This window comes from Mixophyes fleayi, chromosome 2 (assembly GCF_038048845.1).
Source record: "Mixophyes fleayi isolate aMixFle1 chromosome 2, aMixFle1.hap1, whole genome shotgun sequence".
Classification (NCBI taxonomy): Eukaryota; Metazoa; Chordata; class Amphibia; order Anura; family Limnodynastidae; genus Mixophyes; species Mixophyes fleayi.
In genome coordinates, this window is record NC_134403.1 from 90,049,635 (window position 1) to 90,111,723 (window position 62,089).

Consider the following 62,089-nt stretch of genomic DNA (forward strand, 5'->3'; position numbering starts at 1 on the left):
GTTCCTTATTTGTTATTGACAATTCAGCAATGTGCTGGTGTAATACCCTGCAAATCATAGGTATATTACTGTATGCACTCATTCAGAAAGCTACAGTTCCTCAGAGTGCCTCTGGAAAGTTAAATGCAAATTTCATCAGCCATTATGGAGTGAGTGTGAGGTCACCACAGGGGGAGGGGTGGGGATGTCCTAGCGCCCAAACGCCGCAGGGAAGGAAGGCCCCTGACTTTGTGTGCAGGACACTCATTTTGCTGTAAGGGAAAAGGGGAAAATACGGGAGGGACAGCTCCACAAGGTGAGTGCACCAAGGGAACAGCCCTCGCTGCGACTATACTCACGTATGCGAGTCTATGATGATGACTCCCTCTGTTCCTTCCACATACCTTGTCTTACGACCAGCACCTGTAAAACAAGAGAGACAGAACTCTACTGGGTAACTACTTAGGAATCGAGTGTTCCCTACACTATGTCAGGACCTAGCATCCTGCTAGTCATGGGCCACTCAAAGGGACTCGTACCCAGCTATGCTCAAAGGGCCTCTTGCCCTCCTATAGCTCAAAGGGCCTCTAGCCCTCCTATAGCTCAAAGGGCCTCTTGCACTCCTAAAGCTCAAATGGCCTCTTGCCCACCTATAGCTCAAGGGGCCTCTTGCCCTCCTATAGCTTAGGGCCTCTTGCCCTCCTATAGCTCAGGGCCTCTTGCCCTCCTATAGCTCAGGGCCTCTTGCCCTCCTCACTAACTAGGGCCTTGCGCCCTCCTACTGACTACCTATGGGGTCTGGTACCCCTTCTGCCTAACTATGGGGCCTTGTGCCCACTGAATGCCTACAATGGCCGCCGCTTTCTGTGCCACAGGCCTAGTGCCTGAAAGGTGCCCCCGGGCCTTGTGCCTGACCTAATGGAGTATTTTATACTCGCCTGCTCTGCGCAGGAAACTCAGCTTGCCTCACCTGCGCCTCTTCTCTTCGGCGCTCCTGGAGTCTTCTTGGCGGGGGCGCTCTTAGCCCTTACAAGGGCTCGTCGCCGACTTTCTCCTCGCTGGCGTCTTCCTTGCAGTCTTCGGGCGGTAGGGTAGCTCACAGCCCTTACAAGTGCTCCCTGCTGCTTCTGCCGGCGCTGGACGTCGGGAGACGTCCTCTCTCTTCCTCTCCGCTGCCGGACTGCTGTAATGGCAGTGCCCGGCGGCTTATAAAGCCGCCAGCGCGCTGACGTCATCAGCCGTCGCGCGAGCCCTAATTGGCCAGCAGTGGGAAGTGAGTCGTGATTGGTTCACTTGCCCGCTGCCGCCAGGACCTGCAGGGAGGAAGGAATACTCACCGCTGGAATGGAGAGTAGTTTCTTCCTTCGCCCTCTTCTCGGGCACTTCATCGACGGGGCACTTCTCCACTTGAGCAAACTGCAATGTATGAACTAAAGGTTCCATGAGATTCTTTGGGAAAAGGGGAGGAGCCAAAAACCAGACTGCTAAAGACTAATGGATGTTTTGGTGGGAAGTGTGCCTGTGATATTGAAGGATCTTCCCACAAAAAGCCACTGAATGCTATTTTATTGACCTGAGGGATTTATGCAGCTAAAGTTCTAAGACATAAAGACAGCCCATAAGGAAATATCTTTGAAGAAATAGGAAAAGACCCCAGCTTGCCAGTGCCTATCAGGTGTCAGCAGGACTCATATGAAGACAGATAAGTTTATGATGTATTTTCCTTTGCTATGTTCAAGTTATTGAAACAAATGACACAACAAATGGTGTGATTAACAGCAAAAGTTTGATTTTATTGTGAAACTGCCTAAAAATAGTTGCTGCCAAGAGAATTGTAAGTTTTTTAACCCTACAGTTGCTGGGAGAGAGCTGATTATTTCATTAGACAGATTGCTAAGTGGACACTGAGTTCTTTACACTAGAAATAGTTTATTGTACAGAATTGCTGTTGTTTACGGAGCTCAGATGGCACGCATGCATCAAGTTGATTACTGATTTCACCTTGTACAAATAAATAAGCTTCATGTGTCAGCTGAAAAAATTCACTTAAACCTGTGGATTATAATTTACCCCCTTGGTTTTGTATATATCGTAAATGTCCCTAGTCTACAGTCTTTTCGTTTAAAGCATCTAACCTCCTTGTTGCATATCTACTGATTTTTTTGTGTGATATGTATAATCTGTATAATTGCACTAAAAGTATTGTGATTGTTTGGTCTATATTATCTGCTGCTGCAGCATTTAGTGTTCTGGTCTAATTAACTTGTAGCAACCGGTTGTCTCCTAAAGCGGCGGTTCCAAAGTGTGCGCCGCGGCTCCCAGGGGTGCCGCGGCGCAGTCACTGGGGTGCCGCGGGCCAGACATAGCAAAAAGAAAGAATACAAAAACTTACTAATCCGCCGGGGCGCCGGAACCCTGCAGCCTCCTCTCTCCCGCAGCAGCTTGTTACTGACGTCGATATTCAGTGACAGCGGGAGAGAGGAGGCTGCAGGGTCCCGGCGCCCTGCGGATAGTAAGTTTTTGTGTTCTTTCTTTTTTTCCTATGGCTGGCGCGCGGCAGAGGAGTGAGAGGGATCGTGACAGGGGCAGTGTTGGGGGGGCACAGAGTGACAGGGGGCAGTGTTGGGGGGCACAGCATGACAGGGGCAGTGTTGGGGGGCACAGCGTGACAGGGGCAGTGTTGGGGGCCACAGCGTGACAGGGGCAGTGTTGGGGGGCACAGCGTGACAGGGGCAGTGTTGGGGGGGCACAGCGTGACAGGGGCAGTGTTGGGGGACACAGCGTGAGAGAGGGCAGAGGAGGGGGGGACAGCGTGACAGAGGGCAGAGGGGGCAGTGTGAGAGAGGACAGTGTGTCTGGATGCAGAGGGGGCAGTGTGTTTGGATGCAGAGGGGGCAGAGTGCCTGAGGGCAGAGTGTCTGGATGCAGAGGGGGCATTTTTGCATATAACTAAATAAGTATTTCTATCCTGACCTAAATACTTATTACAATTTTTTGACCCAACTACTTCTAAAACAGGACTGCTCAATAATTATTTTGAGGGGTGCCTTGAAAAAATTTGGAGACTCTAAGGGTGCTGCGAACTGCAAAAGTTTGGGAACCACTGTCCTAAAGCATCTATCCAGTGAAATCCATTTCACTGAAGCACAGTGTCTAAATTTAAAGTGAATATATTTATTCCGTGACCTGTGTGTTGTGTTGACATGTTTGCATGAACCAATATTCCTAAAATATTATTTATTTTGTGACATGTTGAATAGCATTGCATGTCGATGGTATCGTGGTATTACTCTCCTTCACTACCCCTACCTATCTGCTGCTGAGGTAAAGCCTTATGCCACAAGCAAAGAGAATAAACAGACAGGTTTATGCAGTTTTAGCCCTGTGTTCTTCTTCTTATTCCAACACCACTGGAGATGGGGGGGCTTTGCCTCTCTACCATACAGTCAGACCTTTAGAATCCTTCCTTACACTATTTTTGGGGCGCCAACCGTCTGCCCTGTTACACTGGTGTAGTGAGAGCCGGCCTATAGAGTCAGCGCAGTGCCTCTTCTAAAGAGCAGGGTCACCATAAGCATCCTCAGTAATGATGCAGTTTTTGTCACTAGCAACAGATGTGCTGTGGGCTTTTATAGCAGTGATCAGCAATGGCATACACTTCAAGGACCTCATGTGCGGCCCACCAACCTTCAAATCTCAGTAATAAAAACCAGCCTTAAAATAATCTCCATGCCCCCATTGCTCCACCCAATATGCTCTTCAGACATTCCATATGCCACACAGATTCCTCCACATCCCCTCAGACCCCCACATACAACTCAGTCAGGGAGCCCGCAGATGTAAGAGGTAGACCACGTGGTGCAAACATGCACAGCACTCCCTCCTCCAATTGATGTGCTGCATGACCTCAGTGCATTGTGAAGAGGAGGTAACATCAGAGAAGGGGGTCATAAAATTAGGGGGCCATAAGTAAAGGCTCGCTGAGTGGCCTGTTGCCCATAATTATGCTCTAGCAACACTCTACTCAGCACATTGTTAATGTTTTTTTTCTTTCTGCCAGATGAGCAGTCTCAGGTGTACAAAGACACATGTTCCCAAAGACTGACTGGGTATTTCAAGCTGTCAGAAGCCTGGACATTTGCTAAATAATCTCTGCACAGCACTTTAAGGAGAATGTTTTTAATCAAACACACCAGTCCCTGTCCAAGCACAATTTACACCTCTAAATTCTCTAACCTCACCTCACTCACATACACACACATCAATTTCAACATAGTCAATAAACCTAACAGTATGTTTTTAGACTGTGTAAGGAAACCCACATAAACATGGAGCGAACATACAAACTCCAAGCATCTAGTGCCTGGTCAGAATGGAAACCACACAGTACTAGTCACTGTGCTTCCCCTTTGCAAAGTGATTCAGAAGGACCTGCCCAGAGAGTGACACTGAATCAATAATGAAAAAAAGAGAGTAACATACAATTTATGTCAAAAAATAATTTTTGGATAAATTAAAGTATATATGTTGAGAGGAAATGGTCTGCACTTGAATAGAAAGCGGGCCAGTGTATTCAAAATTTTGTAGCATACTATACTATATTTCTCCTTCTGGTATGCCAAAAAGTACCTCTTACATTCAAAAAGTAAACTCTTAAATAACTTAATATTTTTTACCAGGTATCACAATTCTATGTTATTGTTATTTTCCCAGAGTTCCCACCTCACTTGTCTTCAGGACGTAATACACAACTGCCACCTGCTGGTTAGCATATTCCTTTCATTTAAAAAAAAAAAAAAAGCTCACACAACAGCAACTTAATTACAGACCTGCTCTCCTTATAGGAAATGCATCTGTAATATCTAGAGTACTGGATTTTGTACTTACTTTTACATCCATTTCTAAAGTAGTTTATTGGGAAACATATATTCTGTTTCAGAAAGTTAGACACTACAAAATAAAATTCACACTCACACTCCTAGCCGTGACCACAGGATGACAGATTATACCAAATAAAATTTAGGAAGTAAATGCACAAAGAACTGACAACAACAAACTACAGGGCAAATTACAAAAAAACCAAAAACATAATAAAGCAAACACAACAATACATGGGAAAATGAGTAAATACAAAAATCTCATGTGTTACACTGTGGGACACCCCAAAGCGGTACACTCAATAACAATTGGTGGAAAAAAAGTAAAACCCAAGATAGGCCTATAGTTCCTCGCCCACTGCCGCCTGTGACTAATACCACTGAAATAATCTTGAAAGCCTTTGTGATGGTGTGCATGGGGATATTATAACTGTGCAAGGTGGCAACAAAGAGACTTGATTCCGGAAGGCCCAGGATGTACTCCCTAGCCGGCCAAGTGAGCTGTGTCCCTAACTGGGAGGAAGCAAACCCCTGAGAGAATACTATCATCATCATTTATTTATATAGCACCACTAATTCTGCAGCACAGTACAGAGAACTCACTCACATCAGTCCCTGCCCCATTGGAGCTTACAGTCTAAATTCCCTAACATACACACATAGACAGAGAGAGAGACTAGGGACAATTTGATAGCAGCCAATTAACATACTAGTATGTTTTTGGAGTGGGGGGAAACTGGAGCACCCAGAAGAAACCCACTCACACAGAAAAGGCCAGGGTTAGGAAACAAACTCATGACCCCAGTGCTGTGAGGCAGAAGTGCTAACCACTAAGCCACTGTGATGCCTCTTGAATATATCTTAACAATAAACTCTTGAATCATGCAAGAGGACTTAGGAGCTGCCTGTCTATAAAGAATCAAGAAGAAGAGGACAAGGAGAGAGTGAGAAATTCTGAACTAATTTGCAGCTTAGAAATAATTCTTAAACCATGCAAATGGTGAAGAGTCCTCTACCAAGTATTGGAGATAGAGGGTCAAAAAGAAGGGAGTATGATGTCCAAATTCAGGTCAACAAAACACGCCACCTTAAAAAATGAAACTATGATTAGGCCACAGTACACAGTATGGTTGTGTCATCATGGAAAATAAAACAAAAATGTAAGCACCATAAATTGGCAGTGCTAGTTCTGGACCACAACACTGAAAGAAACACTGGAGTGAGATACTGATGGAAAAATTTAGGCAAGTGTGCTTGTTATCTATGAAGGAAACTCCTCCTGTACCATGGACACCACCAAGTGCAGGAATATCATCTTAACACAGAAGGTCTTCAGGTTCTCATGAAGGTGTTCAAAGAGATCAGATCTAAATAGGAGGAGCTGAACTATTCATTTAGACAACAAAGGTTTTAGTAATACCCCTTGAAAATTTATGATTGAGTTATGAGAATCACCATCTCATGGGACACCAACACCTCAAAGTGCATGAGAAAGTTTGAATTTATGATTTGACTACAAAGCAAATTTGAAAGAGAAACTTATTGGTTTAGGGACACTAAACAAGAGAGTTATTAAATCCAGATATGTCATATTCCATAAAACAGCACTAGTGAAGAAATAAAAAGTAAAGTTCAAGAAAAGGTAGTTATACTTGACATACCTACATCCTCAAATGTGTCTGTGTCAGAGACTTTAAATTTTGACAAGCAGCAAGAGACAAGAACTTCTGCAAGAAGCAATAAAGAAATACCTCCAAGGAAATACAGTGAGGAATATGCCAAGATTGCATTCTCAGAACCACAAAATTTATAGGACGCAAAATCTAGTAATGAGTGGGATCACTGGAAATCAGCTGTAGATAAAGAAATGTCATCCTTGGATGATAGCGAAACCATGACTGTTGTCAATAGGCCAAGCTACCGTAAAACAATTAAAACCAAGTTGTTTTCAGTAAAAAGCTAAATACAGATGGATTGATTGCCCATTACAAAGCTCGTCTTGTTGCAAAGGTATTTTCTCAAAGGTCCGGAATTGATTACGGGGAAATCTTCTCGCCTGTGGCAAAGTACAGTACACTTTGTTTAGTCATTATCTACATTGCATGTTTTGCTGCTCTACCAGTTAATTGACCTGGACTTTGTATGTTCAGAGACTGACCACTGTCTATACCACAAAATGATAGACAGAAAACGGTTCATCATTGTTGTATATGTGGATGACTAGCAGGCCATCAAAATTTGAAATTTGAATGCCAGGACTGTTACCATTGACCAACGAAATTGCCTGTTTGAATTAGCGGGCGAAGCAGTAAGATGGGCAAGTAGGAAGCAACCTACAGTTGCTCTTTCCAGCACTGAAGCGGAGTATATGGCTTTGACTGAAGCAGCCAAGAAGCTCTTTGAATTAAAGAGACTTTGGGCTAGATTTACTAAGCTGCGGGTTTGAAAAAGTGGGGATGTTGCCTATAGCAACCAATCAGATTCTAGCTATCATTTTGTAGAAGGTACTAAATAAATGAAAGCTAGAATCTGATTGGTTGCTATAGGCAACATCCCCACTTTTTCAAACCCGCAGCTTAGTAAATCTAGCCCTTTGTGTGAACTACATCTTCTAAGTAGAGATGAGACTAGTGACATCAAATGTGATAACAGAGGTGCCACTGACTTGTCAACAAGTACCAAATATTATAGCAGGTCAAAGCCTATTGCCATTAGATGTCACTTTGTACGTGAACTTGTTGAGGAAAAGTCAGTTAATGTAAGCTATGTTGCAGGGAGCAGAATGCAGCTGATATGCTTGCAAAAAAGGACTTGCTTCACTAGTGTTGATCACATGTCGTGAAAAATATGTTTTGCATTGTTGATTTTTTTTGCAGACATTATTTGTTATGTTAGCCCCATGTTTTTGATTACAGGAGAGCTATGTCAATGTTTATTAAGGTTAATGCTGTAGGCCTTTACTCTCAATAAAATATCCAAGTATAATACAGTCTTGTGACTTAAAGTCCAATTTACGCCTTCTCTCTTTGGGAATGTGTGCGTATGTTTTGCATCCAAACACCCTAAGATTACAGATGTTAGTTTTTTTCCAGACCATGTGCTCTCTCAACTACTGTATGATTTGCACGCTCACTTACACCATTTTGTCCAGGCATGTGCCACATAGTCAACTAATGTTGAACCCCATGATTTTTAGTCAACAAAGTTCTTGTGTCAAGTATTTTCCTCCATTATCAGACCTTAAAACATTTAGTTTATGACCAGTTTGAGTCTCCACCAGTTTTGAATTCATTGTTCCTGTGTATAAGTTTGCTTTTTGCTTTAAGAAAATATACTTGAGTCATCCTTGTATAATCGTCAATCAGTGTCATAAAGAAGCGGTAACCACTAATTGTCTCAGTCTCCATAGGACCATATATATCTGTGTGCACAGGGCCTGATCAAGCACTAGGCTGACCAGGCTGCAGCCTGGGGCGCTGGGTCCCGGGGGGCGCGGCGCTGCGGGTATTTTTATTTATTTTTTTTCTCTTTTTTTTTTTCTTCATTCATTTTTTTTTCGGGGTGGGGGAGGGGGGGGTCACCGCGGGGGGGTCCCCGCGGGGGGGGTGGAGGGCTCGACGATCAAAAGCATTGGTGGTCAGTGGTTAGCAACACACAGCCAATCGCCAGGCTGCCTGTTGCTGTGCAGCAGACAGGAAGCAGGACGTCTTCACTTCCTATCTGCTGATCTGAGGAGAAGAGCGACACTGGCACAACTACAGGTAAGTGAAGGGGGGAACTGCCCTGCATATCTATAGGGAGGGGGGGAACTGCCCTGCATATCTATAGGGAGGGGGGAACTGCCCTGCATATCTAAAGGGAGGGGGGGGAACGGCCCTGCATATCTATAGGGAGGGGGGGAACTGCCCTGCATATCTATAGAGAGGGGGGGAACTGCCCTGCATATCTATAGGGAGGGGGGAAATGCCCTGCATATCTATAGGGAGGGGGGAACTGCCCTGCATATCTATAGGGAGGGGGGGGGAACTGCCCTGCATATCTATAGGGGGGGGGGGAACTGCCCTGCATATCTATAGGGAGGGGGGGAACTGCCCTGCATATCTATAGGGAGGGGGGGAACTGCCCTGCATATCTATAGGGAGGGGGGGAACTGCCCTGCATATCTATAGGGAGGGGGGGAACTGCCCTGCATATCTATAGGGAGGGGGGGAACTGCCCTGCATATCTATAGGGAGGGGGAGAACTGCCCTGCATATCTATAGGGAGGGGGAGAACTGCCCTGCATATCTATAGGGAGGGGGAACTGCCCTGCATATCTATAGGGAGGGGGGGAACTACCCTGCATATCTATAGGGAGGGGGGGAACTACCCTGCATATCTATAGGGAGGGGGGGAACTACCCTGCATATCTATAGGGAGGGGGGGAACTGCCCTGCATGTCTATAGGGAGGGGGGAACTGCCCTGCATATCTATAGGGAGGGGGGAACTGCCCTGCATATCTATAAGGAGGGGGGGAACTGCCCTGCATATCTATAGGGAGGGGGAGAACTGCCCTGCATATCTATAGGGAGGGGGGGGAACTGCTCTGCATATCTATAGGGAGGGGGAGAACTGCCCTGCATATCTATAGGGAGGGGGGGAACTGCCCTGCATATCTATAGGGAGGGGGGAACTGCCCTGCATATCTATAGGGAGGGGGGGAACTGCCCTGCATATCTATAGGGAGGGGGGGGGGGAACTGCCCTGCATATCTATAGGTAGGGGGAGAACTGCCCTGCATATCTATAGGGAGGGGGGGAACTGCCCTGCATATCTATAGGGAGGGGGGGAACTGCCCTGCATATCTATAGGGAGGGGGAGAACAGCCCTGCATATCTATAGGGAGGGGGAGAACTGCCCTGCATATCTATAGGGAGGTTGGGAACTACACTGCATATCTATAGGGAGGGGGGGAACTGCCCTGCATATCTATAGGGAGGGGTGGAACTGCCCTGCATATCTATAGGGAGGGGGGGAACTGCCCTGCATATCTATAGGGAGGGGGGGGGAACTGCCCTGCATATCTATAGGGAGGGGGGGAACTGCCCTGCATATCTATAGGGAGGGGGGGAACTGCCCTGCATATCTATAGGGAGGGGGAGAACTGCCCTGCATATCTATAGGGAGGGGGAAACTGCCCTGCATATCTATAGGGAGGGGGAGAACTGCCCTGCATATCTATAGGGAGGGGGGAACTACCCTGCATATCTATAGGGAGGGGGGGAACTACACTGCATATCTATAGGGAGGGGGGAACTGCCCTGCATGTCTATAGGGAGGGGGGGGAACTGCCCTGCATATCTATAGGGAGGGGGGGGAACTGCCCTGCATATCTATAGGGAGGGGGGGGAACTGCCCTGCATATCTATAGGGAGGGGGAGAACTGCCCTGCATATCTATAGGGAGGGGGAACTGCCCTGCATATCTATAGGGAGGGGGGGGGAACTGCCCTGCATATCTATAGGGAGGGGGGGAACTGCCCTGCATATCTATAGGGAGGGGGGGAACTGCCCTGCATATCTATAGGGAGGGGGGGAACTGCCCTGCATATCTATAGGGAGGGGGAGAACTGCCCTGCATATCTATAGGGAGGGGGAGAACTGCCCTGCATATCTATAGGGAGGGGGGGGAACTACACTGCATATCTATAGGGAGGGGGGAACTGCCCTGCATGTCTATAGGGAGGGGGGGGAACTGCCCTGCATATCTATAGGGAGGGGGGGGGAACTGCCCTGCATATCTATAGGGAGGGGGGGAACTGCCCTGCATATCTATAGGGAGGGGGAGAACTGCCCTGCATATCTATAGGGAGGGGGAACTGCCCTGCATATCTATAGGGAGGGGGGAACTACCCTGCATATCTATAGGGAGGGGGGGAACTACACTGCATATCTATAGGGAGGGGGGAACTGCCCTGCATGTCTATAGGGAGGGGGGGGAACTGCCCTGCATATCTATAGGGAGGGGGGGGAACTGCCCTGCATATCTATAGGGAGGGGAGGAACTGCCCTGCATATCTATAGGAAGGGGGGGGGACTACCCTGCATATCTATAGGGAGGGGGGGAACTACCCTGCATATCTATAGGAGAGGGGGGAACTACACTGCATATCTATAGGGAGGGGGGGACTACCCTGCATATTTATAGGGAGGGAGAGGGGGGACTGTCATGCATATGTATAGGGAGGGAGAGGGGGACTGTCATAGAAATCTATAGGGTGGGAGGGGGGGGCTGCCATGAAAATCTATAGGGAGGGAGAGAGGTTGATATGTATGAAGGAGGGCAGAGGAGGGGGGCTGATATATGTGACTGGGGGAGTTTTGATGTGATGGGGGGGATAGCTACAGAGTGGAGGTAAGGAAAGTAGCTGCAAGGGGGATGGATGCAGGGTGGGGGGTAAAGCAAATGGCTGCAGCAGGGGTTAAGGAAAATGGCTGGGGGGGGTTGGGGTTAAGGAAAATGGCTGCAGGGGGTATTTAAAAAATAGAGCAGCTTTGGGGGGGCAGAATCTCATGATTGTGTGGTGGTCACATGGGTGGTCTCAGCAATCACTAGAATACTAAATATTAGTGAGATGGGGCTGGTAGAGGTTTGTATTTGATTGACCACAAATATTCAGATATTGCTTATATATGCCTGTCCAATGGGGTACTTTTAGCTGGCCATAATGGAGTGTTCTGTTTTAACTAAAGGGCCTAATCATTCAGGGTTTGCATTATAATACATTTTTGCATTTTCAAAACAGGACGCCAACTTTCCAGAAGCCAGCGAAAGGATAACAAAGTTGCAAGAGAGAAGAGCAAGAACAGGTAAGAGACAATGGCACAATCTGTCTAAATTTGAATGCTGGAGAATACACCTGAACATTCATATTCAGGAGTGTTCCTATACACCTATATATTCGGAGGAGGGGGCGGGGGGCGCTGCGGCTGTATTAGCCTAGGGCGGCCAGAACCCTTAATCAGGCCCTGTGTGTGCACCAATGCTAATAGAGCCTCAGCTCTTCTCTAATTTTGGGAAGGGTTGTCTGGTTTACCTTTGGTGCAGCTCTCACATATTGGTTTATCAGGATTGCTCACAGCTATTACTGTTACCATCCCATTCAGAAGTTTCTATTATTATTGTATCCAAGATGCCCTAAACATTTGTGCCACAGTACACTTCTCAGTGTCTAAGATATTTAATTGCTGGCAATGGATTGCTGTCGCTATTACAGTCCCTCCTTTACTTTGCACAGAGCACTTGCCTTCTGTGAATTCTACTTTGTAACTTTTGTTTGTAGAACACTTATGACAATCAAATTAGTTCTTAAATCTGGTACGAATAACACTTCATTAATATTTGTGATTACAGTTTTACCTTTTATCCTCAGACGGACCTTAATTGTCCAGACTTCCGTTGTTCTTGTTTTCAATCCCTCTGACTGTGATGGAATCACACTCACTCATCTGTAAGTGTCTAGTGGCTTCTGAATCCATGTTCCAACAATCCTTACTGTGATTATCCACCACATTCAAAGCTGACTTGTTTTTGTCACAGTTACTTTACGCCCCATTTTGCACTTTCAGTCTGCACTCTGAGGCCTTGTGTCGCATATTGTGACAAAAGAAGAACTTGTACTTTGGTTTCATAAACTTAGTGTTCTTAGTGAGTGTGACGATTATGTATTATTGTTATTTTCCCTTAATACTCAGGTAGGACAATGTATATTGTATGTAACCTTGTAATGTAATCTCAACGTGTGCTTTGCTAAATGACATGAGTCTGAACCTATGCAAGTGTCAATAATCTTTTAAAATTAGCCAGACCCAGTAATAGATAAGCATCTCTGAGGAGGTTTTTTTGTATGCAGAGGATGCGGACATGACAAGCCAAACAGAATGTGCAGAGGTGAGAACTCAGGCCCTGTGAGCATTCCAGATCTTAGGACATCCATAACTCACTTCGGAAAGCTCTGTGTCATTTTGGGAATCAATCCGACTTAATGGAAATTGTAATTCCTAAGGTGGGGTGAAGAGGTCTGTAAGAAGGGTTTCAAATCTTCTGCTTTAGACATTACATTGTGCATTTTCATGAGGGGGTCTATCAAGACTGAAATGTCTCATATTTCTCAATTGTGTTCTTTCACACACGCCAAGTCTTAACTAGTAAGTAGTGAGTATTAGTAGTAGTTTTATTTCCTATTTTATTTCTGAAAGTTATTTGGGCAACTTATTGTATATCTTGTTATTAATTTTTTGTAACTAAGTCTTGGAAACATTTTTCGTATTAAAATACATTTCATCTACTGGATTTTCCGTGATTCTTTGTGAATTTACGAAGCCCAGGGAGGCTCATGCTACATGTGTATGTGATTTAAGTGTGAAACATTAATAAGTGGTTTTGGTGAACATAAGGACACCATAGTAAATCCTTCATGGTGGCAGAAAAGGTGTATTCATTGCTAAGGTGACGCCAGTCACAGCCAGCTGTTCGGATTACTGTATCTGGGACAGGCTGGGCGTTCGTGACAGTGAACAAAGCAGTCATTTCACCTTTAGTGTCCACAGGTATTCGCTCCTGGTATTGCAACAGCTTCGCCCTCATGACCTCTGTAGATAAGTTGGTAGCACATGACTCCAATGACACAACAGGAAAATCGAATTCAGAGGTCAGGTTCTGTAACATAGTCATTGCGACCTCATCATCATCCACTTGAGCTCCAACAGACATTAATTGTTGTGAAACTGACATTTTATTAGTGTATTCGTTCATGTCTTTGCACTCACTCAACTTAGTACTGTACAAAGTGTGCCTCAGGTTTATCTTCATACGCTGTTTTCAGGACAAGCCACATGTTTTTTGCTGATGCATTCCCTTTTATGATTGAATAAACATGGTGTTCTACAGCTAAGCCAATGGTTCCAATGGCTCTAACCACTTCATAAGGGTTTGGGCCATCACCTGGGTCACTTGTGTCCTTCCACAATTTTTCATGCTTCAACTGGATCTCCATAGCAAATTTCCATTTGGAATAATTCTCTCAGTCTTTTAATTTTATGAAGCCCATGCTCACACATGGAGTATACATTTTTATTTCAATTCAAAAAGGACTTTGCAATACTTGCAGATTCCTTTGATTCAAAGTTGCGTCTCCTGCTCAACATGTTCCTCACACTGGCATGCTGGGCCCATGACCTATTGGCCGATGTCTGTAATAGGTGTCAGCGGAATGTGAGAGTTGGTGAATCTACATGTTAGTTACTTAACCAGATTGATACAGTGAAGTAACTTCTGTAATGCAGGATACAGAATATATATATACCTTGTAGGTAAACAGCAGTCTTGTATACAGCAGGTCTTGTGGAACACAGGCACAGGTATATATGTAGTCTCAGTAAAGCTTCTATGTACCACACAGCCGTGAAATACATCTATTAGGTATAAGGTAGACACTGGACACTATACCCTGCACATCCATGCAGCTCTGTTATTACTGGCACAAACCCTCACAGCTTCTAACCCCCTGGTAGAAAGATATATGTAAGTGCAGGGAGTCGGAAACAGTGACATATAGGGGGCGCACATGGGCATTAGCGATGAACGGACTAGAGCTCAGTGGTGCTGTACCTTCAGTCCCTAGACCACCGAGGATGGACAGTGTGTATCGCTCCTTGCCAACAAAACTCTCAAAGGATGGAATGGAAAAGTTGATGCTATTGTCCTGGAAAATTACCTTCTGTACCACGGTGTCACTGGTGTATTCCAGCCTGTCCTTTGCAATCAGACGCTGGAGTGGGGGGAATCTTACCAAGTGGGGGTGGCGGCTTGATTCCTGGTCTGGCGCTTCATTTCTTGGGACTAGTGTTTGGTAAAGAATCGAACAAGGCCTGTGGCAGAGGAGAACAGAGGGGAGGAAGGAGAGAGACTGCTTCTCCCCCTTGACCTGTTCACTGCTAGCAAACAGAGCAAAATAATGGATCTGGTTACTGTCCTTAGTCTTATTTTGGGCAAGAAGCATACTTTTCCCACCTGTCACCTGGTTATTATTTTTTGTGAGCTCAGACCCAAAAATCTGTCGGTCAGGGAGTGCTTCACAGAACTTACCTATGCCATGAGAGTGCAGCAAAAGCCAATGGCATCAAATCTGTACAGTTAACTCAGCCAGCTCAGAGGGGGAGAGACCATTATTATTCTTATAAAGTTATTTATATAGCACCTAAGTATTAATCATTTCATCCCCTGCCCCAATTTGCTACCTTTAAATAAATACACTGCTGATTTGTCCAGACAAAATTGTCCTGGCTTGTTCAGGCTGTGGCAAAGGAATGGCAAAAAATATTTACCTACAAAACACTTCCATACATGCAACAGGATCCTTGAAAGCTGTTGCATCAGGACAAGGAATGTACCACTATCGCCCAGATGCTAGCTTGGCTTTGCAGTACTGACTATCAATAAAACACGCAAGAGACTCATGTCAGGAATATTCCTCTCTGGGGATAAACATGTTACCAGAGATAGGGCAAAAGAATGTTGCAATGTCAATGAGAAGGAGGGGGAGAGGGGACGCTTGCTATGGGCATGGAGTGGTACAAATAACCATTAGTGCTGGAGACGGCTCAGGGATCCTGATCATGCAGTGGCATAAACACTACTTACAACGCATAGCAGAGGGAAGCCTTGTCTTTCTTGAAAGGGGGAGTAAACCCAGAGCTACTTTCATTGGGACATCCCCACTAAAATCATGCTCAGGCTATAATGAAGCCTTGCAATGGTAGCAACAAGTGAAAGATATGTGCATCCTTCTGTGGCAGGGAGAGAAACTTGCACAGATTATACACCTGAATGCTTGTAGGTAAAATAAATAAATGCTATATCACAGGCCCATAGCACTGGAAATTGAAAAAAAAAAATGACTTCCTGTGGTCACACCTTGTGGTACAGCCTACAGGAGGAGCAGTTTTACATTTTTTTTGTGTGTCCAATTTGCTGTTCCTAGAGGCAGGATTTAGACCCATGGTCCTTCGTTTACCCAGTGTAACATGTAAGAAACAAAACTACGGGAAATAGCTACAGTACAGTTAGAGTTCTGAGAATTTTAATAACAAATAGCATTAAGAAAATCAACTATTCCTTTTCTTGTAGCCTTTTTATATTCTTCTGCCTGAAAAAGAAATTCAATTACAACAAATAATCAATAAATTATTATTATTATTAATTTTTATTTATAGGGCCCCCCTAGGTGTCCGTAGCGCCGTACAGGGACAAATTAAATTACAATACGAGGTGAGACAGCACAGTACAGAAAACAATAAGCACAGTAACTCAAAGCACAGCTAGAGAGGCAGGGGAGGGGAGAGGGGAAGGTCCGCATACGACGGAGCCCAAGAGGGCGGGCACGGATGACAGGGAGACCCTCAGAGGTGGAGAGGAGGGAGCGAGAGGAGAAGGGGCGGGGGGAAGAGGGTCCTCGAGGAGAAGGGGCGGGGGGAAGAGGGTCCTCGAGGAGGAGGGCTAGGTAGCTGGAGAGCAGAGTTAAAAGTGGTGACGACAGGAGGAGAGATGACCCTGCTTAAAGGAGCGTACAATCTAAGGGGTGGGGTAGACAGACAGAGAGACACGGGGGAGAGAGGGAGAGAAGGAAGAACGGAGGATAAGGGAAGGGGAATGAAGGGGAAGAGGCAGATGAAAAGGTAGGAATTTATTAATATCATAAAGATGAATGTCATACTCAAAATATTAGACTTGTTAGTCTCTACCCATATAAATCCCTAGGTAGTTTCTCAGTGATTTTCAGGCTCTGGTTAGAGGCTTTGTCTTGGGGAAGGGGGGGAGGTCCCAGGTTCTCCAATTACATTATGTATAGGATGAAGTCTCAGGCTTACAGCTGCCTCATTTTTTTGGGATACTACCAGACAGTAGTGCTCTCCACTAGGTTGGATCCAAATGAACAGTCAGTGTCTATTGAGGAACATACAATGACAATTTCTGCTTAAGTAGTACCTTTTTTTTTTTTCACACTCAACAATTGGTCCTACCATCCATGGCTGGAGATGTCTTAGAGAACCGAAATTTATATCACCATCTAGGTCCATAATTACCACGCTATCCCTTAATGCAGACTTTCCTCCCAGCCATCACATGGCAGATTTAAGAATACAGTCTCAGGATGGGACGGAATCGGGTAACTGATAAATTCAAGGGGGTTCTTGTCTTTCTCTGAGCAGAAATACAATTGTTTCTTAGCAGACACAGAATATTTCTCCTATCTCCAGATTAGTCCCATCTTTTCATAGAGAAGGACAGTTAGAAAAAGAGCGCTTACCTTTGCAAATACAGAGACTTAACACCCTATGAAGCCCTTTGTGTCTCAGAGTCTCAGCCAAGGCATGCCATTTCTAAGGTCTACAAATTGTAGATTGAAAATCACTGTCTTTGTCTAAGTTTTCCAGAGACTGGGAACCGAATCAAGGAATGTCCCTGACTGAGACCCAATTTAAATAAAATTTTTAAATGATCCAACTCTTAGTGTGTCGGTACCGAAAACCCAATATAAAGTGCTTTCTCCCTAGTACCAGTGCCCAAGCTTACCAAGCAAAATGTTTCCTGGAACAGACGATAACTGTTGGAGATGTGGAGAGGCTCTAGGTACCCCATCCCACATATGGTGGTCGTGCTCACTTGGTTTGGATGGCTGGTTTTCAAGGACTCAGATTTTTATAAGTCTGGGGCTTGTGAGGCAGGAGTTTAATGCTAATATTACCATCAAAGATGTTTTCCACTATGGACTCAGATATTCTTAAGTTGTGGGTGGAATGTTTGACACTCATAGTGTTCCTCTTCCACCTAGGTTTTGTTAACCCTTGTTTGTTAAAATCCATTATTGAAGGACTTTAGTACTGAGGCTTTTTTGTTTAAGAAAGTAATATTGTTAGTGATATGCTTTACCTCTATCCACCCAGGTCTCTCCTGTAATTTGGACTTTTGACTGCATGACTGTATTTCAATGTGGAAATGGTCTTGTACAGTTCTTTTTGAATTTAGTAAAAAGAAATAAAATATATATATATATATATATATATATATATATATATATATATATATATATTAGGGATGTGCACCGGCGACTTTTGAGGTCTCGTGTTTTGTGTTTTGGATCCGGATTTTCATTATTTTTGGGGTTCGGATTTGTCTCGCAAAACACTTGACGAAAGGTCTCGGTTCGGATTTAAGGTTGTGGATTTGGATTTTTTTAAAAAAAAAACCATAAAAAGTTTAAAAATCAAGTTTTTGGGCTTATTTTCACTCCTACGCTATTATTAACCTCAATAACAAGCATTTCCACTAATTTACAGTGTATTCTGAACACCTCAAAATATAGTTATTAGTCCAAAATGTTGCAACAAGGTATCTTTCTGGACTGCGTAGAGGAGTGGGTCACCACAATATATATTAAAAACCCTGAACTTGTATGATTCGCACCAATAAATGTACCTGGACTGCGTAGAGGAGTGGGTCACCACAATATTATTTAAAATTTTTGCAGCAACAGTCAACGTTGTTTAATATCTGATACACCTCTATCTGGACTGCATAGTGGAGTGGCCCCGGTACCCAATTTGGTACCGGGGCCACAATACCTCCTCCAAACATGGTACAGACCATTCGTCATTGAGATCCCATCAAGTATGTTAAAGACAGACAGGGTCGAAGTGTTATTGGTTGACTTTGTAAACCAAAAAACTGTCCCTGTTGCACATAATCGTGCAATGAAGACTGACTTTTTCATTTAAAGGCACCATCTTTCAAGTGTAGTGTTTGTAAGTCTAAGTCATATTATACTTTTGGTAAAATTGGTTTATTTTGTTCCTCTTTATGGTAACTACTAATAGAATTAAAGTATTAAATAGAAGCGGCTGTTCCTCTTTATGGGAATTAGTAATAGAATTAAAGTATTAAATAGAGTGGTATAGAGTTGTAGTGTGGTATAGATAGAGTGGTCCCCACAATATAATAATAAAACCCTCAACTGGTCTGAATTCCACCAAACAAGTATCTGGACTGCATAGTGGGGTGGCCCCGGTACCCAATTTGATACCGGGGCCACAATAAAATAAATACACCCTCAACTGGTCTGAATTCCACCAAACAAGTATCTGGACTGCATAGTGGGGTGGCCCCGGTACCCAATTTGATACCGGGGCCACAATAAAATAAATACACCCTCAACTGGTCTGAATTCCACCAAACAAGTATCTGGACTGCGTAGTGGAGTGGCCCCGGTACCCAATTTGATACCGGGGCCACAATAAAATAAATACACCCTCAACTGGTCTGAATTCCACCAAACAAGTATCTGGACTCCGTAGTGGGGTGGCCCCGGTACCCAATTTGATACCGGGGCCACAATACCTCCTCCAAGTTCCAAGTGTAGTGTTTATAACATCTTAACACTACACTAATTCTAGCACGTCAAAACCTCTTGTTTTAAATAATGACAGGGCATTTAACTTTTGATTTAATTTATTGAATTTGTTGGCATTTTCTTTTACTTTTTGAACATGGCAAACGACTGTTGAATGGTCACATAATGCCAAAAAAAAAGTTGCAAGATGGAATTGTCCTTGGGCCCTCCCACCCACATGTTGTTGAAATAGGACATGCACACTTTAACAAACCAATCATTTCAGCGACAGGGCCTACCAAACAACTGTGGCTGAAATGATTGGTTTGTTTGGGCCCCCACACCAATAAAACAATTCATCTCTCCCTGTACAAACTAAACAGGCTCTACTGAGGAAAGACGTCGTCCTCATCCTCAACCTCTGATTCCTCTCCCCCTACAGTGTGTACTTCCTCCTCCGCACACATTATCAATTCGTCCCCGCTGGACTCCACAACCACAGTCCCTCTGTACTGTCTGGAGGGCAGTGCTGTACTTCATTGAGGAATTGATTATTCATTTTTATAAACATCATTTTTTCAACGTTGTGAGGAAGCAACCTCCTTCGCCGCTCACTGACCAGGTTCCCCGCTGCACTAAAAACTCTTTCCGAGTACACACTGGAGGGGGGACAACTCAGTTAAAAAAATAGAGCCAGTTTGTACAGGGGCTTCCAAACTGCCTTTTGGAGTTCTACCACGTCACTACCTCTAGTTAATTTAGATTGCAAGGCTTGTAAATATAAATACTTTGAAGATAAAAAAAGCAGGCTGCACAGACTGTGGAGCTAGAAAGTGAAATTAAATGGACCACGTTACTTTGGTGGCTATTAGGAGGAAGTGGGTCTTGATCTTTCCCTACTTTATCCTCCAAATTTTGGTTTTCCATTATATGTAGCACAAGAGAGCGTACCCCTAAGCCACACACACTCGGCAAAGCCATTAAAAATTATATGCGGCACAAGAGAGTAGCACTGGACTTATACTGCTGAATCAGTGAACTTTGTAATAGCAGTACCACTGGACTTTTACTGCTGAATGTGTGAACTTGGTAATATTGCAGTACCAATGGGCTTATATACTGCTGGATTGGCTTTGCAAATTTGGTTATAATTATTTTTTTTTAAAAAAAAATTTTATTTTTTAAAAACTTGGGAATAATGGGGAAATAACTATGCCCTTAGAAGCACAGAGCACAGGACACAGCACCACTGGACTGAGCAGGACACAGCGCAGGACCCAGCAGCACTACTGAACTCAGCAGGACAGAGCACAGGACACAGCACCACTGGACTGATACTGCAGAATGTGTGAACTTGGTAATATTGCAGTACCAATGGACTTATACTGCAGGATTGGTTGTGCAAATTTTGTTGTAATTAAAAAAAAAAAAATTAATTATTTTTTTGTATTTTTTTTTTTAAACACTTTGGAATATTGGGGAAATAACTATGCCCTTAGAAGCACAGAGCACAGCACCACTGGACTGAGCACAGCACCACTGGACTGAGCACAGCACGAGATATAGCAGGACAGAGGACCACCTAACACACCCTCCCTCTACCCTGGTCAATGCACGAGTGAAGATGGCGGCGACTAGCGGGGAATTTATAGGATCCGAGTATCGCGAGATCCGACAACGGGATTATGAGTCGGAGCCTCAGTTTCAGATTTGAATTTGGCGCCAATACCCAGATCTGTCTCGGATCGGCAACGTTCAGGTGGGCTCGGATTTCATAAATCCGAGTGCGCTCATTATATATATATATATATATATATATAAATGGCCAAAAGATGCCAATGGTAAAATGCATACACTGTATTCATTTACACAAAACCATGCAATGTATAATTTAATTAAACTAAAATTTATTTCACTAGTGAAAAAAATATATATATTTTTATTTCACTAGTGAAAAAAATATATATATTTTTATTTAATCGAAAGTTCGTAGGATTTTGAAAAAAACAATATATGCCTCTCCTTACTTGCCAGAATCGGGCACAGTGAATGACATATCAGAGAAATCATCAATCACTTAACAGAACATTGGGAAAGAGACATTGAGAGGCAGACAAACACACAAAGAATATTAATTGTATGTAAAGGAATATATTGACTTCTGTATTTAGTTCAGTGTTCTGGGGAATTCAACCATTTTTCTAGACATTTGGCTGAATCGATAGTGAACAATGTCATCACACATGAAGAAGGCACAGCGATAAAAAAAAAATACGGTGATTCCACACATGCATATGTTAGCCCCTCCCTTCACTTAACCAGTCAGTTAAATAGGAGGCGCTAACTTGGTGATGCCACATATACACCAAAAGATTACAGGAGTGTAGGTTTATATTTTTTTTATTATTTAAATTTTGTGAACCAGTCATGCTTGGGAAAAAAGGGGGAAACAAAGACAATGGCTGCTGCAATAAATATATAAGGGGGAAGGGGAGAGCAACACCAAACAGCAGAAAGACAAATTGTGGTAACAATATGAGGGAGAGGAAATTTTTACAACCCTACATTTTTAGGAGATGAGAACAAAAAGGCAGTTCTCACAATGCAGATAATTAACTGTACACAATAGAACTCGAAATAAACTGTTTTCATGTGGCCTGAATACTTCCATGTTACTCTTCACTATAGCTTAAACCAAATCCCCAGTAGAATTGTAAGATTAACACTAACCTTACCTGTAGCTAACTTTCATAACCTCCAAATATTTTGTATTATTTAATAGGAGTCATAAATCCATTTCAGAGGATTCAGTTGAATACTAAAATAAATGGTGCATTCTGTACATTACCAACAAACATACACATTTTAAATCATATGTAATACATACAGTATAAACACACACATAGATGTGAAGGTAAAGCATGACTGAAATGGAGGAAAGAAAGAAAGAGAAATAAAGAGTGGAGAGAAATAAAGAGTGGAGTTGGAATAGCTAACTATATAGGAATTAATTGCAACCTTTAAAATGGACTTGAGTCACTAATGAAGTTAAGATTGTATGCACTATTTATACATAGAGTGTAGAGCATAAACCATATAAAATGCAAACACAGATGTGGGGGTCACAGTCATTTGATGGAGAGGCACAAATAGATAAGAGGTGCTAGGTGACAGGTTGTCTGGTGTAATTGATGGGAGATGTGCAGAGTCCTTGCAGATATTTAGTCTAATAATTAAAAACAAAAAAAACAAAAAAAAAAACAAAAAACACAGGCTGTGCAGTTTTTATGTATAAGTTGCTATGAATCCCAGCCCCAGATTGAGTCCTGTTTGTAGTATGCTATTGTTGTCATGTCAGATTCCCAGACATTTCTACACGCTCAATTACAAAATTGCCCTTTCGAATTATATACAGGCACAGGCTATAACATATGGGTAGAGTACATTTTGCCAACACATGAAAATGGCGGAGGGCTAAATACAGACACTTGCATTGTGTAGACAGGTGGACAATGTCGGAAAAATATACACCACTGAAATCTATAATGTTCATTAATTTAAACATACAACCTAAATGAATTGCATATGGAATTTGAACCACTGATCTATAGAAAATATGGTTTCTTAAATGAATTACAAATAAAAACCATACAATAAGAGCCAAGATGTTCGTTTGTATTCAGCCCGTAAAAATGTTGCTTGCCTAAATTTTGTCACACCACACATGCATATAATTGGCGTAAATATTATTAAGTACAAATTTGAAACAATATGAGAATAGAACTTTGAAACGTTAATCCCTTTCTCTGGGTCCATTAGGGGCAGGGGGGTGAATGACACATTAACCATTGGTTATAGAGGCTCAGCCAGGAATTTTGAGCACTTTAAGAACTGACAGTCTGAACTCCTCTCCCTCTATATCCCCTAATCTGCCAGAAATGTTATTAACCAAGCCAGAAAGAAATTGAGACGAAAGCAGCAAGAGGGAGAAAACAATGTGGTTACAGGGAAAAGGATTTAATGTAAGTACAGAGTTTATGAGAGGTGTAAAATAGGGAACAATTGCAACTGCCCCGGAGGGAACTGCATCAGGTGGAAAAACTGTTTCTCTTAATTTCCTGGAACCTACGCTTCCCGCAAACTGTTGAATTATTGAAGTGATCCACCTAGCAATAACCTGCTTACATGCAGGCCAACCTCGCTTGCAGGCAACATAAAATGACCAAGCAGTTATCTGCTTTTCTAAACTTTAGAGTGCTATTAACATAGTGCATCACAGCCTGGACAGCATTCAAGAGGAGGGATCCCTCTCCTTCCGGATATCAACCACTTCCTAAAGTCAGAATGATATATCTGGACTTACCGAAATCTGAACACTCCTTACGCTGAAAAGAGGATTTTATCCAAAGAACAGCACTGTGTTCATTTTTTGTTTTCATTTTGCAAAAAGAAAGATAGTCTTCCAAATAAGAAAGTTTAACGCCACCAACTCCAAGGGTTCAAAAGGAGAGTGTTATAAGGCTGTTAAGACTAAGTTTAGGTCCCAAGGAGCAACAGGAAGAATGTATGGATGTTGCACATGCAGCACTCTGGAAAAAGGTATGCACTTCCAGCAAAAAAAAAGGCGACAGCTTTTTCCGAAAGACGACAGACAGGGATAAGATCTGAACTTTTAAAGAACCAAAAATATCAAGCTACTGTCCAGACCCTCCTGCAAAATCAGACATAAAAAGGGCCAACTGTCAGGAAGAGGTAGGAGATAAATATCTTACATACCCTATAATTTTTTTTCCAAATCGCCTTTTAAGCTGTGACAGGCCAAACAAAATGGTCGCAGAAGTCCATTTTATTGTTCTTGTACTTTTATGTGTGTATTATGAAATGCTGAAGTAACCAAGGCAAAGTCATGACATGTCAACATATCAGCTAGGCATTGTCCCAGTGCTTACTACACATATACAGGAAATGTACTGTCGCTTACTCAAAGCTGTGCCAATAAGAAGTTCTGAATCATATTTATACCTTATATATGTTAGTGATAATTTATGGTCTATAAAAGTTGGGCTGCTGCACCACACAGGTAGCCTCTTGTCTTGACCGTCTGCAGTACTGTCAGTTCTTCTATTGTTTATCCAGCTCTTATCAAAGAGAACAGGGCAGTGGGCATTGCTGTTCATTTGAACATATTGCCAAGACTACTATTGGAAGCCAAGAATCATATTACGATCTTTATAGCTTGTTGCAATAAAAGATTAACATCTGTGAACTTTGTGGTCACGAGTCTTTAACTCGTTGCAACCTAAAGAATCTGGTTCCACTGGTAAAACAAGCCTCAAGCATGGTCTCAACCACACTGTCAGAGTAGCCCTTTGCCTTAAGAATCATGGTTTCAACAGCCATGCAATTAAAGCCAGAAATTCTAAACTCTGAAGATGAAATGGTCCCCGACTAAACAGGTCCTGTCTTACAGTTAAACGCCATGACAGGCTTGCTAACAATTTGAAAATGTCCATGTACCACAACCTTGTTGGCCAGTGCAGTGCCCCTAGCATCATATGAACAGACTTTCTTTTTACCTTTTTTAGAACCTGTGGAAGCAGCAGTAAATTAGATAAAAATTCCATACAATCCATATGGTGTCCACCAAAAACACCTTCAGATCCCTAGTACTTGAGCAGTAATACTCCACCTTGTGGTTCAACAGAGATTCAATTCTATAGTCATCTGACTGACCCCATCTGTTGAAACAGTTCTAGCTAAAGAAACCATTCTCCAGTGTGTAGGGCTTGTCGCCGAGAAAATCCATTTCCACGTTCTCCACAACTGGAATAATTACAACATGTCCAGCACATTATTCTGATGGCCTCCTTCATCGTACGGGAGCTCTTGGTCCCTCCTTTATGGTTTCTGTATGCCACCGCCATTGCGTTGTTCTTCCTCTGACTAGAACGTTCAACATTACAGAGTTCGAGTTCACTTATGAGTAGCTCTGACTTTTCTGGAGACAAACTGTCCTGAAGAAAACACCAACCCCCTAGCCATGAAGGCTGGTATCAGTTATGATTATTGTGCAGTTCTATATAGCAAAGGTTATTTATCTTGAGCCACCAGAGGAGCGACCAACTGACCCTTTCAGTCTGATAAACCAACTTGACAAGTGATGGTGTGACTTGTTCCATTTTGATACCAGCTTGATCTGGAAGTCCCTTGAATGGAGATGTGCAAGCTACACCACTTCAAAGATCAAAATCATCTTTCAATGACACTCATGCAAAGCAGGACAGCCATCTGTCTGAGTGCCAATAGATACTTTATTAGTCTCTAATGAAAAGGAGCTTTATATATTTCACTTAACTTCTATTTGATAGTGAGCTGTAAAAAGAATTACAAGCAAATTTTCTGAGAAGTGATTGTAATATAAGGAATAGTCAGAGCTCATAAGCAACAAGTGTAATTGAAATACTAAAACAATAAGAGATCCGTCTAAGCAGATTACACTATGATGATTTTATTTTATCGCGTCACAGAGGGTAAAAGCAGAATCATTGTTCATATCAAGAGGAGGAGTATCACATTGGGACTTTTTACTATAACATTGGACACAGTAGACATTACACAGTTTGATTTACTTGTGTAATAGTTTGTTCTCACAAGTGCAATTTGCACTATTTTTGGTGTGCTTATCCTTATAGAGTTCTTACTTAATTCAACAAGTATTGTTTTCCATGTGTGGTTAGTTTAATATGAGCTAAATATCTGCAAGGAGGTGTGTATGCATTTATATTAAAAAGATGCACACACAGAAGTTTTCATAAGAATACCACAAAATATAAATAGTGTTATTTATTTTATCATGAATAAAACATTAATTGGAGGTTTATAAAAACAAATAATATTCCCAAGACAGTGTAGCTGGGGGGGGGGGGGGGTTATAAATAATGGAGAATGACACCCTTGAGATTTTTGACACAAGGCTCATCTTAACAAAGACACCATCCAAACAGATGTCTGCAGTGCCCTGGGTTGAACCCGATGTACTGTCAGAATGATCCAGTATCTGATGTCTAAAGAATACTGTTGGGGCAAGGAGAGGGTTTGAAAACAAAAAAATAATCCCCCCAAACTGCCATTCTCCAGCTACTATATGCAAAGTGTAGAACACCTGTACAATCCCACTTAGAGATATTTTACTCTGACACATGATAATCTGGTAATAAATAGGAGAAAAGTGAGCTTCTGCTTAGTCTGTGAACGTGATGAACTCCTGAAAGCAGCCAGCAAGTATCGTGCAAATGCAAAATAATCCACGAAACTCAATCTCAAGCAGTCAAGAATCTCCAGGAAAGATGGGAATAAAGTGCTGGAATGGAAAAACACAAAACAAAAAAACAGATATAAGAGACATGTATTCTCCTCTGATCCAATCACTAGGTTGTTTAAAAGCTATAGGATAATCACACCTCTATACTGATGCAGTTTAAAACTAAAGAGAACTCTAGTAAGACTTTTCCTGAAACTCTGTCCTCACCTAGTAGAAAAGCTCAGAAGCCCCTATGATTTGAGAGAAACTTAGCCTTAGCAATAGGCGCAGAGATAACAGCTTTGAGAAAAACAAATTAATGTCCTAAGGCACATAGCAGCTATTTCAACTTCTAAACAAAGCATTAACACACACCCCATTTAAGCAACCAAGCTTTAGGATCATTGATGCCTATGTAAAGAGATCTTACATGAGTTTTGAAGAAAATGCAGGACTGTTCAAGACAAGTCCTATTACCTTAAACATCTGTGTACATTAAGATCTCTTATACAGGGATCAGTTATCACAAAGTATGGCTGCATTAGAGCTTTGTTTTTTGAAGGCCAAATAGAGTGTTTAAAGTAGGATGAGATAGCACTAGTATGTTTAAGGTTTAAGTTGGTCAGGGAGAAGCCAACTGTACAAGCTGCAGCACAGGACTGACACAGCTCTGCTAGCTTGTGGTAGGAGACTGGAGTGGAGGGAAATCATGCCGGCCTTGTCCTTTAATAATGTAACTGGAGTGCCTACAAAACCACTTGTAATATACTATGCTCACCATGTCTTCCTGCCGCTCGAGAAAACTAGATACAGGGTCCTTACAGCTCCTCCGAGAGCTAGCTGCTCCTCGAGATGTGTAAAAGGCACATTCCTCATCTAGGTAGGCATCCCAGAACCTCTGTTTTGATGACATTGTAGCTTCTAATCGTAATCGTGCAATCTTGGGTAACGAAAGCGGACCTGATTGGGAGAATTTGATAGTGATTATTAACATATCAAAGGCCCCATGCAAGTAAAACATTAAGACCTTTACTTGCATGAAGCCAAGTATCTGTGCATTGCAGATTAGAACATCAAATTTCAAGATCTATTATCAACATTGTAGATTAGTACTCCAAAAACCAACAAGATGAACAAATCTATTTCAATAATACAGCAAGCCTACAAAGTACAACAGAGCAGGTGTATAGGCTAAAACATAATAATCTGTGAGCAATGGTGTCAGAAGTATGTGATCCACACATGTTCCAAGTTGGAGCAAGAAACACTAGATATTTTAACGGTTGTATTTCTGAATGAATGTTGCAAGTGACAGGGCAGAGGACTACACAAACAAATGATGGTATGTATAGAAGAACAAATTGTGCTTTAACACTGAACACACCGCTTACCCAAATAGTGCGATTGCAGAGCTTTTACAGCTGGGTGGGAGAGAAAGGAGAGTGGCAGAAAGGTCTTCACACAAGACACACAGCTGGAAGAGGGCTGACAGGGGTCACTGGTACTTGGTTGTGATAAAGGTGCAGGGTGCAAGTTCATGCGCATTGATGCATCCCAAATATCCCCAGCAGTGGATTCTTCAGTATTAGTAACAGAGTTCTCAGATAGAACCACTTGCATCTGCTGTTGTACATTAACTGTAGCGTTGTTAAACACTTTCACAGGATCAGATGCTTCATTTAGATCCTGCTCAGAGACATAAAGAGAAAGATTACACACATTAAAGGCTAGAAGTGGAAAACTAACTTAAACCGCAAATATAAATGGATAGATATATAGTATATCTCTATGTTTAAACACAAAAAGCAAAGATCGTTCCAAATAAGTCATTAAGCTCAGTTCACACCACAAATATTTTAACTGATCTTTGGTGATAATTGGGAGCTATGTGAAACAAAATTAACTGAGCCAATTGGAAACCTCTTTCTTTAAATAGTTAGAACTATACTTTGATTTTTTCTTTTTGCAATATTAAATATGTAGTATTTGGTTACATACAATAACATTCATACCAGAAACAAAAAATACTACAACATAAACCATCATTTTACCCCCTTGAAAATACATAAATGCACCAAGATTTATTGTTGTTTAGAACAATGGTACCCACACCAATGAGATATGCCTTATTTATATTGGGAGGCATAATGAAAACTGTTCCAGAAGACGTGGCATCGCCCATAACAATCAGACTTTGCCTTTCACTCATTTTGTAAAATGTGCGCACACACCAATATAATTAATAATATATATATATATATATATATATATATATATATATATATATATATATATATATATATATATATATATATATATATATATATATATATATATATATATAACACACATATATACACACACACATATATACACACACACACACATTATATATATATACACACACACACACTATATGGACAACAGTATTCGGACGCTTGACCATTACACCAACAGGGACTGTAAGGACGTGGTATTCAAATACATATACTTTAATATGGAGTTTGTCCCCTTTTTGTAGCGATAACAGCTTCCACTCTATTTGGAAGGCTTTCCACGAGCGGTAAAAGTGTTTCTGTGGGAATTTGTGCCCATTCATTCTTTAGAGAGCTTATGAGGTCAGGCACTGGTGTTGGACAAGAAGGCCTGGCTCACAATCTCTGTTCCAGTTTATCCCAAAGGTGTTCGATGAGGTTGAGGTCAGGGCTCTGTGCGGGCCAGTCTTCCACACCAAACTCAAACCATGTCTTTGTAGTTTTTGTTTTGTGCACTGGGGTACAATCCTGTTGGAATAGAAAAGGTCCTTCCCCGAACTGTTACCACAAAGTTGGAAGCATAGCATTGTCCAAATTGACTTTGTATGCTGAAGCATTGAGATTGCCCTTCACTAGAGATAAGGGGCCTAGCCCAAACTCTGAAAAACAACCCCATACCCTTATCCCTCCTCAACCAAACTTTACAGTTGGCATAATACAGTCAGTCAGGCAGGCAACATTCTCCCGGCAACCGCCAAACTCAGATTCTCCCATCTGACTGCCAAACAGAGGAGAAGTGTGAGTCGTCACTCCACAGCACACAATTCCACTGCTTCACAGTCCAGTGTCTGTGTGCTTTACACCATTCCATTTAAAGATTGGCATTGGGCTTGGTGGTGTGATGCTTGCATGCAAATGCTTGGATATGGAAACCCATTCAATTAAGCTCCCGCCGCACAGTTTTTGTGCTTACATTATTGCCAGTGGAAGTTCGGAACTCTTCAGCTATGGAATCAGTGTGTTGGCAACTTTTACGCACCATGCGCTATATCAGTTGTTGAACCTGCTAATTTTACGTGGTCTTCCACTTCATGGCTGAGTTACTGTTGCTCCTAAACGCTTCCACTTTCTAATAATATCACTTACAGTTGACAATGGAAAATCCAGCAGTGATGAAATTTCATGTACCGTCTTACTGCAAAGGTGGCATCTTATCACAGTACTACGCTTGAAGTCACTGAGCTCTTCAGAGCGAACCAATTTGTATCACAAATGTTTGCAAATGGACACTGAATGGCTAGGTGCTTGATTTTATACCTCTGGCAACAGGTCCAATTGGCCACACCTATTAATTATTGAAGTGAGAGGTTTCAAATACTTTTTTATCCATATAAATGTATATCAACAAATACTTCCACTTTGGATCCTTGGGTCTTGAGCAAAACATATCTATTTTGTGGTTCAGCAAAGAGGACATTATATGGACCTTCACTTCCCAAGGATGAATAACATGTCTGCTTAGGAAGCCTGCCTGCAAATTTTCCACCCCCAGGATGAACACTGCAAACATTGTTGGGACATACCGTTCCCATGAAATGTACAATCTTTGTGATCCCTTACATCACTAGGGTACTCTTGGTGGCCCATTGATGTTTTATGTATGCCACAACCGTGGCATTGTCTGACCGAATGTGCGTTACGGCTCCCAATACCTGCAGGCTGGCATCCGTAGTCACGATAGCCCAGTCCCAGATAGTGAATGTAAGGTGCTTGTTGAGATTGTCTATTCTCAGCCACCAAAAAGACTGACTGATGAATTGTGTGGCCAAGCATATATTGGACCTGTACCACTTGGCTAGAATCTTGTTTGGAAAATTCCTTGAGTGAAAGCATGCAAATTGCATTGTTTAGAAAATGGACACCATTTTCCTCCATGAGCTTCATGCACTGAAAAATTGATACATGCTTGAGGGTCAAGGGGGATCTCGCCAGCATTTCAATCAATTGGATCTTTTTCTCAGACCAAAGACTCTCTGAAGCTTGAGGTCAAAAGAAGAGATCTAAAAATACCATGTGTTTGTAAGAACCAATGTCGACTTAATGATCATTTATAATCCACCCATGGGACTCCAGCATCTGGGCTGTAACCTGCAAGAGAGTCAGAAGGGACAACGTTCATATTAGAAAGTCCTCTAGTTAGTCCTCTTGTTGCCATCACAGCCATAATTTTGTGGTGCTATTGCCAGACCGAGAGGGAGAGCTCGGAACTGAAAATGAAGGTCTTTGACAGAGAATCCGAGTAGGCTCTTATGTTCCTCCCAGTTTGGAACATGAAGGTATGAGTCTTATGTCCATTGAAGACAAAATAGGCACCTATCATCCCGCTCCAGTCATCAGCAGTGCTACTCCAAAGCGCTGCTGAACATAGAAGAAACTTAAAAAAAAAAAAAAAAAAGAAGAAGAAGTACAATAAAATTTGGTAGCTGCCATAAGTAGCAAAGTGGAGAAGTGTCTTTCTCCATGGGCACATAGCTTGAAACGGTTTATCCATTAGAGAGAGGGGGTATAGAGGGGGGAGAAGCTTTAGAATTTTAAAGAGGTTCACATCAAGTGCCTACTTCTGCAAAAGCCCTCTATACCCAAGTTAGAAGATCCCCCAAATAAGAAGAAAAAAATGGGATTTTTATACTTACATAAAATCTGTTTCTCCTAGTCCATTGGGGGACACTGGGGTATAGAGTAGGGACAGGGCGAACTGGCACTTTAAACTTCTGTTTAACTAAGCCCTAGCTCCTCCCCCTCTATACCCCACCTCCTGTCCAGCCTCAGTTTATGTTTAAACAAGCCCACAGAAAGCGGAGAGAGAAACAGGAAAAGAGAATAAAATTAAAAAACAACAACATTCTCTTACCAACAAGACTACATGTCAAACTGTAGGAGAAACTAGAGCATTAAGGGTGGCGCCCGGTGTCCCCCAATGGACTAAGAGAAATGGATTTTACTTAAGTATAAAAATCCCATTTTCTCTGTCTTCCCTTGGGGGACACCCCAAAGCTGCCCTACGAGAGGGAACGCTCAGAAGAAATAGCACGAAACACCTTTCTTCTTAAACTTGCATTCTTGGATGCAAACACATTAAACTTGTAAAAGTTAGTGAATGTGTGTACAGACTACCACGTGGCCGCCTTACACAGCTGTTCTCTGGAAGCACCATAGTGGGCCGCCCAGGAAGCACTTACAGACCCTGTAGAGTGCTTGCATATATTATCTGGGACAGGCTCCCCAGCCTTACTATAAGCTTGACGAATAACAGCCGTAATCCACCTACCAATAATTACTTTAGAAGCTAGCCAGCCTCTTTTGTGAGCATGATAGAGACTCAAAAGATGGTCAGTCTTGCGCATCTTCTGAGACCTCTGCACATAAATTCGGAAGACTCGGACAACATTGAGAAAACCAATAGAAATATCATTAAACTGAATACATAAAATCATTCAGGACCGGAATGACAATGTGTTGATTTAGATAAAAACCAGACACAACCGTTGGAAGTAAAGAGGTCTGTTTTGACGATCTGTACTGTTTTTATAAAAAACAAGAAAAGGAGACTTGTAAGAAAAAGCAGCAAGTTCTGAAAACTGTGCGTGCCAAAGAAATGGGCAAAACCGTTTTCTAGGATAGAAATTTCATGTATTCAAAGGTTCAAAAAGGCGGATGCCGTAAAGCATTCAAATCCCATGGTGGTACCGGAAGAACATATGGAGGTTGTACATGGAGAACGCCCTGAATGAAAATGTGGACATAAGGAATGACAGCAAGTTTTCTTTGAAAGAAGACAGAAAAAACTGACACCTGACCTTAAAAAGAACTAAGGCGCAAACCTGCATCCAACCCCTCCTGCAAGAACCTAAGTAACCTGGCCAAGCAAAAAGAAGAAGTAGGATATCCCTTCTTTTTACACCAGTCAATAAGTTTTCCAGACTCGATAAGAAATCTTTGCAGAGGCTGGTTGCCGAGCACAAAGCATGGTTTGCATCACAAGTTCGGAAACACCTTAGCGCTTAGGATCATAGCTTCAACAGTCACACCGTTAAAGCTAGACGTTGTAAACGTAGATGACAAAAAGGATCTTGAGTTAATAGATCTGGGCGTAGCGGCTACCACCAGGTCCAAGCTCGTCGGTGTAGCAGGCACTCTGTGGCCAATTCGGCGCTATCAGAAGAACTGGAACACCCTCTCTCTTTTCCTTTCTTAACACCCTTGGAAGCATGGCTACCGGTGGAAAAAGGTACACTAAGCAATACCCCCAAGGACAGACATGGCATCTACTGTAACAGCCATAGGATCTCTTGTACGGGAGCAGAAGAGGAGAACCTTGTGGTTCATCCGAGATGCCACCATGTCAATATTCGGGTGACCCCACCATTCCACCAACTGACAAAACACCTTCGGATGAAGGGACAATTTCCGCATGGCCAAGGGACTTTTGGTACCGCTCTGATGATTGAGGTATGCCACTAATGTGGCATGGTCTGACTGAATCTTCACTGGTCTTCCCTGCAGCAAGTGTTGTGCGCTTATAAGAGCATGAAGACTGCTCACAGTTCAAAGACATTGATTGGAAGCTTGGATTTCTTTTGAGTACAAAAACCCTGAAACCGAGCATGAAGACAAAAGGCCTCTAATCACGAAGGCTGGCATCCTTTGTGATTAAAGTCCAATTGATAAATTGCGTCCCCTGGCGAGAATCTGTTTATGTAACCACCAAAGTAACCAACTGGTCTGCGGAGACAGGTGAAATACCTGGGCCGCCAGATTCAGATGGTATTTGTTGCATTGCAACAGAAGATCCAACTGGGACTGCCATGCATGAAACTGAGCAAACTGGACCAGCTAGAAAGTCGATACCATGTTGCCAAAAACGCACATGGCGAAATGTACCGAAGGCTACCTTGCTGCCAACCAAGATCTTACCCTGTTCTACAAGGCTAGAATCCTGTCTTGGTTGGTAAGAACACCTGTTTTGACGGATGTGAAATAAAAATACTCAAAAAGATCATTTGCTGAGATGGGAGCAACTTGGACTTTTTGAAGTTGAGAATCAAACCGTGAAACTGTAGAGTCTGGATTACTACTTGGATATGTCGCCTACAGCACCTTTGGGTACTCGGTCACTAAAAGAAGATCGTCCAGACAAGTGACGATTGTAATCCTCTTGGACTTTAGCAGAGCAGCCACGACCGGCATGATATCTGTGAAGATACGTGGGGTCTTGGCCAGACCAACGGGAAGAGTCTGAAATTATTAGTGCTGTGACCGAACCGCAAACCTCAAAAGGGACTGATGACCCCTCTAGATAGGTACATGAAGATAGGCATTTTTGATGTCTAGAATCCCCATGAATTTTCCTTGTTCCATGCCGTGAATAACCGAGCTCAAAGGCTCGATCTTGAACCTGGGCACTGTGACAAGGGTGTTGAAACATTTTCTGAATCAGAATTGGTCTGAATAAGCCCTTTGGTTTTAGTACGAGAAAAAAGTTGTAATAAAAACCCAAAACTCTTTGAGAATCTGGCACCGGAATCATCACTATGGAATAAAGGAGGGATAGAATCGTTTCTTGTAAAACCAGTCGCCCTATGGCAAAAACTGACTGGGAGAAAGACCGAGCAGATCAATCTTGTATCCTCAATCGACTACACCCAAGCCCAGACATGGGTAGTAGATTGCAACCACTGATCCCTGAACAAGAAAAGACGAGCTCACACCACTGGCGACAGCGGAGGAGCAAAATATCCGTCATGCGGACTGCTTGTTCGCATGTTTCGCTGCTTGACGTCAAGCCAACTAGGCATGGCGCCCATGCAGCAAACCATCCCTAGGGGCGGATGACTGGCCTGTAGAAGATTGGCCTGAGAAATATTAACCCCGAAACCTTCCTGAGGACTGAAAGGACTGGAATTTGGATAATCTTTGTTTGGGAGCATTAAATGGTAGAAAAGTGCCCTTTCCACCTGTAGCTTGATTGATAATGGAGTCAAGCTGAGGTCCAAACAAAAGACCCCCAGAAAACGATATGGTCTCAAGAATCTTTTCAGACTCCCCATCAGCCTTTCAGGACTTAAGGCAGAGAATACAACGAGCTGAAACTGCAGAGGCAGAAATACGTGCACCAATCAGTCCCACGTATGTAGCTGCCTCTCGTAAATAATCTATCACCCTCTGAATTTGCTCCACTAATGGAAGCAGTTCTGAAAGAGGCACATGCTGCCACGAAAATGAACTTAAGGACGGTCTTAACCTAATGGTCTGTACACCATCCTTAAGTGTGGCTATGTTAGGACAAGGAATAGTAGTTACCTTGGCTAGCCTTGTAACTGCAGCATCCCCACGTGGAAGCGTCTACCATTTATCAAAAAACTTCAGGAGGAAAAGGATAAACCGACTGCAGTCACCGAAATACTGTGAACTTGTTATCTGGGGAAGTCCAAGGCTCCGACAACAAATCTTCCAATAAGGAAGAAGCCAGGAAAAAAAATAATTTTTTTTTCTTCTTTTCCGTGCAGAAAGAGGAGCCTGTGCAACATGAGAAACCTCTTACTTAGGAAAGTGAAGTACCTGACACACAGCTTGTATTAATTCCTCCACACTCTGGCGAACCAAATGAATCTCCTCCACAACCGAAGGAGCATCCATGTCAGAATTCACTGCTAAATTACCTTCATTCTGGGAACTACAGTCAAATCTGGATTATTTTTCCAGAAGTTGTGGCGCCATCCTCCTACACTTATGTGAGGAAGACGGTGCCGCAGATTGTAACATCCTCTCTAAGAGGAAGGAAGCTAAACCAAACCCTGTAAAGAGGATGCAATTCCCTGTACCCAAGCAGGCTGTACAGACTCCGCCAGGGAGAAACAGTCAAACCTTGACCTAGCAAACTAGAACCCATGTCAGTTGCTACAGTGCAAGCAGAATCAGAAGATGGAGTGACCACAGCCTGTGACAAGTTCAGCCACTGTATTGGAGAGAGACCGAACCCAGGCATGTGTTGCCGTATGTAAAGCAGCAGCTGCTGTATTACACAGTATGCTCTTTGAAAGCCGGCAGGCTGCGCACAGAGCCTGCGCGCCTGACTGACCTGATGGTAACTTAACGTGACAGACCGTCCAGGTGAAACTCAACATTGATGTAACACCAGCTTTACCACGCATAGTTTTTCCCCTTCTGACAGATGGGACAAAACACAATATAAATAACAAGCAGCCCACAATACTGATCAGAAAGTGAGCCTGCAATACAGCCAACAAAACCCCACAGAGTAAAAGTAATAAACTTTTGAAAATAACAATCCCCAAACCTTTCTATCAGGACTCAGGACAGAAAAGGGGAGCTATAAAATGGCTGTTTATTCTGGTGTCTGCACACATAATAGTGAGAGACTTCCATGGAGGAAGTGTAATATATTCCCCCAGGGCCCAGCACTGAATTAGTAACATTCAACAACCCAGTGCCTAACAGGGCTTCACTATCTTAGTGACCCTTGCCTGACCCTGTCTCCTGAGCTAAAAATGGAATCTTTTTTTTTTTTCCCCATAGAATGACTGCTCCTAGTAAGAAGCAGCCTGCTCAGGGACACACTGTAATTTTCTCTCAGCATTGTGCTGGGAGAGGGTTCACTTACCTTCTACCACCCCTCCTCACGCAGTGTCTGCAGTCTGACTGTCAGATCAGGAGGACGGACACAGCCTGCGTCGACTGTGCCCGGCTCCTAGGAGGGTATGAAAACGTTGGGAGAGGGAGGCTGGCAACAGAGGAACCTCTCACAGCACCTCCGATATCCCACCCCTCCATACAGCACTTGCCGCACGCTGCCATAAAGTAATAAAAGTAACGGAAGAGGGCTGCTGAGCAGCCCAGACACAGCCCTTTCGCCGGGCACTTAAACTAGACTGAAGCTGGACAGGAGGTGGGGTATAGAGGGGGAGGAGCTAGGGCTTAGTTAAACAGAAGTTTAAAGTGCCAGTTCGCCCTGTCCCTACTCTATACCCCAATGTCCCCCAAGGGAAGACAAAAACAGTTATCTGTACAACAGTTCTCTGTAACTGTCCACCAGTGAGATTTACTCAAGGCTACACTCTAAATACAGGGTGATTCAAAAGTCGCAGTACACCCATTTATTTCAAAAACGCTACAGGAATGGGGCCGATTGGCCGATTTCAAGATGGTGCCCATGTTTGGTACATACCGTAAAAGATAGACCACGTCACCCATACCTTACTGGAGTATTCAGGTTTCCCAATTTCCTGTAGAGTTTTTGAAATAAAAGGGTGTACTGCGACTTTTGAATCACCCTGTAGATCTAAAATTAACTATCTAACATAACTAGGCACACCACACTGTTCAGTCACCCTTACACTACATTTGTCATTGGACAGACGATACTGGTAAACAAGCAACTTAAGGGCTCTTTTACACAAGCATACATTTCGTTTGGGATACTTCTTCCAACTACTTTGCACACATTCACAATTTTCTGACATTCTTTTAAAACTGGTCATGATTTAAAGCAATTCTATAGGTTGTTTACACGAGGGTTTAAAATTTAAAAAAAGTTCTTTTAAACCACGAAAAATGAACAAAAATGACACTTGTGCATATTTCACCTTTTGTGGCAACATTTAAAAGGATTATAAAATGCTGCATAGAAACATACATCAAAATGAAACATTTAAGAAAGTGCAAGTAAATTTTCTTGGCAAATGGCAGCCCTATGGACAAATGGTACAATAAAAAAAAAAAACAAAAAAAAAAACCCCACAGTTTTTTGTATAACTGTATTTTTTAAAAATGCATGCAAATACCTTCACCCCCCCCCCTCCCCTCAACATAGGGCTTACTGTTTGCTTGTCCCTTTCTCCTGGACATTCACCATCCAAGGACAACCGCATCGCCACTTGCTCCTGCAGCATAAGTAAATGAATGATATTAGCAAGATTACCATATGATTTTAAAGTAATGTTTAATAAAATTAATGATGGGCAGAAGAAACACTGGAATAATAGAAGTAATAGAAATCAATTAGTTCTACAGCATGTGGCCACAAACAGCCATGCCCGATAATAATCCAACAGAAATTGATGATTATTATAGGGCATGCCGAAACGTCTAGACGCAGGATCACTACTCTCGGCTCATGTATGCCATTTGCCATTATCTTCTAAACACAATAACAGGCCACAGTTATTAGAATGGTTTGCCTACGTGTATGGCCAATTGTGACATTGATCCTGGAGTTAGACTACTGGATTGATCTATGTGGCTGGCTTAAATTTAAGATATTCCATATTTTCTCAGTTTGCATAATGACAATAGAAAAGTCATACTAAATAATTTAAACAGATGGAATCAAAGTTATATGCCCTATATAAAGATATTCTAATTTGTGTTTGTTTGAATGCTGAAAAGAAATAAAAGTATAATTCCTTCAGTTCCATTACTATGTGTATGGTCTACTTACCAGATCAGGCTCGTTTTCACATACAACCTCAGAAATACTGGAAGGGGATTCATCCATCCACCTTATAGTGGCCCTTACTGACGTCTACATATAAGAAACAATCAGACAATTGCCAATATAAAAACATAAACACATAATGTATGACAATTGATGCAACAATTAGCAACACCAAACACATTGGTATGATCTCTCAAACAAACCCGAGTATCAGAGTTCTCAGCCTCTAGACGCTTATTTGCATTCTCTAGTGCCAGGGCTCTAGGCGTTTTTGGAACGATTGGTTGTTTTGATGTAACAGATCGTGGCTGGGAGAACGTCTACAAGGAACAGAGAGAGCATAATAAAACAAAAATACTGCAGTCTTGTCCGATTACTCAATATATTCAGATTTTCTTTGTACACTATTGTTATTCTCATCATCATCCTTTATTTATAGGTGCTGCAAGGGGTCCGCAGTGCTGTACAGGGTGTGCACAGTAAGACATAACATGGAAAAACAAAGGAAATAACAGTACAATGACAATATAGGCAAAGCACTACAATATAAACAGAACAATAAAACCAGCACTGAGGAGGTGGTGGGGGGGGGGGGGGATTAACATCTCCCTAAATCAGGAGTCATGGGAAGAAGGGGTGAATTAAAGGGATTAAGTCAGCACAGGCTGAGTCTTTACCCAGTAGCATGGGCGTGGCAAACAGAATCCTTGATTGAGAAAAGGAGGGAATGTGTAAGAAAGGTGGTGGTAACGAACGTGGAGGAAGTAGGACACGAGGGAACAGGGTCCTGCTCGTTAAAGGTTTACAAGCTAAAGGAAGGGGCATACAAATGGGGGTGAGAGGGTAAGACAAGCTGACTAAGGGTAATTTAAGAGGAGAGTAGATAGACTTGGATGAAGTGGGTTTTAAGAGCCCACTTAAAGCTTTGAAGGGAGGCTGATCAGGAGAGGGTGCGAGTTCCAGAAGTGGGGAGCAGTGCAGGAGAAGTCCATTATAAAATTTGATTGGTAACACCAAATAATAGGAGTGAAATGTGTGAACACGAGCAGTATTTTTTCCATCTCTCTTAAACAAGGCAACATCAATTCAAACAGTTTGTGTTTTTAATGGTAAAATGCTCCTTTAAAAAAGGAGTTGTCCACTTTTGGAAAACCCTAGTGGGGTTCCTCCTGTCTTTCTGCACTGCAAACTCTCCATAGAACATCAAAAGAGCTTTATGAAAAAGATTCCAGAGTTTTATTGAAGCACTGATTGGGCTGTGTCCACCGGCGCTTATAGGCAGCTCTCAGATTCAGGTAACGTGAAAAGCACTAAGCATTACTTAATAAAAGTAATAAAAAAAGAAGAGAACCAAAAATCTAATTTTTTATGAATCATTATTTTTGATTGAGAGGTTAGTTCCTTAACCATCATCTCTACGATGACTGAGTAGTTTCTGATAATGACTTGGATTACCCTAGTTTAAGTAGCCAGCATGTTAAAGAGTCTGCGGAACATCAAAATGTCACAGATAAATATTTGCAAGACGCTCAAGATGTAATCCAACTGACCACAAAATGACTGAACATTATGGCAGTGCAGGAAAATATACAATAAGAATATTGATATAGTTTATACTGCATCTGCCACCACTGCCCCTCCCCCACCACCTCTGAACTAGAATGACATTTGTTAAATATTTTGTCATATTTTCAGTTCATATAAAAGCTATATCTAGATTTTCCCCCTTATACAACCATTTATCTTACTTTGCATCTCTTGTGTGCTTCACCAAGTGTTACGGACTCACGGTGACAGATTTTTTTCTTTTTAATGTACAGATTTAGACGTTCTATATAAAGTGCAAGAGTGCGATATGGAGTAATAGAGCACTAGTAAAAGAAAATGCAAGTAAAAAGAATAATAATAATACAAACCATGATAGAGCATTGTTGCTTGTGAACTCTCCTGGCTGATCCTGCAGAGGACTGGTTACTAGTCACCCCAGTATTAGGAACACGACGGGGACTGAACACTATATCTGAAAGAAGGAAATCAACAAGATAAATAAATATCCTGCAACACTTGACAAACAGAGCTAGTGCTCTAGGCATGCATGAGCTTTAATACCACATAACACCACGCAAACACGGGGATAACATACAAACTCCTCACAGATAAGGCCATGGTCAGAAATTGAACTCATGACCCCAGTGCTGTAAGGCAGAAATGCTAACCACTTAGCCACCATGCTGCCCCAATGTTTCTATACATGCTTTAGTAGGTAATGCTTCTTTTGAGTACCTTATTAACACACGAACATTTGAGAATATCTGAACACTAAAGGTAAAACTCTGGACCAAGACCATCAGCAGCATTGAAAGTCAGGGAACTTACTTTTAGATACGTGTCCATAGGAAGGCTTTGGTGTGGTTGCCTGTATTGTAGCAGAACCAGAACAGGTTTGAAAACATAAAAAATAATAATAAATAATGCATGAGCCAGTAAATTAATGAGGCTTCTCTTTCAGATGAAATTCAACTCACCATGCCAACCTTCAATATGCCATTTGTACCTTGCACAGGGACTCTCTGTGCCAAGCTTAGTTTTCCACAATTGCCAATGGTCACTCCGATGTTGGAAAGGATACTGGCCAAAGCCTGGGAGTCTGCAACAAAACCTCCAGACCCAGCATCTGAAATAAGGATAAGTGGGATACCATGAGTGTCATACAACACGCCAGTAATCTACCAGAGCTGAAGAAAGAGGACATCTACCTGAATTCTGCTTGTCACCAGTGTTTCTCAAAGGATCACTGTTCTCTGCAGAGGCATTCACTTCTAAAGGGGACTTTTGACACCTGTATATGTAAGATATGTATATTATAGAAGAGCTACTTCCAATATAGCTTGAAATCGGATACATGTACCCATCAACTCAGCACAGATCTATAAATTGTATTATACATAACATGGCAGTAGGCAAAAATAGGAAAAAGAATATTAGGACATAAATTATTTTATTTGAGAAGACATGTACTAGGAACAAGTTTTCCTGCAAATAATTATTCCCAATAACCCTCCATAAGAAAAAACTACTCCAGGCCCAGAGTCTACAGAACTCATTTAGGGAGAGCAGTCCTTGATCACAATCAAATACAGCAAAATAGCGGCTGTTTTGAACTTACAGGTCAAGACCCTATATATGGGGGATCGTCCAGTTTATGGTGGGCAAACACAATTCTCTCTTCACAAAACAATGGTGTACTACTAAATACTAAAACAAATTAATAATTATATGTTACCAAATGTACAAAGTATTAATGTTATTACTGTCACAAAATTAATTTTCAGATATCCCAGTCAAAAACAGTTAAGAACCCCTGTTTATATACAATTGTTATTACAAACACAGGAAAATCTCATTTATCCCACATACTTTACTGCTGGAAATACGGCGCTTGTCACATTTTCCGTATTCAAAGGGAGTGGAGCCGACTTCACTGCATTGACCTTCTGGGTAGCAAGTGCAGGAGTGGTTGTACCAGAGGTTTGCATATAGGGAGGCAGATTCATTTGTTGTAATACTGGGTTCTCCTACATAAAGGTCAATGAAAGAGGGGGGGGGGGGGGGGACAAAGATCCATGAGCAAAAAACGTCACTTTGATTTTATATTTATACAAAGTTACCAGTAATGGTAAAAATTTTGCAGATGTATACAGAGTGCACATTATTTTCATAATTATTCTCTGAAATTCTAATATTAATCAGTGACAAACAATAGCATGAGTACAATTACTACTAACCTGTAACTGTCCATCCTTTTTAGAGGCTGCAGGTTCCTTTGAACTGGTGTCAGGGATGTGGCTTTTAGAAAAGTCATTTTGCCTACATTGAGGTTTCTGGTCATTAGCTGGAGAAGAAAAAGGTTAGACTATGAACAGACGTCTCTCTTAGATAGTACTAGAGCAATCTTCAAAGTATGTGGCAGCAACTAGAGAAACCAATAGAGAATATAATGGGAACATTAAATAAAACAGGTTTACATAGCAACCAATGAGATTTTAATTGTCACAGTGCAGGTTACTGAATTAAAGCAAATATTTTGTCCATGTTAAAGTACCTGTCGTGAACACAGAGAACTTACAGTTATTTATAAGGGTCACAATCGTGGTGAACAGGCCTAAATCATAACTACAGTGTTTATTTGATATATCATCTGAATCCATTGATAAATTGAACTACTATGGTGTAAAATGCAAAGTCAGAAGGACTGTTGTATGTTTATTTGGAGGCTTTGCACAACCCAATGTTGGAAGATAACCGTGTTACCTGGGGCAGCTTCAAAGGCCCCTGTAGTGAGCTATATCCTGGCCTAGGATTGAGTTTTGACACCTGAATAGACTTTTAGGAAAGGCTCAGCATGGTGGCTGGTTCAATGAGACCATGTGCTGACTGGCTATATTTTATATAGACAAAAATAATTCCGTTTCAGATATGCCACTTAAAATCAATAAAAGTAGTGATCAACCACATATGCCTCAATAGCATGATGAAGGGTAGCTTATATGTCAAATTAAGAATTCTGCCACACAGAGAAGGTGAAAATAAGTATAAGCTCAACTGATACCTTGTACCCAAGTCGGTTTGGTATCAATAGATGGGTAAATTCATAAGGGATCCATTAATAATAAAAAGGAGTCTGTGTGGCACTCCACAGATAAGTTACGCAACATAGCAGAATTGGGTAGTAAATCAGGCAACATGCAAATGGTGATTAGACCACAACCCCCCTGGAGGTGGGAAAAGGTGTAAAGGTGTCTTTAAAAAGCTAAGACCAGTGACAACAAATTGTCAGTCTTTTGGGAAATCAATCATTCATTTAATAAGCTGTCCATCTTCAAGCCAATTTCCCTAGGCTCAGAATATACCACTTCAATGTAATTTATACTCTGAATTTAATCTCTTTAATTTAAACTGTTATGCTTGTGTAGGTTATATTCAATTGTTTATCAATTTTTTTTTAAATTAACCTATTAGCATTGTACTTTGTGTATATTACATCTTAAAATGTAATAGTTCATGGCAGTTTAGAAGAGACATATTGCTTGGCTGTGGTTAACTCTTTAGAAACCAGAGGTTGAAGGATTACCTGTTTAGCTACCAGAGCACAGAGTGTGCACAATTGGATAAGTTTGGTACAGGCCTTATACGTAGCTGGTGGCAGTTGGCGGAGAGGTATGGAAGCGGGTGTCTATGTTGGGAAAGGGACCAGTAACTCTGTAGCCTTAGAAAAAGAGGCGAGTGTGAAATTTGGGCTAGAATCCTGTGTGTTCCCTTACAATAGGCTTCCAAGCCTCGAGTGTGCAGAGGGCGGTTTGTGACAGATAAAGGGGTTCAGGAGCAGTTTCCTGACAAAATAGAGGTGATATATTGTATGACTGTTGGAATATATGATAAGATATTAAAATCAGGGAGTAGCTAGAGGGGCCTATCCCTGACAGTACCTTTTTCATGTGCACCAGTTTGCAAGGTAGCTCTTTTTGCTAAACATGCATGCAATACACGGTTATAAAGGAAAGAATAAATAAAAAGGTGTTTTTGTATTGAACATGAAAGCCTTTCCTTAGAAGCTGTAGACGGCCATAGATGGCATAGGGTTACCTCTATAGGAGAATAAAAGAGCGAAAAACAGTGAAAAGAGGTGGACAGGAAAAAAATATACCATCTGTAGATTCCCTGGACAGGCAGTACAGCTTGTCCCTCATCTCAGGACATTGCCAAATGGCTGCTGTTTAAGCCTCAGCCATTAGCTCTACTGATCACATGGATGATCAGATAACAAATTGCTATATTTTTATTCTGTTTGTTTTCAGAAGAACCAATGATAGAGGATTAAGAATACAATAAAACCTAGGCCTCAGTCAGGTCCCCTTGTTTCTGAGGACCCTTACCCACCTAGCCACAATGCCATCACTATAGAGTAGGCTAGTAAGCATATATTTTCATACATGTCAATCTTGACTGGGGATTGACCCAGAACACATACTACAGTTCAAAAACTTTGAAACCTTCTGTGCAAACGCCTCATGTAAACAAATTTCATGGCAAATTCCAAGATCCCCTTTTTTTACTTCAGCAGTATGTGGGTACAGAAGATGCCAAAGGTACCAAGATATAACAAAAAAGAAGCACCATCCACCCAGGGGTGACAAATACCTCCATTTAGAATAGTCCTGTCGAATTACTGTACACTGCGGAACAATAGGAATCGGAAAATAACGTGTAATGCACACAAAAAAAAACAAAACAAAAAAAACACACAAAACATTTAACTGATTTTGGACCACAGAGAAATAAAAAATATGGGCCATAGCACCAATTGCGTAATATTGTTAGGAAAGTTAAAGAAAAAAAAAAAAAAGTGTGTGTGTGTGATTACTCACATACACATTATATGTTCCTGAGGGTAAGTATATTATTTAACCAACTATAGCTGAGCAAAATATTACTGGACACTGATTACCACATACCTTTTGTATGCATCTTGGAGAAATAAGACATCCTGTCTAAATTAGATGGTACAGTTTGGCTGCTTTGCATAGTGTACATTGAGCTTCTGAACATCTGCAAATAAAAATGAATGAAAAACAGAAAATAAAGTGGCTACACAGTGACTTGCAATGTATCTTAAATACAGAGTGGCTATCCATTTGGAGGACACTGCTGACTATAGTGGATAGAAGGCGCTGTGCTCAGAGTAAGGCTCTAAATTCTAACAACTTGACTGGCCTGCGTACCCCCCCCCATGCCGCCTGGATGGAGGACAATCCGTTTATTTAACTACCAAAGGCCTAAAGACACATTCAAGCAGAACATACAACCAAGAATTGTCAGAACAAAATGGTGGGAGCGCAGTGTCCAAATGGGTTAAGAGAAACAGATTTTACAGCAAGTACAAAATTCCTTTTTTCTCTTACACAGCCATCTGGGGGGACACTGCTGACCATGGGGACGTTCCAAAACTGCCCTTATGGGTGGGTACACTCAGTCCTTGCTGCTTGCAGAGGTTTCCACCAAAGCTAGCGTATGTGTAGACAAAGACATTGAAGCGTTAGAATCTAGTGAACATGTGGACAGAAGACCAGGTAGCTGTCCCGACACACTTCAACCAAAGCTCCATTTCACTCTGCCCAGGAGGCGCTGACCGACCTGGTGGAGTGAGCCATAATCTCCTCTGGGACTGGAGAACCCTCCAAGAGATAAGCCTGATGAATGGTACTCTTAATCCATCTGGAAACGGTCTGGTTTTTTTGGCAGCCATTCTCATTTGTAACACTAGGAGACTATCAGTCAGCAAGTACTAAGATATTTTATAAGTCAATACTGTATATACAAGAGAGTATAATAACCCATCATGGGAAAGGATCAGTACTCAAAATAGAAAGTGAGTAAAGTGACACAAATGGGGGGAAAAAAAAAAAATTACCCAGACAATAAATGAAAGTACAGTAGTAATAACAGTGACACATTAGTTACTCAGTCACAATAACACACAGCATATATAAAACTTTTCCCCCAGTAAAATAAGTGACCAGGCACCACAGAGGCAAGGAAGCAGTCTGAAATGGTGGGCTTTTCCTCACAGAGAAAACCGAAGCAATTGGAGAAGTACCACCCACCCTGAAGAAGCACCACATCCCCCTATTGCATATCTCTACATGACGGCTCTGTCTATGTCAAAAGACCCTGGTGGGGGTGGTCAGAGTAACAGCTCCCCACCAGACTTATCTCCCCCTGCTATCTGTTGTTCCACCACTGTCTGTTTCTCAGTAGTCGGAGGGTGGAGACGGCTGGCAGCCCTGTCACTATCGCACTTGAGACTGGGGCTGTATGCCGTGGCTCCTGGAGTGGTCCGTTGCTGCTCTGGTAGAGCTTCTGGGTCCTGCGACCTGGTGACCCTTTTGCCAGGGAGCCCAGTGTTGGAGAGCGGGAAGCAAGGGAGCGCTGACTGTTCTAAAACAAAAATTTAAATAAATTTACGTCCCCCCCCCCCACCCCCCGAAAAAAAACAATCCTAAATAAAAAAAATGCAGAGGGGAGGGAGCAGGCCAGTCAGGTTGTTAGAATTAATTTAGTGCCTTACTCCCAGCACAGTGGTCTCTATAACCCATGGTCAGCAGTGTTCCCAAATGGCTGTGCAAGAGAAATGGTAGTAAGTTACTCCAAAAGAAGACAAAATAAATAGCACAGGAATTTAGCGTACTTCTGCACATATGCAGAGACGTCGTACACATCCCGAGATGCGTCTGCAGATATGCGCCTGGCCTACGACAAGTTATCATCATCAAGTATTTGCATCTGCTCTATAGCAGGTACAAAAGAAATACTTCATAATGGCATATAGGCATGTTTCTGCAGGTCTGCATGAGTCACATTTAGGGGTATATTTACTAAACGGCAGGTTTGAAAAAGTGGAGATGTTGCCTATAGCAACCAATCAGATTCTAGCTTTCATTTATTTAGTGCACTCCACAAAATGACGGCTAGAATCTGATTGGTTTCTATAGGCAACATCTCTTTTTCTAACCCGCAGTTTAATAAATATACCCCATAGCTTATACAGTCTGTGTCCCTCCCTCATCCTGCTTCTCCACTTGCAGATGGGCGGTAGTTCAAGATTTACTCAAGTCTGCATAGATGCATGTACCCATTTTCTGCCATGTACAGAACAAAATCACACAAGATACACTGTGCAAACTGGCATAGATCCCATTCAGTATCAGAGTTTCAAAGTGAGTGCATGAACTTCAATTCAGACATTCATAATATTTTGATGGTTACGAAACTAACAAAGTGATAAACAGATACGTACAAATAAACAGTAAATGCATTCACATGGTTGGGCCTCTCAACCCAGGGTAAGGACAGACGTTGTGAGTGAGCCTAAGAAGGGACCTGTTGCTGTGTGCAGTTTAAATTTTCTTGATGCAGAGAGAGTTTTGTGCAGATATTTTTATACATATTGTACCTGCCAAGAATTAACATTCTGATTCGGTAACACACCTTAATAAGAGGTTTGTTATTTGTTCCAGAAATGTGTATTCTTGTTGCATATACGGATTACTATTTCCTCCTATTCCTGAAAACACTTTTTACCTAATGTCACAGCCTCTGTATGTGTTTCCACAGAGCTATCCAGACACATTCCCAACTGATGCCAATAACATTTTAATTGAGTTCTCCAAGTATTTATGCCTTACAAGAGGAGGTTGGGGGGTCTAGAGAATAAACTGAATGCATCTCAAAGTATCCCAAACAATATGGAGGTGAAAGAAAACAGGATACATACAAATATACAAAACTAAACGTAGCCGTCTTCCATGTCCAATTTTTTTTTTTTTTTTTAAATGACAGGTCAAATATTGGATATGATCTGTTTGATTTACTGAGACATCAAGGGGTATATGTACTAAACTTGCAGGTTTCAAAAAGTGGATATGTTGCCTAGAGCACCTAATCAGATACTAGTTATCCTTTATTTAGTACATTCTGCAAAAGGACAGCTAGAATCTGATTGGCATAGGCAACATATCCACTTTCAAACCCACAGTTTAGTAAATATACCCCAAAGTGTTAGTAATACAGACAATGCTATAAGTATAGCAAAAGCACATGTAATCTAATCATATGATTGCGCCCTCTACTCTTACCATGTTCCTGCAGTTGCTGAATGGTTGAGAAGCTGACGATACTCTCATAGGCACCCTCTGTGCCAAGCTCAGTTTACCAGTAGCAGCAGTGGGTACCCCAACATTAGAGAGAATGCTAAAGAGAGCAACTGGGTCAGCTTTAAATTCCACTTCAGAGCCATCTGAAAAACCATAAATATACCAGTCACTATCTCAATCATATGTTTTTGTTTGATCCAATCAATCTACTACCAAATAACAAAGAATGCATATCTTGCTTGAACATTGCAATGATCTCCTACCAATAACAGATTTTTGAACCGGAGATTATTAAAAGAGGTTACGTCGGCATGGCCAATAGCAGAACTACACAATATCTGGTTCAACCATATATTATCATCAGAAACCAGCCACATAACAGTCTCATTGTAAAACCCCACACTAGTCAGTCCTAAATAAAGTGTCAACGTATTGGTGGTATGTTGACCTTGATTTAAAAAACTAAATTATATTAAAAAAAAAACAAAAAAAAAATAGATTAGTGGGTGTTTTCAACTACTTGGACCCGATTCATTAAGGAAAGTTTAGTAAAAAATTGAGCAAGTAGTCTCCTGGACAAAACCATGTTGCAATGCAATGGGTGCAAATTAGTTTTCTATTTTGCACATAAGTTAAATACTGTCTGATTTTTCATGTAGCACACAAATATCAACTTTAAATTTCAGTGTACATATAAGCTAAAAGTATTTGTGCGCTAAATCAAAAAGCAGACAGTATTTATCTTATGTGCAAAATAGAAAACTAATTTGCACCCATTGCATTGCAACATGGTTTTGTCCAGGAGACTACTTGCTCAATTTTTTACTAAACTTTCCTTAATGAATCAAGCCCCTTATCTTTCTGTGACAGACTGGTAGATTGGAGCTGTTGGTGCTTTCAAATAGCAAGTATAATATACTTCCTGGAAAAAGCCCTGCCTAGCATCATCATTTAATGCTCTCACTCTCAACCAAAGAGGGAAACTTTCACAAGCTAAAACATGGATCTCTCAGATTCTGTATTATTGGTATCCCAGCACAAGGACATACTGGGGATATATAAACAAGATACAAGTCACATTATAAAACTCTGCTTTCTGGAAATGAACTCTACACCAGTATCATAATAATAAAAAAAAAAACAACCATAACTGCTTCCTTTTCAAATGATATGCCAGTAACATCCAGCTCCCCCCTTGAAACTTCTCAGTATATATTCTTGAATTGAAAGAAATAGTGAATAAAACTACCCTTCACATGGACATCTTTGCATTTCAGATTTTTAACACCATGCACGACTTCAGCTAATGGTTCCCGAACCCTGTGACTTGCTGGAGGATTCACAGGAGGCCCCACATCTGTAGGTGTACGCACACTAAACCGATCTCCCTTCTGCGAAAAGTTGAAGGGTTGAGGACGGGTGCAAGGCTTTTTATTCACCGCTTTACCCTGTGAAAATAAGGACATAAAAGATAGGGCAACAACACATGGAGGACTTTTTCAACAACTATTAAAATGATCAGTAGCCTTATTATTAAATAGCTTTCAGGAATGTTCATTATATCACAAATGAAAGGAAAGGGAAGACATTTAACTGCTTATTATGAAAAAAATAATCAGCTGCTCTAGAGTCCACCAATGTGAGAGGATCTGTTATTGGCAGGTCAAGTTGAGGACACATCTAAACCTGTTATAGTCACTGTATTATAGCACTGCTCTCACTCTTTAAACATCAGAACCACAAATAGCCACTTATAGGGAAAAACATTGTCCTTGTCTACTTATATTGACTAACAGACACCTTAAAAGTTTATTCAAGGACTAAAGAGATAGTACACTGGAAAATGAATGAGGGAGAGGGTATGTATGAGGAGGCTCTTCCCACCACGCACAGATCAAAGAACAGAAGGTAGGGAGCGTTAAGATCTGCTCTCTGCAAAGAGCCAGGGGGCCCATAATTTATTAAATACTTGGCCTCTATCATGGAGATCATAGGGAACAAATCTGGCATATAGCCAAGGGCTGGCTGAGCTGGGCGGCATCTGCAACCTAGGCCAGTCCCATAGATACCTACCTTAGGGTGGGTCACCTGTATTATTATTTTTTTTCTTTATAATAGGCTGACGTGTCAAGTCTTGTCCCCCGGGCTAAAATTTGCCAGCCCCTCCCTTGCATATAGCAGCCATTGAAGAAATCACTTAAGTGCAGAAAAGGAAAAGGGGTTCTTCCGATGTTTATCTAACAGGCTTGTGATGCCTCACTTTTAACCAAACATCACCAAGGGCAAGATTGGAAATGTAAATATAATTTGTTCTAGTACATTCTGTACATCTACAAAGTAGAGGCAGTCCTTTTATTGTACGAGCCGAAATATATAAGAATACAGTATATCAGTTCACTATGAATCTGTGATGCTACTGGTGCAGAGCTTATGGTCTTCATGCGACTTGCCTTAAGGACAGAGAAACAAACATAAATGTCAAATCTTACTTTGCATACCTTATGGAAATGATTTTGCCAGGCCTGATGCATCTTTTGGAAATCTGGGGGTGCCCTAGATTTTGAGGGAACTGGAAGTTTGCTTTTCTGTGGATCCTTCAGCACAATCTTTTGCATTGTTGGTTTTTGTTTGTCCTGAAGACTTGTTGGAGGACTCAAACAGTTCTCTTTCCCTTTCACCCAACTGTTACTCTTTAAGTCTGAGGGTTTATTTGACATCCCGGTCGGAGCTTGATTGACAGGCTGCATTATCAAGAGATTGGCACCCCGTGCAAATTCCATGTGCAGACTGATGCAGCCGCCGAACTTTTGGTCTACAGAATAAACAAAAAGGCTCATCAATAGGATTCAAAATAATCCAGCAATAGACAAGAGAATAAACATGCGCTAAAATGCTCTTTACCCTAGTATGCCTAACTTTCTAGGTTTGGTAGCATTAACATATTGCTTTTTATAGATATATTTTTATGTGTGTTCCTTATGCTAGAATTAGTGTGAAAGAAATATGTCAAAATAATGCATGATCTCTCTGGAAAAATGCAGGCTTCAAAAACACTTTACAGTGAATCATAAAACCATACTTGCCAACTCTCCCTGAATGTCAGGGAGACTCCCTGAAATAGGGGTGATCTCCCTCACTCCCTGAAGAGTCTGGCATCCTCCCGGATGCTGAGCCAGTACAAGACATGATTGGCTTTGCCATCTGTGGCATGATGACACAGTTCAGAAATTGTGTCCTATGTCCATATATTGATGCCTATGGAGGTGGCCATTTTCATGAAGACCAAGATTTAATCAAAGACTAACAGGTAAGACAACATGACTTCAGTAATGGAGACAGAAATGTAAAAAACACTGTCAGTCTGTAGAGATTCATTAGCTGCTTTTCTTTAACGCATAGTTGGCTTCTCTCCCGGGAATGTCCGCGAGACTGCCGCATTTCTGGGAGACCTCCTGGGCTCCCAAGAGAGCTGGGTAACCTCCCGGATCTCGTCCTCGCAATAGATAAGTGATGGGGGTGGGGCATAATGACTCAAAGATTGTGTCATTTTAGCCCCACCCCCTGCTGTAATTGGCCCAAATTTAGACAATCATTTAGGGGACAGGGCCAAAATGATGCAATTTGTCAAGCCCCACCCACCCACCTGGGATCTCCCTAAAGCCAACGAGGAAAAGTTGGCAAGTATGCATAAAACAGATGCTCTATATGTAAGAGATAAAACCATATGTACACGCATTTCCAACACAATATTGCAAACACTTCTATATACTTGCTGCCAATTTACAGAGAAAAGAATAAACTGCCTCCATGGCCATCTATCACATCATCTGTACAGTTTGCTAGGCTGGCACACATGGTAGTGTTGATTAATTACCATTGTGATAAGTAGGTGTGGAGGAACAACGTGCTCAGGTGAAACTAGCTACACCCTATTAGTGTCATATGTATTGAGGCTAATATAATAAAATAAATCCTGCACTGTTAGGATACGAGCATTGTTGTTACCTTACCATAATATCTGACAATTATTAATACGTTCATACATATAGGACAACGTTACACAATAATTCAGCACCATATATAAAAAAAAAACCTTCGCACACACCTGCTCCAACCGCCTCTCTTCTACACCATGCACAGCGTGGCACATTGAACACGGGACGCTCCGGGCCCAGGATCAGCCCTGGCCCTGAAGTGTAACGGAGTCTCACAGGTTTACCAAAACTTTCAGTTTGTAAAAAGCAACACTCTGTGATTGGTCAAATGCAACTAAAGACTTGGGAAGTCCATTTCCTGTCAGCCAATGGGTTTAACGCAAGAGTGTCGACGAAACCAAAGTGGGCGGGCTGATTCCACGTGACTAAACTTTGATTGGCCAATAGAAGAAAAAGAAACGATTGCCCTGGAAACCGTTAGAGGAGGGACATAGCGAGGTGTACGTAGTTTATATGGGAAGTTGTAAAAGAAAAGACATTGCGCATGCTCAACGTGATTTTTGAAGTCAAGAGCAGCCATAATTGTACTCTTTATTTATTTACGAAGGGCCCAGCCCCAGCCTAGCTATATTACAACAATTTGTTATGTTGGAGGTAACGGTCGATATCAGTGATTAATGGTATATTTAAATAAATGGCTCAGTTTACCGTCATTTTGTAATGATCGAATCTTACGTGTTTATGCCAGTATCAAGTATCTAACTTGAATTAATATAAAAACATATAACTATCAGAATTAGGTATGTATGGTAAACCTAGACATCAGGAGTCGGTTTTGCCTTGCATACTCACCACAAGGAATGTGGGTTGCTTTGTGTACTATGCGTAATACTGGGGTTTGTGCTGCATACTATTCTATAAGATCTGAGTCTGCCTTCTATATTAGCTACCCGACTAGTGTCGTATATCTGCAACCAGAGTTTGCTCTACTAAACAAGGTATACAGAAGCTCACATGTTAAAGTATAGCAAGCTGGCATGTATAGTGTAAATGTAAGTCCATGGATTTCATCTGAAACCATGACGTGAGAAACAGATGGTTTTTGAGAGCTAGTTTGAAGGAGCTAAGATTAGGGGACAGGGATGGAGGGAGGGAAGTCGTTCCAGTTGAGGGGGGCAGAACGGGAGAAGTCTTGAATTAACGTGAAGGGTTAACCTTTTATTCCATTATACCTTTACCTTGACCATGTTACTGTATAAATTGCTTTTTATAAATCTAATTAGTCCCATTGTTCCAGAACGTATAGCTCCAAACCTGTGGAATCTTCTCCACAAGAGACTGAGGGATGGACTAAGTGACAAGCTCTCCCTCTACACCGCATCTCTAGGCGAGCTCATGCACTCAGTCAGGCTCCACTACCACCTCTACATAGTCACCAAAATTTACTTCTCCCCTAGCATCTTCTTTCTTCCTGCTCAGATTTTGTTTTAAACACAATCAGAGCAGTCGGGCAGCACACTTTCCCTGCCTGTCTCTGCCGAACGGACCTGCACATAGTGTGCAGTCGTCAGCAGCAAGCCCCTGCCCCCCCCCCCCCCCCCCCCCCTGGATCCACCACTGTCTCCTGCACAATTAACAACATCACACTCTCCCTTGTTCCTTATGTCCGCTACTTTGGTGTCATAATTGACTTCACTCCTCCTCTCCTTTCCTCTTATAACCTACCAGAACTTATTACCTCACCCTACCAGACTCTCCCCCAACCTACAATCCTTAAAAAGCTCCCACAAAACCCACCTTTTCATGCTTGCCTACCCAACCCCCTCTTCTACCTCCCCTCTCTGCCTTGCCCTTCATTGGCTCCCCTTCCCTTACAGAATCCTTTTCAAACTTCTCACACTTACCCACAATGCTCTCTCCCACTCTACTGCCCCCTATATCTCTAACCTCCTCTCCATTCACCTTCCATCCCATTCCCTGCGGTCAGCCAATGACCGTCGTCTCCTCCACCCTGATTACCACATCCCTCTCCAGAATCCAAGACTTCTCCCGGGCTGCCCCTCTTCATTGGGATGACATCCCACGCTCCATCCGACTGTCCCCTAATTTGGGCTCCTTCAAAACTCATCTTTTCCTCAAAGCCTACCAGCCATCCACCTAATCTTCTAATAATACTTGATTACCTTACCTTCTCTCTCCCCCCTCTTGCGCTTGATTCCTTTCTCTAACTCCCTTTGTACCTCCTGTCTGTTTGCCCTCCCTCTAGGATGTAAGCTCTTATGAACAGGGCCCTCTTCCCTCCTGTCTATCTACCTATTCTTCTGCTCCTACTTCACTATGCAAGCTATGTTTGGAGTGTTTGAAGCCCTGGTAGTATTTGTTTAATATCCCGGTAGTATTTTTTTAATGTTCAGTACTGTTTCTACGTTGTATGGTTTTATGTCTGTCTCTGTACAGAGCTGCAGAAATTTTGTGGCGCCCTATAAAGGCTAATAATAATAATAATTTCCACTCAATCTACTTCTTCCACCCACCACATTCACTTGTGTCCCATTTGCTCCTACTTCCTCTCACTACCCTCTTCTTCTAGAACGTAAGCTCTCCCGGCAGAGTCCTAAATACCCTATGACTCATGTCTGTCTGTGTAACTCATATGCCCATTTGTCCTATGCTGAACTCTTTGTCCCAGCCCTATGCCCTATGCCGGCGGTTCCCAAAGTGTGCACCGCGGCTCCCAGGGGTGCCCCGGCGCTGTCACTGGGGTGCCGCGGGCCAGCCATAGAAGAAAGAAAGAACACTAAAACTTACCAATCCGCGCAGCGTCGGGACCCAGCATCCACCTCTCTCCCGCAGCTGTCACTGAATATCAACGTCAGTAACAAACTGCAGGAGAGAGGTGGATGCTGGGTCCCGGCGCCACGTGGATTGGTAATTTTTTGTGTTCTTTTTTTTTTTATGGCTGGCGCGGGGCAGAGTGAGAGGGATCATGACAGCGGGGCAGAGTGAGAGGGATCATGACAGCAGGGCAGAGTGAGCAGGATCGTGACAGCAGAGGGGGGCAGAATGAGAAGGATCGAGACAGCGGGGCAGAGTGAGAAGGATCGTGACAGCGGGGCAGCAGAGGGGGGCAGAATGAGAAGGATCGTGACAGCGGGGAAGCAGAGGGGGACAGCGTGACAGCAGAGGGGGACAGCGGGCAGCAGAGGGGGGCGGCGTGACAGAGGGCTGCAGAGGGGGCAGCGTGCCTGGGAGCAGAGGGGGCATTTTTGCATACAACTAAATAAGTATTTCTGTCCCGACCTAAATACTTATTACAATTTTTTGACCCAACTACTTCTAAAACAGGACTGCTCAGTAATTATTTTGGAGGGGTGCCTTGAAAAAATTTGGAGACTCTAAGGGTGCCGCGAACTGCAAAAGTTTGAGAACCACTGCTGTAATTGCTTGAGCATAACTCATTGTTGAGTTTTGTACCAAACATCTGCTTTTTGCTGAATTGTATTTGCTATTATGTGTATTTGTTCTATTGAATTCTTGTATCTGAATGCCAACTGTTCGCTGCAGCAGAATCTGTGAAGCCTTATAAAAAAAAATAAGAAGACGACGATGAGGATATATGCTATATTGTAGTGCCCTGAGTCATCCAGGCTGTACTATTCACTGACTTTATACACCTCAGGTATATGCTTTCCAGGAAGCCCATTGGCAGCTATGCTCTGAAGCACTGCTCTGTTACATTTAGCCCCACTTATTGCCCATACTTGCTTATTCTCCTGGAATGTCTGGGAGACTCCCAAGTTCTGGGTAAGTCTCCCAGACTCCCTGGAGAGCAGGCCATCCTCCCACACCCTGCTCACTACCTAGTGAAGTGGGCGGGATGGGGGCCTCCATGACGCAATTTGTGTCAAAATTACATGATACGTGGCACCCCGCCCCCCTTCACACTTCCAGTTCACTTCCCCCCAGGATCTCCCAGAGGGAATACCATAAAAGTTGGCAAGTATTTTATTGCCCAATTAAATGAACCTAGGTTGACTTAAATAATTGATGTTAAAGAGTTTTTTTCATCATTAATTCAGCCCAGGTTAATACAACTTAGAAACAAATGAGAATAATTAGAGCAGAGCTGTATGTTCAGAGTAAAATGAGCCATGCATGAATTTTTCAATTGCTGCACATCCCTGCCAACATCTTAACTTCATAATATGCATAGTATTCCACCATTGTTTATAGTTTTCCAACATTGTTTTAACTCATTCTGGCTGTTGAACACATAATTCGTGTATAAAGAATATCTGGCACAGTTCATGAAAATATTGAACAGCACAATGTTAAAGCAAATGTATTGTTAAGGCTATGACCAAGTTTTTTTTAAGTATTTTTTTAAATGAACTTTATAAATGCCTATAAGCATTTTTATTTATTTCGTTTTTAGAAAATTACTGTTACAGGCATGGAAAATTTAGACAAGGCAATAAAATATCATTTTTCTGAAAGTGAAAAATATGCATGACTATTTAGATGCACTCATTAAGAAATTGTCAGTTTCTTAAAACAAAAATGAACATGTTCAGGAACCAAGTAGAACAATATTAATCAAACTTTTTTTTACACATTTTACATTATTTTTATTCTCTTATGTCTAATATTTTTCTTTTAGTTCAATGTTTGCAAACAATCCAGCTTTCCATATCACTCTATATTCAGCACCATGGCAAGAAATTGCCTAATTGGATAGGAATACTGCTAAAAACATTAAACGTGCAGTTGTGGGATCTGAATCTGCTGCACTTAGTTGTAGTTTATGCACACAATTAATTCACCCCACAGTTGAGTCTGACTGTACTGTTATTCCCCTTTGCAACTGTGCTATGTGGCTACTGATTCACGGTCAATCAGTTCTCTCCATGTCATACACACAAGATGCTGAGGTGAAGTTGAAAGAAGCTAATTGTAACTCTATCATCATCACCATTTATTTATATAGCGCCACTAATTCCGCAGCGCTGTACAGAGAACTCACTCACATCAGTCCCTGCCCCATTGGAGCTTACAGTCTAAATTCCCTAACATACACAAACACTCACACATAGACACAGACAGACAGCAAGGGAGAGACTAGGGTCAATTTTGATAGCAGCCATTTAACCTACCAGTATGTTTTTGGAGTGTGGGAGGAAACCGGAGCACCCGGAGAAAACCCACGCAAACACAGGGAGAACATACAAGCTCCACACAGATAAGGCCATGGTTGGGAATCGCACTCATGACCCCAGTGCTGTGAGGCAGAAGTGCTAACCACTAGGCCACTGTGATTGTCTGCAACACATTTAATATTTGCAATACCTTGATTACAGGCTAAATAACAGTTAAAACAGTTTATTTTTTTATATTCTTTTTTTATTTTATGACTCGAAACATGCAAATGATTTCAAGTACAATATTAAAACATACCACTATATTCTCATTGTATCCTGACTATTTAACCCTTATAATATAATCATTCTTTATTTGTATAGCACATTTCACCCAGTGGGACACAAAACACTTTACATTGTTGCAGAGGGTGACCCATCTTGGGTGCAGTGAGATGGTATTCTATGGAATCATTCACATCACATAAATATTAAATTGGTACATAATAATAATACCAGGCACTAGGTTGGGCTCAGCTTGTTATACTCATGTTTTTATACTAGTCACCAGTTTGGGCTCACCTTTGTTTATTGGTCATCAGATTGGATCAGCTTTGTTTATTAGTCAGCAGATTGAATCAGCTTTGTTTATTGGTCAGCAGATTGGATCAGCTTTGATTATTGGTCAGCAGATTGGGCACCACTTTGTATAGTAGCAATGATGGAACTACAGGGGGTGCAGCTGCTAGTGGGGCCCGAATGTGAGAGAGTCTGAAAAGAGCAGAGTGGGGGCTTCTCCTTAGCAGTAGAGTGTCCTCTTTTGAAAGCAGAGTAAGGGACCAGGGAGGCTAGAGCATCATCACCGGGCTCCTCTTCAGTTTGCGTTATAGGGCCTGGCATGGCACTGTTCCACTCTTGTATACTAGTCTTGAGATTGGGCTCACTCTTTTTATTGTGATCACCAGGCTGAGCTTATCTTAGTTTATACTAGTCATCAGATTGGACTCGGGTTTGCAGACTTGTCAACTGATTGGGCTCAGATTTTTACACAGATCATCAGATTGGGTTTACTTTTAAGTACTTGTCATCAGATGGGGTTTACTTTTGTATATAAATCAGAAGATTGGGCTTGGCTTTGTAAACTTGTCTCCAGACTTGTCTCAGCTTTGTATATTGATCATCAGATTTAGCCAGCTTTGTGTACTAGACATCAGATTGGGCTCATCTTTGTATAGTAAACACCAAATTAGGTTTAATATGGTGGCCTTCTTAAAAATGTAAAGGACTATATGTATTGCTTCTCAAAAGTCAGGAATCCATCTATGCCCCAACGCATATCTGCCTACTTTAAAAACCTCCCCTTAGGAAGATCCGGGAAGAGAGGTCAACTGAGAAGTCAGGGACGTGTGCTGCTGAAAAATTTGCTTAATTTTGGCCCTTGATGTCACAGTCACATCATTGCACCATGAGGGCAAGGCAAAATGGCGCAATTCACAGAGAATCATGTAATTGAGACCCCTGTTCTACCCACTCACTAGGAAATATGCAGGATCTGGGAGAAAGGCTTGCACTCTTGGGGGTCCAGGAGAGATACTTGAAATCCAGGCGTCTCCTGGGCATTCCGGTAGAATATTCAAGTCACCCCCAGCAGCGTGACTTTTTTTCTTTTTTTTTTTTTGCATTAACCGTTTTTATTGAAATTTGTAAAGGTGGGATACAGAGAGAGAGAGAAAATGGGAGGGAGGATAGGGGGGGGGGGGGAGTTTGAACACACCAATACAGCATATGCAGGTTTCAGACATTATACAATATACAGTATTCAGTCTACTGTGGAATTTTAAACTAACCCACCAGACTTGGTCTAGGTCTAGAGGACCCAATCTAAACTCTCTGTCGGGGCGCATCTAATGACAAAGGACCACCATTAGCAGGGGGAGGGGAAGAAAGGTTATTTACCGAAGCACCAGCCCCCTCAGTCACATAAACATGCCATTCAAACCATTTCATCAATGGGGAGGATGGTCTCATAGAATAGGGGCATCTAGAGTTTCCATCTTAAACACATACTGGACTTTGGTTATTACCTTGACAGGTTGGGGGGAAGCGGCGCCCTCCATGCCTGAGCTATGGCAGCTCTGGCTGCAATAAGTATATGGTTAAACACATAACAGGCCTCTCTCGAGACATGAGACGAGTATACCTGAAGAAGGGCAATTTCAGGAGTCTGAGAAAGAGCTAATCCGGTCACTCTCTTAGCTAAGTCAAATACCTACTTCACTCTGTCCTCCTACCCTGCTCCCACCTCGCCTAAAGCCACCCTCACCAGGCGCAACCTTGACGCCATCGACCCCATCTCCTTCTCCTCTCTTGAAACTCTCCTATCACCCCTTTCCTCTCTGGCCTGCCCTGATCAGGCGTCCTTGCTATACAACCAATCCCTCACTACTGCCCTTGACACCGTCGCACCGGATTCCCCAACCCTGGCACTCCAAACTCACCTGCTCCCTCCAAAAGTGCTCTCGCACAGCCGAACGCCTCTGGAGGAAATCTCGTTCCCTGACTGACTTCCTTCACTTCAAATTCATCCTCTCCTGTTTCTGCTCGGCCCTGTCCCTCGCTAAACAATCCTTCTTTAAGACCCTCATCTCTTCTCAGTCCTCCAATCCCCACCGCCTCTTTGCCACTTTCAACTCCCTCCTCTCCCTCCCCCTCCCACTGTCCCGCCTTCCTTCTCTGCTTCTGACTTTGCTTCCTTTTTCTCTTCCAAAATTGAAGCCATCAGGCGGAACATCTCCTCCTCCCACCCCTCTCCCGCTACCCTCACCGTTTCACCTCCTGCCATTAACCAGCTGTGGTCCTCCTTCATCCCCACATCAGGTGAAGACGTACGCTCCCTTATTCTTTCCTCTCCACCCTCTACCTGTCCTCTCGATCCCATCCCCTCCCACCTCCTTCGCTCTCTCTCCTACTGCTTGCTCTTACCTCGCACACCTCTTCAACCTATCACTCTCCCCTGGCGTTGTCCCATCCTCTTTCAAACATGCTCTCATCTCCCCTATCCTCAAGAAACCCAATCTTGATCCCACCTCTCTTGCTAACTACCGCCCTATCTCTCTTTTCCCATATGCCTCCAAATTACTTGAGCGGATTGTCTGCAGCCGCCTCACCAGACACCTCTCTGACAACTCCCTCCTTGACCCTCTCCAATCCGGCTACCGCCCCCTCCACTCCACCGAAACAGCCCTGGCTAAAGTTACTAATGATCTATCAGCCAAATCCAAGGGTCACTACTCCATACTCATTCTCCTCGACCTCTCCGCTGCCTTCAACACCGTGAACCACCCCCTCCTGCTGCAAACTCTTCTCTCTCTTGGCCTCTCTGGCACTGTCCATGCCTGGTTCACCTCATACCTTGCTAACCGCTCCTTCTCTGTATCCATGCCTGGTTCTTCCTTCACCCCCTCCCCTCTCCCTGTTGGAGTCCCACAGGGCTCTGTTCTTGGCCCTTTACTCTTTTCGCTCTGTACCTCTTCCCTTGGGGCTCTCATCTCCTCGTTCGGTCTTCAGTATCACCTATATGCTGATGATATTCAACTCTACATTTCTTCTTCCTGATCTTTCCTCCTCCCTCCTCTCTTGTGTAACTGACTGCCTCTCAGCCATCTCCTCCTGGATGTCCTCACGCTTTCTTAAAATTAACATCTCCAAAACTGAACTCATTGTCTTTCCCCCACCCAGACTCCCTTCCCACCATGAACTCTCTATCGTTGTTAACAACTCCACTATCTCCTCTGTCACCCAACTCCGCTGCCTGGGAGTCACTCTTGACTCCTCTCTCTCTTTTGCCCCCCACATTCAATCCCTTGCCCAAGCCTGTCGCTTCCAACTCCGTAACATTGCCCGCATCCGTCCCTTCCTCTCTCAAGATGCCACCAAAACTATCATCCATGCTCTCATCATCTCCCGCCTCGACTACTGCAACCTCCTCCTTACTGGCCTCCCCGGCTCCCACCTCACCCCCCTCCGCTCTATACTCAATGTGGCTGCGAGACTCATCTTCCGCTCACGCCGCTCCTCCTCTGCCTCCCCTCTCTGTCTTGCCTTACACTGGCTCCCCTTCCCCTACAGAATCCTTTTCAAACTCCTTACCACCACTTACAAGGCTCTCTCCCAGTCTACTGCCCCTTATATATCTAACCTCCTCTCCATTCATACTCCCGCCCGCTCCCTGCGCTCGGCCAATGATCGCCGCCTCTCCTCCACTCTGATCACCTCTTCCCACTCTAGAATCCAAGACTTCTCCCGCGCTGTCCCCCTTCACTGGAACGACCTCCCTCGCTCCATCCGTCTCTCACCCAATCTGTGCTCCTTCAAGCGGGCACTTAAAACTCACCTGTTCCTTAAGGCCTACCAACCACCCACTTAACCTCTCATCTCTTCAGTTTCTCCCCTGGCCCCTTTTTTCTCTCCCCTTTGCTTCACTGGCTCCCTTCTGTGCCTGATTTGGTTACCCTCCCTTAGGATGTAAGCTCGTATGAGCAGGGCCCCTCTTCCCTCCTGTCTCCAAACCTGTTCTTCCGCTCCGTCTCTACTGTATATGCCTGCCCGGAGTCCCTGAAGTACTGGTACTTTTTGTTTATTGTTCTGTACTGTTTTACCCTGTATAGTCCACTGTTCGTACCGTGTATGGCGCTGCGGAAACCTTGTGGCGCCTTACAAATAAAAGATAATAATAATAATAATACCTGAGCCCAGAAAGAGCGTAAAACCAGCATGTCCAAAAAATATGAAGCAAATCCCCAACCATCGAGCATTGTCCCCAAGCACAGCTTAGACTGGGAGGGCCCCATTTTATGAATTCTAGAGGGGGTCAGGTATAGTCTATTAACTAGTTTGATAAACATTTCAGTGTGGTTTAAAGATTTGGACATACGGAAAGCATTTACATAAACTGCCTG

The 62,089-nt window shown here is 42.5% G+C and overlaps 1 protein-coding gene across 1 annotated transcript; it reads right to left on the reverse strand.

Annotated features, from left to right (window-relative positions):
- Positions 1–26,110: 26,110 nt before the first annotated feature.
- On the reverse strand, positions 26,111–51,209 carry TROAP (trophinin associated protein). The gene is made up of 17 exons (XM_075199622.1): positions 51,141–51,209; positions 50,560–50,873; positions 49,311–49,509; positions 48,044–48,204; positions 44,864–44,957; positions 42,137–42,243; positions 41,769–41,926; positions 41,108–41,190; positions 40,877–41,025; positions 40,728–40,767; positions 40,268–40,371; positions 38,555–38,671; positions 38,355–38,438; positions 37,735–37,797; positions 27,974–28,268; positions 27,361–27,542; positions 26,111–26,642 (listed from the first exon to the last, which is right to left on the reverse strand). The coding sequence occupies exons 2-17, from the start codon at positions 50,839–50,841 to the stop codon at positions 26,610–26,612; spliced, it is 2,151 nt and encodes a 716-aa protein (XP_075055723.1). The 5' UTR covers positions 50,842–50,873; positions 51,141–51,209; the 3' UTR covers positions 26,111–26,609.
- Positions 51,210–62,089: the final 10,880 nt, after the last annotated feature.

Coding starts and splice junctions, on each gene's coding strand:
- TROAP (XM_075199622.1), bottom strand. CDS start 50,841: ATGGAATTTGCACGGGGTGCCAATCTCTTGATAATGCAGCCTGTCAAT. Junction 41,191..41,768: donor GCCGTATTTCCAGCAGTAAA/GTATGTGGGATA, acceptor TTACATATACAG/GTGTCAAAAGTCCCCTTTAG. Junction 38,439..38,554: donor CTGAGAACTCTGATACTCGG/GTTTGTTTGAGA, acceptor TCTTATATGTAG/ACGTCAGTAAGGGCCACTAT.